General features: G+C 47.2%; 4 protein-coding genes across 6 annotated transcripts in view; 2 read left to right on the top strand and 2 right to left on the bottom strand.

Annotated features, from left to right (window-relative positions):
* Positions 1-9,447: 9,447 nt before the first annotated feature.
* Positions 9,448-30,192, top strand: THRAP3 (thyroid hormone receptor associated protein 3; the record flags this gene model as incomplete). 2 transcript variants are annotated; one of them, XM_079697462.1, is made up of 10 exons in its annotated part: positions 9,448-9,584; positions 14,154-15,059; positions 16,596-17,309; positions 18,245-18,417; positions 19,154-19,265; positions 20,878-20,962; positions 23,102-23,289; positions 26,027-26,222; positions 26,693-26,836; positions 28,616-30,192. In XM_079697462.1, the coding sequence occupies 10 exons, from the start codon at positions 9,448-9,450 to the stop codon at positions 28,835-28,837; spliced, it is 2,877 nt and encodes a 958-aa protein (XP_079553588.1). In that variant the 3' UTR covers positions 28,838-30,192. The 2 variants fall into 2 exon arrangements, with proteins under 2 accessions (XP_079553588.1, XP_079553589.1); XM_079697463.1 differs by having other exon boundaries at positions 26,696-26,836.
* Positions 30,193-31,601: 1,409 nt separating this feature from the next.
* Positions 31,602-53,589, top strand: SH3D21 (SH3 domain containing 21; the record flags this gene model as incomplete). Its single annotated transcript, XM_079720577.1, has 16 exons — positions 31,602-31,608; positions 31,665-31,822; positions 31,919-31,982; positions 32,247-32,365; positions 32,615-32,705; positions 32,890-32,945; positions 33,049-33,094; positions 33,243-33,343; positions 33,462-33,548; positions 33,713-33,755; positions 51,766-51,859; positions 51,954-52,006; positions 52,125-52,219; positions 52,369-53,255; positions 53,347-53,410; positions 53,495-53,589. The coding sequence occupies 16 exons, from the start codon at positions 31,602-31,604 to the stop codon at positions 53,576-53,578; spliced, it is 2,049 nt and encodes a 682-aa protein (XP_079576703.1). The 3' UTR covers positions 53,579-53,589.
* A 915-nt stretch (positions 53,590-54,504) lies between these two features.
* On the bottom strand, positions 54,505-56,092 carry EVA1B (eva-1 homolog B). Its single transcript, XM_079697912.1, has 3 exons — positions 55,968-56,092; positions 55,462-55,559; positions 54,505-55,179 (listed from the first exon to the last, which is right to left on the bottom strand). The coding sequence occupies exons 2-3, from the start codon at positions 55,526-55,528 to the stop codon at positions 54,767-54,769; spliced, it is 480 nt and encodes a 159-aa protein (XP_079554038.1). The 5' UTR covers positions 55,529-55,559; positions 55,968-56,092; the 3' UTR covers positions 54,505-54,766.
* An 8,639-nt stretch (positions 56,093-64,731) lies between these two features.
* STK40 (serine/threonine kinase 40) overlaps positions 64,732-69,588 on the bottom strand; it is a gene marked incomplete at its 5' end in the record, with an annotated part of 17,187 nt that continues 12,330 nt past the window's right edge. For both annotated transcript variants that reach the window (XM_079728467.1, XM_079728468.1), the window contains 4 exons: positions 64,732-65,200; positions 66,598-66,682; positions 67,198-67,317; positions 67,455-67,599. In XM_079728467.1, coding sequence (XP_079584593.1) covers positions 64,982-65,200; positions 66,598-66,682; positions 67,198-67,317; positions 67,455-67,599 — 569 coding nt within the window. In that variant the 3' untranslated portion in view covers positions 64,732-64,981. The remainder of the gene's footprint in view (positions 65,201-66,597; positions 66,683-67,197; positions 67,318-67,454; positions 67,600-69,588) is intronic.

The raw sequence follows: 69,588 nt of genomic DNA on the forward strand, positions 1-69,588 counted from the left end.
TCCACAACGGGAGAGGCCACAACGGTGAGAGGCCCATGTACCACACAAAAAAACCAAAAACAAAACCATAATGAGATACCACTTCACACCCACTAGGATGGCTATAATAAAAAAGACAGTAATAAAGTGTTGGAGATGTAGAGAAATTGGAACCCTCATACACTGCTGGTGGGAAAGTAAAATGGTGTAGCTGCTTTGGAATATAGTCTGGCAGTACCCCACAAAGTTAGGCATAGAATTACCACGTGACTAAACAATACCACTCCTAGGTATGTACCCAAGAGAAATAAGAATAAATAAAGTAAATAAATAAATAAATATTTTTTTTTAAAAAAGAAGAAGAAGGTGGTTGGATCTACTGTTATTATTTAAAAGAAAACAAAAGAACTTCCCAGCCGAGCTGTAACAGTTTTCAAAGAAACATTCAGCCTTGCGTTGTCCTGATGGAAGATTATGCGTTTTCTGTTGACTAATTCTGGATGCTTTTTGTTGAGTGCTGCTTTCAGTCGGTCTAATTGGGAGCAGTACTTGTTGGAATTAATCATTTAGTTTTCTGGGACTTCCCTGGCGGTCCAGTGGTTAAGACTCCACCCTTCCAATGCAAGGGGCACGGGTTCAGTTCCTGGTCAAGGAACTAAGATCCCACATGCCATGAGGTGCAGCCAAAAAAAAGTATTTATTTATTTATTTTATTTTAAAATTTTTGGCTGCATCGGGTCTTTGTTGCGGTGCACGGACTTCTCTCTAGTTCTGGTGCGGGCTCAAGTAGTTGTGGCACGTGGGCTCAGTTGCCCCACGGCATGTGGGATCTTAGATCACTGACCAGGGATTGAACCCATGTACCCTGCATTGGAAGGCAGATTCTTTACCACTGGACCACCAGGGAAGTCCTCAAAAAAGTGTTTTAAAAAAAAAAGTCGTTTGGTGTTCCAGAAGGAGCTCATGATAGAGGATTCCCTTCCAATCCCACCATATACACCACATCACCTTCTTTGGATGAAGACCCGCCTTTGGTGTGGTTGGTGGTGGTTCATTTTGCTTGCCCCACTATCTCTTCCATTCCACATTATTGTACAGTATCCACTTTTCATCGCCCGTCATAATTTGTTTTAAAAATGGAATGTTTTCGTTATGTTTAAGTAGAGAATTGCATGAGGAAATATGGTTAAGAAGGTTTTTTTCGCTTACGTGGAACCCAAACATCAAAGCAATTAACGTAACCAAGCTGGTGCAAATGATTTTCAGCACTTGATTTGGATATTTTGAGTATGTCAGCTGTCTCCCTCATGGTATAACATTGATTGTTCTCAGTTAATGTCTCAATTTGATTGCTATCAACTTCAACTGGTCTACCCAACTGTGGAGCATTGTCCAGCAGGAAATCTCCAGCACAAAACTTCACAAACCACTTTTGACATGTTCGATTAGTCACAGCACCCTTTCCATACACTGTGCAGATCTTTTTTGCATTTCAGTTACGTTTTTACCTTTCTTGAAATAATAAAGCATAAGATGCTGAAAACATTGCTTTTTTTCTTCCATCTTCAATATTAAAATGGCTACACAAAAGTTCACCAGTTTTGATAATTTTTTTTTTTAATGCACAGATATGACAGCTGTCACATACAATCTAACAGGATTGTCTTGAATGAAGTTAAAGACAACTACATGCTACTAGAGCCATCTTTCGGAAAAAAACGAACGAACTTTTTGGCTAACCCAATAAAAGGATCTTTGATGAATGTATTCTAAAATACAGAGCAAGAGAAGCTAGACATTCTTAAATAGTAAGTCCATCAAATCAGGGTAGCTGAGTTGTCCTTCTTGAAGAAATGATGAGTCCTGGTTTTTCAGGATAGTCCCAATTTATTGATAAAGTCCTTTTCCCCATTGTCAACCCAAATATCCTGGAAACCTTAAATTGCTAGATACAAATGTCACACCCCCACCCCTAGCCTGTCTCAGCCAGAGCAGGGCAATAATCTTTTATTGGACTATACACTGTTTGTTAACTTTTAGATTTGAACTCTCTGGTCCCCCTACTTCTAGGTGGATATTTTTTCTTTAAATAATTGTTACGGGGAATTCTCTGGCGGTCCAGTGGTTAGGACTCCATGCTTTCACTGCCAAGGGCCCGGATTCAGTCCCTGGTCAGGGAGCTGAGGTCCCACGAGCTGCGAGGTACGGCCTAAATAAATAAATATATGTATGTATGTATGTTATAGTCATTAAATCATAGTCTTTTTTTTCCTCTGAACTACAAGAAGATGCAAATTCCCATGCTTCATTTTCCCCGTCAGTATTCATTCATTACTAAAATTTGTGTTTATAAAATCATGTCATAGATGTTACACATTTCAGTATGTCAGTGTATCTTACAGAATTTTACGTCTTAAATTAGGGACTTGACTAAAAGGATTCTAAGTCTTATGGTGAGATTTTTGCATTTCTTTTTGGAAGGCTATTTCTTGGGAAGATTTCCATAGTTAATTGTTCTTATCCATTGTTTTGACTATTAGTTTTTTTTTCCATTTTTTTAAAATTAATTTTTATTGGAGTATAGTTGCTTTACACTGTTGTGTTTCTGCTGTGCAGTAAACTGAATCGGTTATACGTATACATATATCCACTCTTTTTTAGGTTTCCTTCCCATTTAGGTCACCATTTAGTTAACTTTTAGAGGGTGGTATTTAGTGATCCTGTCCTGAAATTCTCTAGGCTTAGATCTTATTTGGGTCCTGTAACCCAAATTAAACAGATTAAAATAACTGTTGTTCCTTTGTAACACTCCTTCTTCCTTGAATTAGTCATGAGTCCTTGGAGTAAGAATTAGTGATGAAAGTTTCATGATGTTATTAATATATTCTAATAATATAAGAAAATAAGATAGAGGCAACTCTTATATACACTACCGAATGTAAAATAGTTAGCTAGTGGGAAGCAGCAGCATAGCACAGGGAGATCAGCTCAGTGCTTTGCGATGACCTAGTGGGGTGGGATAGGGAGGGTCGGAGGGAGGCTCAGGGGGGAGGGGATATGGGGATATATGTATGCATGTGGCTGATTCACTTTGGTGTACAACAGAAACTAACACAGTATCGTGAAGCAGTTATACTACAATAAAGATCTATTTTTTTAAAAAAAGAGGCAACTCTGTCTGCTTCATTGCTGCAGGGAAACAGGTGGTGCTGGAGAAAGAGGTTGGTGCTTAAAAGAATACCTAGTACTTTGGTTTTTAAATTGGTTGTAATGTGGATATTGAAGTGAGAGTTAAAACCATGAGAAATGCTGTGATTATGCTCTTTAAGGTGCATAAGATTCTTGAGGAAATTGAATATCCTGTGAGATAGTAAGTTTCATATTAATGGAAATGAGAAAAGGAAAAAAAAGTGGTTTACTCAGCAAAACCCTGTACAAATATTAAGTTACAGCAGTGGAGTCATTCAAAACAGTTAGGTGTAGATATCCAGAGATCAGACTGTTCACCATACGCAATAGTTCCCTGGCCCAGCTCAATTCCTGTGTCCTTTCATGGGTTCAGAGAGCTTTAAAGGACTTAGTTTTGAATTGGTTTTACGTATTAGGAAGGCTGTGGGTGTGTTATGTTGTTGTTTTGTTTTCAGGTTATAGTATGTTTGCCTTAAAGTTTTATTTGCTTGATTAGTAGTAAATCCTCTTTCTATGAAAGAAAATGAACAGTAACATCTTAACGGAAGATCCGAACGAACTTTTTGGCCAACCCAGTAGCTTGACCATTTAGGGCTGCCAAGGTTGGAGCCCCAGGGCAGCCCATTGAGAAGCTGTATTTGGCACTACTTAGTTTTAGGAACTCAGTCTCCTGCCAAATGTAACCTATCCACAGCGTTCCAAACATGGGGCAAACAGTATTAAATTTAACTACCGAAGTGTTCCTTCTGGTGGATTCAGCAAGACACCTACCATGTGCCAAACACAATGCTGGCATAGTCACTAGGGACACTAAGAAGAAACTTAACAATCTGGAGTGAGAAGGGGAGAGGAGTAATTGAATTCTTTCTTATCTTTGAGAGTCTTTGATTTAGAGAAGCTTGCTTTGGCCCTCGCTGCCAATATTATTCTTGTTGCTTGGAGTTGAAAAATAAGATCTGTGTTTTTAATGACATAAAAGCCATGTAATTATATACCTTAAGGCCTTTGTTTTGTTTTACGTTAAAATGTATCTGCTCTTCCAAGGACCAGTGGCTTGGTGGAGAAGGCTTGGGCTTTAAAAAGGGTGGTCGGTCTGGAAATTACCCTCTCACATGGCTCTGCAGGTTAAAGATGAACCCTTCCTCCAAGTGACAGAATTATATCTGAAACCATTTCAGAAAGCTGTTTGAAATTCTACACTTGGGTTTTAAATAAAAAGGGGGGAGGGTAGAACAACAGTGGTATAAATACAAGATGGAGGAGGAGGATATCTTGCAGCTGAAGAAGGGTTTATGAGAAAGGATTTGAGGGCCTAGTGACTCATCTCACTCTGAATCAACATGTGGTGTGGCTGCCAGAAAGAGAAATCTTAGGATGCATTAGTAGTGTCTAAATAGTTTTATAATAGGCCAAATTTGGTGAATTACATTTAGTTCTGAGTATCCCAGTGAAGGAGGACAAACTGGAATTGATTCAGTGGCAAACAGGGTGATAATGTGGATATGAAACCATGTCATCTGAAGGATGTTGGAAAGTTGAGGGTATTTGGATCATACCAGCCCTTAACTAGGAGTTTAGGGACTGGATCCTATATTTCTGCCTGCTAACATGCTGAGTACTACTTGTTCAATAGGTGGATTGTTTTATATTGCTGGTGTAGGAACATGGCTATTTTATTCTGAATGAAACAGCATGTCCAGGAAGAGTGGGCATTGCTGAAGAAACAAAACTTCCTTTGGGGGAAATTTTAATTTGAACAGAAACCAAACTTCTTAAAGAAAAACCGGAACGAACTTTTTGGCCAACCCAATACTTGTAACATGTAAAACGTGCTAAGTTGATTTTCAAGGTGATATTTGTCTGTCATATTTTCCATACTATTTTTAGAGCATGGACATGGAGGAAATGTTAGAAATGGGAAAAGCTATGTGTAAACACAATGAAGTTTTAAAGGTCTTCAAAGTAGAACGAGTTGTTTTGAATGAATTTTGGTAATTTAATCAGATAGCCTTAGTTATGGTTGTCCCTACCTTACACTAAAATGTTTGTATAAAATGTTTATATACATGAAATCTATTTATGTATATCAGGAGAAGAGACTTCTCAGTCTTCTGGACCTTTTCCTTTTTTGTGTGACTTGCTCTTTCATAGTCTTCAGGTGACTGCTTAAATGCCATCTCTGGACCATCCTGTCTAAATAACTCACTACCACACTTAATAAAACATTATGCGTTCTTTGCCTTCTTCCTAGTACTTACCAGAATTTGAAATTACATTTTTGCTTGCTTGCTTGGTTATGATCTATCTGTAACTCTAGATTATAAGTTCCATGGAGGCAAAGACCAAGTCTACTTTAATTTACCATTGTTTGTCCACTCTCTAGAGTTCTCTTGAATGAGTTAAGATATTCATTGATTTATTTCCAGCTCTGGTTTTGTGTCATCCAAAGTTATTCCTCTTAACTCTCAGGGAGTAGTGATGTTTTAAAATTAGTTTCAGTTCACATTAAAGAAGTTCTAGGAGTGAGGGTGGTGTCACAGTATTGTGACTCTTGAGTACATTTGTCAATTCTAGTAAATTTAATATAGGTAGAAGTGTTAAATTTGTCTCTATCTGTATTTTTTTTTTTTTGCGGTATGCGGCCCTCTCCCGTTGCGGAGCTCCTGACGTGCAGGCTCAGCGGCCATGGCTCACGGGCCTAGCCGCTTTGCGGCATGTGGGATCTTCCCGGACCGGGGCACGAACCCGTGTCCCCTGCATCGGCAGGCGGACTCTCAACCACTGCGCCACCAGGGAAGCCCACTAGCTGTATTTTTAAAAAATACTTTGCCTTCTTTCTATTTGTTCACTTGGTTGTGTCGGGTCTTAGTTGCTACCAGTGGGCTCCTTAGTTGTGGCACGTGTTCTCCTTAGTTGTGGCACATGTGCTCCTTAGTTGTGGCATGTGAACTCTTAGTTGCAGCATGCATGTGGGATCTAGTTCCCTGACCAGGGATTGAACCCGGGCTTCCTGCATTGGGAGTGTGGAGTCTTAGCCACTGGACCACCAGGGAAGTCTCTCTATCTGTATTTAGATGACGACTTTTTCTTCCTCTTCATGAAAATTAGGTTCTTAATTTTCCAGTGACTTGGAGTTGAAATGAGTATTTCCTTTTCTACTGACTTGTTCCCCCTTCTCCTTTTTTCTTTTTCTTTTTTTCCCCTTTTTCCTTCCGGGCAGCGCAGGCTTGCAGGATCTTAGTTTCCCGACCAGAGATTGAACTTGTGCTCCCCGGGAGTGAAAGTGAGGACTCCTAACCACTGGACCACCAGGGAATTCCCTCCCCTTTTCTTTTAAAGTCTGATATTGTCCACCCATTGTATAACTGATCTAAAAGGGTATTTATTTCTAGCCTAAGCTAAATTGAAGACTGGACAGAGAAGTTGCTAGGAAAAGATACCCCTAGACTTGTAACAGAAAAAAGCCATTTAGCAAGAATGAACCTAGAGAATCCCCAAATATGCTGAAGGCCAACCAGAAAAACAGTGTATTTTCAGTATTCAGTTTCTGTAAATTGCTTATTTACACCTCCACCTCATATCTCTAAATAACTTATTCCTCTACCCTGGCTTTGTATAATGACGCTACTTCCAAAAATTGGTTTCAAACTGAAACATCTTTGACCTTGCTAAAGCATGTAACAGTTTGATCCTTTTGGCAGGATCTAGACTGTAGGTCTTTGGTATCCTCATTTAGCAATCTCTTACTCATCACTGTTTGTCTCTGGCTTCCTAGCACTTTCTCAGTCTTCTAAATTTATGTCTCTGAGATTATGGTTATTTCCCTTATGAGCTGGAGCTATAGCAGCTTCTCAGACTTCTTTGCCTTTCCAAAAGTTCTTAAAATTCAAATCTAAAACTTGAATATAGTAATTATAAACAGATACCACCTTTCAGTTGGTCTCTGTCTTGCCTTCTTTACCAGATCCTAAACTCAGTAAGAGTGGAGACTTGAATCATTTATTCATCCCACAAGTCTCTGCATGCCTTCTGTGTGCCAGACACTGCTCTGCCGAGGCTGTATAATGGTAGTTAAGAGCACTGGTTTAGAGCCAGGTCACCTGGGTTCAAATCCCAGCCCTGCCACTTAAAGCAGAGTGCCCTTGGGCAAATTAGTTACCTTCTTTATGTCTCAGTATCGGCATCTGTAAAAAGTGATGTAATAATACCCTCCTTGAGGATAAGTTAATAAAAATACTGTTTAAGTGTTTGCTGTTCTGGGCATTGAGGATACAGCAGTAAATAAGAAAGATGAGATTTCTGCTGGTGGGAGCTTACATCCTACTTGGGTAGAGGAGGAAAAACAAAGTAAACAAGTACAAAGTAAACAAGTTTCAAGTACTGGATTTAGTGCTGGGAAGAAGAAAACAAGGTACTGGACTAGACCTTAGAGAATGACTGGGTGGCTGCTTTTGATTGGGTGGCCAGGGCAAACCTCTGGGGAGATAGCTTTTGAGTTGGGATCTGAATAGCAAGAAAATCTGAGAGATAGGGGAGGGTGAAATGTTCATTGATTATTGTTTTCCCTTCACAAGCCAGGCGCAACATTACATAAAAGACTCTTTTGTTAGGCAGTGAGGCAGCGAGGTGTGATAGGATAAGTCCTGGAGTTCTGGTCTGGTTTGGGTATTAACTAGCTTTCTGATCTTTGAAAAAAAAGGAAAAAACAGTTTTGCTTTTTTCATGGGAAAATGACCCTGAAAGAAGGTTGACTCTTGAAGCTAGTGATGGGCTAGAAGAAAGTAGAGGTTCTTCTCCTTATAAATTACTTTAGTCCTATGTTTATGGATTAATATCCTGTATTTGGGGACTTCTCTGGTGGCGCAGTGGTTAACAATCTGCCTGCCAATGCAGGGGACGTGGGTTTGAGCCCTGGTCCAGGAAGATCCCATGTGCTGCAGAGCTGCTAAACCCGTGCGCCACAACTACTGAGCCTGCGCTCTAGAGCCCGCGAGCCACAAGTACTGAAGCACGCGCTCCTAGAGCCCGTGCTCCGCAACAAGAGAAGCCACCGCAATGAGAAGCCCGCCCACTGCAACAAAGAGTAGCCCCTGCTCGCCACAACTAGAGAAAGCCAGTGCGCAGCAACGAAGACGCAACGCAGCCAAAAAAAAAATCCTATATTTTACAGGATGTAGTACATCCTGTTGTGGTGTTACAATATTTGAGGATATTCTTTCACACTTTTTTTTTGAGCGCAAATAAACAGATTTTAATTCTTTGCTAAGATAAATAATATACATAGGTACTTGGTAATACTGATAAAAAAGAAGATAAAAATTAGAAAAATACAAAATGGAAAGATATAACTATAGATGTAATGAGCAGATGTATGATTATAATTATAGGTGTAATACATAATTGTAGGTGTAAAGGAGATTACGGAATCTCTCACACTTTAAACCTTTTCCTTTGAAGTAAATATTAAGGATATGCCTCATGGATTCAGGGTCCAGGAAGTAGGGAAATGGTAAGATGTGCCACAAACTCTATAACCAAGATGTCATTGCATAGAGTTTCTTCTGTGAGGACTGGGAAGCCTGTCTCAGGTCATCTCAGTTCATTCATTCATTTATATTTTTTATTATTTATTTATTTATTTATTTATATTTATTCATTCATTCATTCATTCATTCATTCATTCATTCAGCTAGCTAGCTAGCTAGCGGTACGTGGGCCTCTCACTGTCGTGCCCTCTCCTGTTGTGGAGCACAGGCTCCGGACGTGCAGGCTCAGCGGCCATGGCTCACAGGCCTAGCCGCTCCGCGGCATGTGGGATCCTCCCGGACCAGGGCACGAACCTGTGTCCCCTGCATCGGCAGGTGGACTCTTCAACCACTGTGCCACCGGGGAAGCCCTCAATACTTTTATTAACAGTTAACTTAGTTTGCAAAACTTGTCTGCTTATTGAGAAAAGACTGTGTGCCCCAGGTTATCGATAGCTCTCCTCATTTTTGTCTGTGTTTCATGGTGTTCCCCAGTTAGAGTTACAGGTCAGGTTTTCCATTTGCTGCTGTGGGTTGGTATGTTGGGAATTGTACTGCTTAGAAATCCCCCTTGGTAAAAGGGCAAAGGGTGTTTTGTTTGGTTTGGTTTTAACAGTCATTTCATCTTTTTTTGTTTGTTTCTAAGTGTTCATGGAAGTTCAAGGGACTCACTCATTTGCAAAGGGGCTCACTCATTTGTTTGATTCTATTTTCTTACATTAGGTGTAATTGAAAAGCGACCCTCTCTTTAGAGATGTCAAAAACAAACAAATCTAAGTCTGGATCTCGCTCTTCTCGATCAAGATCTGCATCAAGATCTCGTTCTCGTTCGTTTTCGAAGTCTCGGTCCAGAAGTCGGTCTGTCTCTCGTTCAAGGAAACGCAGGCTGAGGTAAGGGGGTGTGATTGTATAATGAGATAATCATTGATTGGTCAGTATAGGTCTCTGAAGATCTTTTGTTTGACCCTTTCTGTGAGTGTCACATGGAGGTGCGGGGTTGGCTTGAGGTGGAGTGTTGGGCCGTAAGATATTCCAGATCTCTTCAAATGTTACAATTTCAAATCATCTTTGATTGCCATGCTGTTGGCCTAATTCCTTTTCTTTCCTGCCAGCACATAACTGTTTTTCATCCACTGTGGAAGAAAGAGCATTTTATTTTTATTTAAGCTACTTGCTTCAAACCTCTACACCTGATTATTTTTCAGATTATTTTTGGAGGCTTGGATCAAGGTTTATTTGCATCATCAGCAAAGAAAGGATAGCTAAGAGGATTAATAGTATGATCAACATTGCAAGGAAAAGAAACCTTAACTCACTAAAATAATTAAACCTTAAAAAACTTAATCAGGAGTCCTTTGTATATATATACCTGATACGCCAACTACTAACAAGCTGCATCTATTTAGTAAAACACATCTTGCAACTGCCTAAAAATCACTATTGTAGACATCACTTTGCCTTAGTAAATGTGCAAATAATTCTTTTGAATTTATTGCTAGTATTCTTTAATTTAGTCAATTTCTACACCTTTAGTTGGATTATTTCCTATTTCAGCTATGTCTTGGAATATAATGCCAAACTTCCAGCATCTTTCCTCTTTTGTTGTGTTATGAGTTCGGTTTTTCATTCTTTAAAACTTTCTTTTGTGAGTAGATAAGAACCTGTTAGTAAATATAAGTTTCTATATGTGTATTAGAGAAATATTGATGTATCTAAATGTTTAAATACCAAAAGGGGATCTTTGTACAATTTCATTCTTTTTGTCAGAGCTGCAGTAGGCAAGGAGACAATTTCTCAGTTTTACCACTTGGCGCCCCTGCTGATTATTTTAGATGAGTATCTAGAGCCCTTCTCTTAAATGAATTATGCAGTTTAAAGTAAACTCAGGAATAGTTGTTATTAATCTTTATTCTTGATGGTTTCCATAGTCCTACTTCTAAAAGAGTCTATAAACAAATGGTTGGTAGGCTTCCCCCCCACCCCCACCCTCCCAACAAGAATAAGTTAATTCTTTTTTTAATACATTTATTTATTTTTATTTATTTATTATTTTTGGCTGTGTTGGGTCTTCATTGCTGTGTGCGGGCTTTCTCTAGTTGTAGCGAGCAGGGGCTACTCCTCCTTGCGGCGTGTGGGCTTCTCATTGTGGTGGCTTCTCCTGTTGCGGACCACGGGCTCTAGGCATGCGGGCTTCAGTAGTTGTGGCATGTGGGTTCAGTAGTTGTGGTTCGCGGGCTCTAGAGCACAGGCCCAGTAGTTGTGGCGCACAGGCTTCGTTGCGCCACGACATGTGGGATCTTCCTGGACCAGGGCTGGAACCCGTGTCCCCTGCATTGGCAGGTGGATTCTTAACCACAGCACCACCAGGGAAGCCCAAGAATAAGTTAATTCTTACGTGGAATCTGTGAGAAGCCTGTCTGAAAATTAATTTCAGAGCAGAGATTGAACAAAAAATAGGTGTGCATAAATGTTAATGACTCCCATATAGTGTAGAACAGGAAGTTATAAACTTTGAGTCTCTCACTCAAAAACACTCCATTTTTTTTTTCTTTTTTAAGATAACATTAGACCTTGAGGGTAACCAATCCTAACTTTATTTTTCTCTCCCATGTTTCTTGGGCACACATTTTTATACCAAACTTTGTTTGAGGCCTGTGCTAGGTAGTCTCTCTGTTGCCCAATTGTGTCAGAGTCTGTATGTAAGTAAAATTCTCTTTTATCTTCTCAAACCCCACCCCCACCCCCCAACCCCCCAAAATGAGGGAAAGTCCACTAAATATATCTACTCCAGGAAGTTGCTATCAAGGCCATTGGACCGAGCAGAGACTCTTAGTAAACTCCTACCTTGCACCCAGAGTCTTTGATCTGGTTTGCTTAAATCTCAGTTTCAGCTCATTTGGTTCTTTAAAACTTAATCTAGTAAATGGAAACTAAATAATTGGTTCAAAAAGAAGAGGCTGTACAACCAAAACTGAGAGAGAAATTGAACTGACATAACCCAAATTGAAAAATGTTAACCAGCTCTGAAGTATTTGTGATAGCTGGAGTTCTGGGCGGATCTGTCTGGACAGATTGCTTCTCCTTATTCTACAGATCATTTGGCATGGTCATCAACTTGGCAAATGAGGGAAAGATATCTTACGCAGGCAATATGTGCTGGGGTAGGTCTAGAGCCACTCCATGTGCTGTGCTAATACCTGGAAGATTATTTTGGAGGAATATCTCCACTAGAAAACATGTTTTTATATTTGATTCAAGTCTGACTTCTCTGTTTTTTAGAAACAGATAAATTTGCCACTGGATGTTCAATTTTTAATTCTGGCTTATCTGTTTCGTGATTTTTTTCTTTTGTTTTCCCTCTCCTACAAGGAAAGTATACTGTCCAGAGAGTTTGAGAAACCATGCCTTTAAATTAACTTAACTGCTGAGTTCTACAGAATTGGAGAAAATTGGTTGTTTCCTTGTATTTCACAGACTGTTGTATCCTTTTAAATGACTTCTCATAAATAAATTAATTTGCAATCTGCAGAGACTCATATTCCTGCATCTGTGCAGTGACTGCGGGTTTTGGATGCAGTATGACGCAGGGCCCTCACTAGTAATTGGTGACAGAAGCAGCAGTAGCCTCTGAGGATGGGAACATGAATAAAACCCTCCTTAGTGCTGGTGGTGCATCACCTCCCTGAAGTACAGCCATTAAATTGGGTCATATTCAGTTTCATAGCTGCATCTGCCTCTCCCTTCTTTCTTATATTGTTCTATTTTCGAATGAAAAGTGTGAAAGGTAAGTTTGTTTTTTTAAATTGTACTTAAATAGCAACCATTAACAACCATCACTATGCTGCATCTTCACTGGTTCCTGTTGTTCTTGGAGTAGATAAAGAACCTGAGCGTGGTGGGTAGTAAGTAGTGGGAAACCAATCCCACTTTATCTTCTAAGTGTAAGTTTCTTTCTAAAAATAACATTCTGTTTAGTTGTTAAAACCTGTCACATTTGCATCTGTTTCCAGTTAGGTCTGATATGAGAAGCCCTGCTTATGAACTGAAGGGTTTTTATTACATATGTAAGGAAAATATTTTTGGAGTTTTCTAGTAATTTTACATATTTCTAGTTAACTACTTAGGAGTAGTGACTAATTAATGCTCTATATCATAGTTGACACGACAAGTGGTATCAAAGAACACCACTGGATTTTCCACACCAACAAATACAGTTTTTGGCTTTTTGATGGAAACAGCTCCCTGTCATTGACAAGCCTGCCATTTGTGAACATGTAATTTTTACAGAGTTATGTTACTGTTGAATCCCCACCGGTCTGGAAATGTACCTTTGCTAAATTAGAGTTCTGTATTGTTAAATGAAGAAGAACAACACTAGGCTTTAGGTTGACCTTAAAGATGGGCAAGTGTGGGACTGTTTTTGTAGTTCCTCTTTGCCACCCTCTTGTGTGTTTCGGTGTCTTATGGTCACATGGTGCCCTCTTGTGGCACCTGGGTAAGACCTTGTAGTTCAGCCACAGAAACTTGACCTAGATAATGAGACCATTTCCAGATTCCCAGTTTTAAAAAAAACAAAAAACAATATTTGTATGTTTTGCTGATCTGATTTCAGTTAAAATTCTTTTAAGCTTTGAACAGATGAGTTCTCTAAGTCCCTATTTAAGCATTCTTTGGTTTAGACCTGTTGTAACTTTTTTTATGATCAGGATTTTTTTTTTTTTTGCGGTACGCGGGCCTCTCACTGTTGTGGCCTCTCCCGTCGCGGAGCACAGGCTCCAGACGCGCAGGCTCAGCAGCCATGGCTCACGGGCCTAGCCGGCATGTGGGATCCTCCCGGACCAGGGCACGAACCCACGTCCCCTGCATCGGCAGGCGGACTCTCAACCACTGCGCCACCAGGGAAGCCCCTGTTGTAACTTTTTTTATACAACCCCAAGTCTTAGTGGAAGCTAAGAAATTAGCCCTGCACAGACAGAGAGAGTTGGATAGGATGGGGAGTAAGCAGTGTGGGGCCAGAGGATCTGAATAGTTACCTGTCTGGGTACCACAGCATGCAGGGATCACCTCCAGTGACCCAGGGACCTACCTGTAAAATCCTCTGTGCCTGTGGAACTCTTAGCAATTAGTATACTATATTAAAATGGTGTTTGTTTAGTTTACTACATTAGGAACATTTTTATATTCTCTCAGTCACTATAGAAATACATCTCCATTTAGAATGTGCTACAGTATTAATGAAGCATCTCAGTGTCTCATTTGTTAGTGATTCTTTATTTTTGTACTTAATGTGGTCATAAGAGTAGAATTAATTATTTAGGTTTGTACCTTTTGTTTGAAAACAACTGTAATTAAATGATACATAAGAAGAGGGATTTACCTCTTTGTTGGCAGGTTTTTCTTGAGTAAAAATGCTTGTGTCAAAAATTCAAACATTTCTTCCTTCCCCTGCCCCTCTTTCAGTTCTAGGTCTCGTTCCAGATCATATTCTCCAGCTCATAACAGAGAGAGAAATCACCCAAGAGTATATCAGAATCGGGATTTCCGAGGTCACAACAGAGGCTATAGAAGGCCCTATTATTTCCGTGGGCGCAACAGAGGCTTTTATCCGTGGGGCCAGTATAACCGAGGAGGCTATGGAAACTACCGCTCAAATTGGCAGAATTATCGGCAGGCATACAGTCCTCGTCGGGGCCGTTCCCGATCCCGGTCCCCAAAGAGAAGGTCCCCTTCACCAAGGTCCAGGAGCCATTCTAGAAACTCCGATAAGTCTTCCTCTGACAGGTCAAGGCGTTCCTCATCCTCTCGTTCTTCCTCCAACCACAGCCGAGTTGAATCTTCTAAGCGCAAGTCTGCAAAGGAGAAAAAGTCTTCTTCCAAGGATAGCCGGCCGTCTCAGGCTGCCGGGGATAACCAGGGAGATGAGGCCAAGGAGCAGCCGTTCTCTGGAGGCACCTCTCAAGACACAAAAGCGTCTGAGAGCTCAAAGCCATGGCCAGATGCCAGCACATACAGTGCTGGTTCTGCATCACGGGCCTCAGCCGTGTCTGAGCTGAGTCCTCGGGAGCGAAGCCCGGCTCTCAAAAGCCCCCTCCAGTCTGTGGTGGTGAGGAGGCGGTCTCCTCGTCCTAGCCCTGTGCCCAAACCTAGCCCTCCGCTTTCCAGCACATCCCAGATGGGCTCAGCTCTGCAGAGTGGTGCTGGGTACCAGGCTGGGACACACCAAGGTCAGTTTGACCATGGCTCGGGGTCCTTGAGTCCATCCAAAAAGAGCCCCGTGGGTAAGAGTCCACCGGCCACTGGCTCCACATATGGCTCATCTCAGAAAGAGGAGGCTGCTGCTCCAGGCGGAGCAGCCTATACAAAGAGGCAAGTATCTTGTTTCCCCTGTCTGGTTGTTTTTATCTCACCAGCTGGCAGTTTAGTTGTAATGTGATCTGTAGAGCTCTGATTAATGGTAATAAGGTAATCCCATTTCCTTAACTTTTCATTTAGCAAACTTTAAAGCATCACCCCAGGAAACCTTTAGCTTAACTCTAGTTTTCCTGCCTTTCTGAACTTGTATTGCAGCATAAAGTTTCTTTAGACTACTCTGCAATGATGTTTTCACATTTAAAGTTTGCTTTGGATTCTACCAGTATAAGCTAGAGAACAGTAGAGATCTGTGGGTCAGCCATCAAAAAATGTGGTCTTTACCAAAATAAATGGCTGTTGGAGCTGTTAGACCCTCTAGGACCCACCATCTCCTGTGATCGATCTGCGTCAGTCCATCATGGTGAAGAGCTGTACCCTCCCACCCTCACACCCTCCAGTTGAGGAGACTGGGCAGAATGGGGAAGTCCAAGGCTTAGTCCAGGAAGACCTTGTTTTAAAATCACAAAGTGGGTGTATGTCCCAGTAGAAGCCAACCAGGCTGTGTATTAGGAGAGGACGTATCAGTGTCTCTGTCTTTCTACCCTGGGGGACACGCTGAGTTGGAACTTGAATCTTTTTTATGTGGTTGGATGGATTGGGGTGGCAGAGACATACAGGGAATTTGTATTGGGACCAGGTTGTTAAGAGGGCCTTACAGAGCAGGTGGTTCCCCTCCTGCCCCCACCTTTTCCTTTTATTAGCATATTCTTTGCTGCCCTGCTGTCCTTTGGTTCTTTTTTGCCATATTAATGCAACTGTAACATCAGACTTTTTCCATTCATGGTACAAATGAGACGTTCAGAATCTGTACTTTGCAGCTTTCAGTAAGTCTGCTTTGAAATACAAGTTTTGTTCCTTGCCAGGACTGTGAATCTCATTAGAACACTTGGGCATGAGCTCTGCTTTTCCATAAGAATGAGTAGGATGGTTTTTGCCCCCTCCCCCAATTAACATGTATTCTGTTTTTATTTGTGTTTGCAGTATATTCATACTTAGATCTTCTAGGTGACTTGAAGCAAATTTGAAGTCTCTTTTGAGACTTGTATTTCCAAATGTGAGTTGTATAAAAGCAAAACAGTCCAAGGTTGAACATTCTATGTTAACTTTGCTGAAAGCAGATTTTAAGTGACTGAGTGAAGGTCGGATAAGACCTTAAATTTTTTTTTTCCTAGACCACTTACAGGTAAGTAGGTTTTTGTTTTTCAGTATCCTAAAAATTGCCTTTGCTATTTTCTTTTTGTTTGTTTTTATAGTATACAACTCCATAGACCATATAGTTTTCTCTTAAATGCCAAGTTCATAGATCTGTGAAGAGCAGTTTTTTAGAAATTAATAGAAGGTAACCAAGACTCCTTTCGTAACACTGGAATCCACAAGACATGCTTGTTAGAGAAGCAAAAACCTAAGACCGTACGCACATGGTGCTAGTTTATTTTAGATCAAGTTGCTTAAGAAACTTCTTGTGTGTCTCCCTTGTGTTTTCATAACTAGGTATCTAGATGAGCAGAAGACAGAGAATGGAAAGGATAAGGAACAGAAACAAACAAATACTGATAAAGAGAAAATGAAAGAGAAAGGGAGCTTCTCTGATGTGGGCTTGGGTGATACAAAAATGAAATCTGATCCATTTGCTCCCAAAACTGATACTGAGAAGCCTTTTCGGGGTAGCCAGTCTCCTAAAAGGTATAAGCTCCGAGATGACTTTGAGAAGAAGATGGCTGACTTCCACAAGGAGGAGATGGATGATCAAGATAAAGACAAGGGTAAAGGAAGGAAGGAATCTGAGTTTGATGATGAACCCAAATTCATGTCGAAAGTTGTAGCAGGTGCAAACAAAAACCAGGAGGAGGAAAAGTCAGGCAAATGGGAGGGCCTGATGTACGCACCTCTAGGGAAGGAAAAGCAAAGAAAAACGGAGGAGTTGGAGGAAGAGTCTTTCTCAGAGAGATCCAAAAAGGAGGAACGGGGAGGACCCAAGAGAACCGAAAGTGGGCACAGGGGATTTGTGCCTGAAAAAAATTTCCGAGTGACTGCTTACAAAGCAGTCCAGGAGAAAAGCTCATCACCTCCCCCGAGAAAGACCTCTGAGAGCCGAGAGAAGCTAGGAGCCAAAGGAGACTTTTCCACGGGGAAGTCTTCCTTTTCCATTACTCGAGAGGCCCAGGTCAATGTCCGGATGGACTCTTTTGATGAGGACCTTGCCAGGTGAGCTGTAGTCCATCTTGACCCTCAGGGCTTTAGTAGCCTAACCTTTCTCCCCGAGGTCATTCTGGAACGAGGACAGGCCCCTCATGTATTTCCCCGCTGTCTCATTTTCAGTGTGGATACCTTCGTGTCTCTGTTTTCAGTGGAGAAGTGTGCATCACTGAGCAGTTATATGTTGGGGGCAGTATCATAGTGGTGAAGCATCTTTTTAGACTATAGTGACTGGCTTTTTTGATGCTGGGTCCCCTCTGCTTCTCTCTTGCACTCTATTCATCACATTGTAAGCCCCCCTGCCGGCCCCATTCCACCCCCGTCCTGTTGCCTTCCTAAATGTGCTTGAGATGTCTTTTGCCTGTGGAGCCATGCAGGGTCCATTTTTCCATTCTTAGCTAAGTCACAATATCTATTATTACAGGTCTTCATGAAATAATGTAACAGTTTTAAAGTTGGGGCTGGGGGCAGGAGAACTTCAGGAAAGAGTGATGAGGCCCAGGCTGCTTTTTATGTGGTGTAAAAACTGCAAAGCCAGTTGGAAGTCTCCTGAACAGCATTCTAGCCACATCCCACTCTTGCTGCATTGTGTCGCTTCACTGAGTGGCCCTGGGTGGCCAAACTAGTTGGTCTTTTAAAACACCTTCCTGTTTGTTATTTGTTAAAACTAGCAGAGACCCCCAGAACAGAATCACTGAGGTTTAATGCTTCATCCTACCCATTTGTTCCTATTAAATTCCAACAGGGAAAAGGGAAGAGAGAGAGCTTGGATGCCTTTTTCCATAGTTACGGTGCATTGAGCTTACTTTTTACTTTGGTAGGAATTAAAAGAACTTTACAGATAAATTTAACTCTTTTAAAGCACGCTTTTCATTTTCAGGATTTAAACGTTCTGACTTTCTGTATATCTTGTTACATTGGGCCTCCCTGTGTTTCTTTTTCAGACCCAGTGGCTTATTGGCTCAGGAACGAAAGCTTTGTCGGGATCTAGTTCATAGCAACAAAAAGGAACAGGAATTTCGATCCATTTTCCAGCACATACAGTCAGCTCAGTCTCAGCGGAGCCCTTCAGAACTGTTTGCCCAGCATATAGTGACCATCGTTCACCATGTTAAAGGTGAGTGCAGACGCCAGCCTGCTCAGGCTCCCTTTCCACGTGCTTAGCTTCCTCTCTAACAAGCAGAAGGATGAGTGGGGGAATGAGGGAGTCTATCAGGGATCTTTATCTCATTGATAGGGGCCTTTGAAGCTAGGGGCTAGCTTGAAGGAAATTTCTTCCAGGGAGAAGTTTCCATTTTTTTAATTACAGAGCTGAACATTATGAAATGCTAGTGGTAACCTATGATCATGAGAATAGGTAAAATCCTTCATGTGAAGGTTTAAATTGCTTGAAAAGGAGGTATGAAAGGTGGCTTTCCCAGCCCCTCTGTCTTTTCCTGTCTAGTAGGTAGAATCCTCTAGAGGCTTCTTGTAGATCTTGGGGTATGGATATCTTCCCCACATTATTTTGCCATCTCCTGGGCAAATGGAGGTGGACAGGCTGGGGAATGTGATGTAGAAGCTGGGTTTGGGCCAGTTACAGGTTCTATCTGAAATTGGAACTCAAGCAGGAGCTGGTGTTCTGAATCAAAGGATAGTAAGCTCTAGTTTCTCTCTTTGTATCCATGTCCTACAGTGGAAATCAGACATTGGATTTTGTCTGAACCAGCTATTTTTCCTTCTTCTTCCTAATATGTTTTTTATATGGACTTGACTACTTTAGTCACATCTCTGTGGTTGCAGGTCCATGCACACGAGTTGAATGTTGGGTGTGCCTTTGATAGCCTGATATGTTTTTCTTTGACTCCCCACAGAGCATCACTTTGGGTCCTCGGGAATGACATTGCATGAACGCTTTACTAAATACCTAAAGAGAGGAACCGAGCAGGAGGCAGCTAAAAACAAGAAAAGCCCAGAGATTCACAGGTGAGGACCTCAGCCTTACACTAGAGGCGGTCATAAAAGTCTGCTCATCAGATAATAAACTTGTCTTGTTTTTGCAACTTGTTAGTTGCATTATCAGCAGAATTTAAGGTAACGCCCTCCAGGCTCTAGGATAGTGGTGGTTTGTAGTGGAAAGGGTATGCTTTGATGACTATAAGTTTCTCACTTTGGGCCTGAGGAAAACAGCCCTTTTGGTATAAATGAACCCTTGTATTCTTGGGAGCTGGCAGACAGTAACCCAAGATCACTGTGAGCTTTCTTTACATAGAGTAGATGTGTTTTTTTTTTTTTTTTTTTGCGGTACGCGGGCCTCTCACTGCTGTGGCCTCTCGCGTTGCGGAGCGCAGGCTCAGCGGCCATGGCTCACGGGCCCAGCCGCTCCGCGGCATGTGGGATCTTCCCGGACTGGCGCACGAACCTGTGTCTCCTGCATCGGCAGGTGGACTCTCAACCACTGCGCCACCAGGGAAGCCCTAGATATTGTTTCTTTAAGCAACCCATGTATTTCATATATTAGTCCTTCCTTTGGAAGAATTTTCAGCAGGTGGGGGCTGGAGGTGGGAGAGCTTATAGGATTATGTCAAAGGGTTTAAAAGCCCAGAGGTTTAAACATTCGGTTTTGGAGACTATTCATTCAGCATATAGGGACTTTGTCTAGAAACAAAGTTGGTCTTTAAGTATTTAACAGTCAGCTCTTGAACCTTTGCAGTAGGTAGGAGGACCATGTTTGCACAACAGTCTTGGATTTAGGGTCTTTTGGGATTTATGTCATGCCAGACAGTTGTTTCTCACTTAGACCTCATCCTATTGGTGAATAATGGGCCATTATATTTTATTTTATTGTATTTATTTTTATTGTATTTTTTTAAATATGAAAATATTTTTTTTTGGCTGCGTTGGGTCTTTGCTGCGCGCGGGCTTTTTCTACTTTTGGCGAGCGGGGGCTACTCTTCACTTCAGTGCGCAGGCTTCTCCTTGAGCAGTGGTTTCTGTTGTTGCGGAACACGGGCTCTAAGCACGCGGGCTTCAGTAGTTGTGGCTCACGGGCTCTAGAGCGCAGGCTCAGTTGTTGTGGTGCATGGGCTTAGTTGCTTCATGGCATGTGGGATCTTCCCGGACCAGGGATCGGACCCGTGTACCCTGCATTGGCAGGTGGATTCTTATCCACTGCGCCACCAGGGAAGTCCCAAGGGCCATTATATTTTAATTCCCAAGATGAAAACTGCTTTTTGAAGTTAGCAGGGCATAGATAATCTTGATGTGAATTTGAAATTATAGGCACGGCTGTAGGTGAGTCTGTTTTCCTGGCTGTAACGGTACTGGGTGGAATAAGATGTTTTTTTCTGTTTGAGTTTGGAAAGTTGGGAGAGAGAGAGAGAGAGAGGGAGGGAGGGAGGGAGGGAGGGAGAGTGTGTGTGTATGTGTTGTGCATGCACACATACGCATGCACATCTATGGGAGAGTGTAAGTATATAAGCAAACAACAGAAGTGTAATAAAAAGGAATGCCTATGATTTGCACCACTCTACTTACGAACTGAGGTGCTATATTCACACTATGGAATGTTAAACAATTTTTGTGTTTTCAATTTTAGGAGGATAGACATTTCCCCCAGTACATTCAGAAAACATGGTTTGGCTCATGACGAAATGAAAAGTCCCCGGGAACCTGGCTACAAGGTGAACTGTTGCTTTGATCAGTAATTCCAACAAAATGAGTGCGTTGGGCATGAACTTGACAGAAATGTGTTTGTTTAAATTACTCTCTACTTAAGTTTGTGTTTTTCTTTTAAGGATGGGCATAATTCTAAAAATGAACTACAAAGGGTTAATTTTTATTAAATGTATCAACAACCTTTGTGAAGTGGTTAGAATATGGTAAATGACCCCAAAGTCTATTGAGGTGAGCTTGAGAAAAAAAAGAGAGGAGTTTTGGAACAAGTGCCCATGATGAGAGAAGAAACTTTTTGTGATATTTTTCTGCTTGTAAGTATTATCAAATCAACTATATACATGCACTATTTCCAACCATGATTTCAAAAAGACATGCATGTCAGAGAAGAGTGAAATATTCATATCTTAACTTAGTAGACTGTTTTAAGCAGCTAGTCCAGATTTTTTTCTAACATTGTACCATATCTATCATCTGTCGATTACTGTTACTTTAAAGCTAAGCATTGCTTTGATAGCCCAGCTACATTTGTAATGATGTGCACGTAAACACTGTTATTAAGAGGTTAAAGCTTGTGTGCAGTCTTTTACTATGAGGTACTAGATTTGGGTTCTTAAAAATCTTAGTATTTCTTGACCACCATTCCCATATAGAGTTGTAATTTAAAATTAGAGGTGGCTCTTCCGATGCTGCTGAAACCTTTTCTAAAAATAGTAATTTTCAAGTTTTCCAAGTAAATTTGTCTTGTTGGTTGAATGTAATGAGAGGCACTCTTGCACAATCTCTCTTCTCTCCCATCCCCCTTTTCTTTTTTCTCCAAGTACCCACCGGCTTGGCACTAACCATGTGAAATGCAAGGTTTTGAAACATCAGAAGAGATTCCGTCCTCTCTGCCCCACATAGCCTACTCATAAGAGGTGCTGTGGGCACTGCCTAAGGGAGCTGCAGCTGCGTTTTTCTTCTCTCTTTTTTTGTCTTTGGAGGGTACAGAGGCCCCATTCCCTCTGTCAAAAGAAAACCATGTGATAAAATAAACCAACTTACTACCTACCACTCCTGTTAATTAAATTATTTCAACAAAAAGCTTAGTTGTTTGTATAAGTAAAACGTTAATGCTAAGTGAACTACTCATCGCTTCCTCTTCTTAGGGAGTTTTTTGTTGCGGTTTTTTTTTTTTTGGCTGCACTGTGCAGCTTGTGGGATCTTAGTTCCTGAACCCAGGGATTGAACCTGGGCCCTCAGCAGTGAAAGCATGGAGTCTTAACCACTGGACCTCCAGGGAAGTCCCTAGGGAGGTTTTACTTCCATGAGACAAATCTTAGTGTATAATGTGCCTGAAACCACATTGCACCTCTGCTCGCTGAGATTCTAAAGAGCTGTTGAAAGCCCGTGGCATGATAGTTTGGGGTAGAAGGCCACTGTTATTGCTGGGCTCATGCTGTATCTGCAACATACATACCCTGATAGGTTACACTTCCTAGAAAGTTAGCAAAAGAGGTTTTCTTTTTCTCTTTTCTTCCTTCCTTCCTCCCTCCCTCCCTCCCTTCCTTTTTTTAAAAATAAACTTTGACTTGGTATTGCCACATTATGAATTCGTTATGGGTTTTGATATGCCTTTTCTAGAGAAATTTAATACAACTAAACATTTTGGAAGGCTGATTGAGTCTCCCACTGTCTGTCATTGGACTCAGTACTGAGAGAGAATTCCAAGTAGAGGATAGGCCCAGGGCAGCTGCCACAGTGTAGGTAGGGGAAGATAACAGCATTTCCATTCTTGGTGGTGACTAAGCCTGAGCCAGCCTAACCAACACCTTCCAGAGTTGATTTTGGCCTTCTCAACTTGTCGGCTAGCCAGTCTTTACTGGGCCACAGAGGGAAACAGCAAAGTGAGGTGCGTGTACGTGTGTGTGTAGCATATGCAGAAGGTCATCATCATTATTTTAGAGAACTGGTTTGGGCTCTGTAGGGATCCTCATGAAGTGACTTCTGTGGACCATCCTGTATCCCTCCTGAGCTTGGGCGAGGTGCCTCACATTCCCAGTGCTTCCTCTGCACCACTCCAGTGGAGTGGAAGCCACAGCTCGTGGGGTGGTTGAGTTGGTAGCCCTGAATCCCCAAAACCTAAATTTTGATTTCTCTTTTGGCAGGCTGAGGGAAAATACAAAGATGATCCTGTTGATCTCCGCCTTGATATCGAACGTCGTAAAAAACATAAAGAGAGAGATCTTAAACGAGGTAAATCAAGAGAATCAGTGGATTCCCGAGACTCAAGCCACTCGAGGGAAAGATCAGCTGAGAAAACTGAGAAAACTCATAAAGGATCAAAGAAGCAGAAGTACGTAAGCCCCTGTCTGTCACCTCATTCAGACTCCTGAGTGGATTTCTTTGTCTGCCCACCATTAGGCTATATGGCAGACCCTCCAAGCCAGAGAACTTGGGGTTAGGAACGATGGCCACATGTACGGTTTCTTTTTTTTAACTGTCAATTAAGGTCCCTAGATTGAAAATAGAACTTCAGCATGAAAGTAGGCATGATCCTTGTCTAAAGGAGGCCTCCTGGGAGATGGGCAGTTAATTTGGCTCTAGGGACAGTGTGGAAAATCATAGGGGAATTCCTTTTGCATTTGTTTTGGCCATGTTCTTTGACATGTCCTTTCTCATCACAAATCTTGGGAAGGTTATGTTTTAGAAATGGCTCAAAGTTGTTGTCAGGTAATAATACTGTTTGGTCAGAGAAACAGGGTGGAACTAGATAGGACAAGATTGTTGATCTTAAATGCCTTTTAAACTGGTTTCACAGACACTTCTAAGAGAGGTGTTACAAATATTCTTTAAACAAAGGTAGCATTGTTCAACTTCATAAGGCAGCATTTATGCGAAGGTCTTGTCTCTATTTACATTTTTGAATGTTCCATGACTTTTCAATCATGTCTCATTAAAGGTAGCACAATTGAAACCCCACACCTTCCTGTAAGAAGCTACACCACTTCTGTGTTTCTGAACTTTAGCTGGCAAGCACTTTCGTATCCATTTTCTGATAACAGTCATTTGAGATAAGTTGGATAGTTAGTAGCTACCTGTTTTGCCCATTTGAAAGATAAAGAAGCAAGCTCAGAACGATTTGTCTAAGATCGCACAGTACCAACTGACATCAAAACTCAGATCTTCTGTTCCACTTTGTCTACCCTTCCACTCAGTTACTTACACATTATGAGCCTTAGCAGCTTTCAGGGCTGCCCACAGATAAAAATCTGATAATCCTCAACAGGGAATGGAGGTGGGGGTATAGTAGTCTTTTTTTTTTTTTTTTAATTAATTAATTAATTAATTTATGGCTGTGTTGGATCTTCATTTCTGTGCAAGGGCTTTCTCTAGTTGCAGCGAGCGGGGGCCACTCTTCATCGCGGTGCGCGGGCCTCTCACTGTCGCGGCCTCTCTTGTTGTGGAGCACAAGCTCCAGACGCGCAGGCTCAGTAGTTGTGGCTCACGGGCCTAGTTGCTCCGCGGCATGTGGGATCCTCCCAGACCAGGGCTTGAACCCGTGTCCCCTGCATTAGCAGGCAGATTCCCAACCACTGCGCCACCAGGGAAGCCCTATAGTAGTCTTCAACACTGTCACTGGTGGAAAGGGAGCAGAACCCCTCAAGCATTTCAGGGTTGGACTTGGATGACTGATCCTGATTTCTTTCCCTGGGACACATGCCTCTACCTCTGACTTGTTGTGTAACCTTGACCAAGTCTCTTGCAACCGTAGTATTTTGTGACTGGGGCAAGGAGAAAAATGATAATTATGTCACTTTTCATTGTATATCACACTTCAGTTTAGAAGAACTTTTTCTCATATGACTGAAGAATGGCTCACCCAAGATCACACAACGAATAAAAGGCAGTGTTGGGACTCATATGGGGCTTTTTGGAGTCTTATGTTTGAAAACCTCTTGAAACGACACTGATTTCTAGGAGTCAAACATTTGAGTTATAAGAATCCTATGACAATAACTTAGATTTCCCCCTTTTTAAGAGTAAATGCTAGAAGGCGCCAGTAGGATTCAAACATGTTAAGTCTTTGATCTTTTTGAATGTTTGGGGGTGGGCTGGGGGGTTGCATGGTACTTTCCGTACTGGAGGAGGGCAGTGATCGGTTACTGACACAGGCTGGCTTCTCCCTGTCAGTCCTTCTCTACTCCTGGGAGCCAGCCTTTCTGCCACCTTAGATGTGGTTGGTGCCCTTCTCCAGCACCACATGGCAGGACTGGCCCCGACCCCAACTAGAAACCAGTTGACCACAGACCGTGACTCATCATATTAGTCTGATGGGTCCCTAGTCTGTAATTTCCCCCAGATGAAGGGAAGGATGGGAAATAACTCTGGGAAGAGTTTCGACAGATCATGTCCTTAATGACAAAAGCTGTTTGAGCTCACTGGAAAGTGGTTTGTGGAGTAGTGGTATAATTAGTCAGAGCCAGGTTTGAATCCAGGCCTACTCAGCTCTGTCACCTGCAATTCTTAGCTATAAAAAGAGGGAAATAATACTGAATGATCATAATTGCCATTTACTATATGCCTGCTGTGTCAGTATAGAGTTTTTAAGTACTTTGTTTTTTCAGTCTTAAGAGCACTGTCCCAAGACAGGTAGTGTTTTTCTTATGAGAAATAAAACGAATGTAAAGCTAAAACAGATGGTAATATATAAAGCCTGTCCTGGTACCAGATACTCCGTGACTTTCAATACAGTGTTAGTTTCCTTCTGCTTTTCTGATTCGTGCACATGTATTAGGCTGAGCTGCCAGAGGCCACAGACTATGTTTTGTTGCTCCTTCTGTGTATGTCCCATGTTCATCACAGGCTTGGACATAGATATGTCACTCAGCATGACTGACAGAATTGGGAGGAAGCTCCCCAGGTTCCCTGGGTGTGTATGTTGGGGGTGAGTTCGTTTTTCAGGTTACTAGCTTTCAGTGTTTTCATCACAGACACACTCCTGATTGCCCTGTGCTGCTTATCCATGAGCCCCCAGCCAAAGGCTGTACCCTAGAGGCTTACTGATCTCCCTGCCTCTTCTATTTTCAAAGGAAGCACCGGAGAGCGCGAGACCGGTCCAGGTCATCATCCTCTTCCTCCCAGTCATCCCACTCCTACAAAGCGGAAGAGTACACTGAAGAGACAGAGGAGAGAGAGGAGAGTACCACGGGCTTTGACAAATCAAGACTGGGGACCAAAGACTTTGTGGGTCCAAGTGACAGAGGAGGCAGAGCTCGAGGGACCTTTGTAAGACCCTGCCCCCTCTCCCTTTCTCTAAGCCCTTACTCCCACCAATTCTAATTATGTCCTTATCAGAATACTTATTTTGTTGCCCTTGATACAAGTAATTCAGTCTAAAGACCCTAGAATCTGTGGTTTCCCAATTCCCAGGCTTTCCATTTTTAGTGTTTTTGTTTGTTTTTTTCCTGTTCATAATCACTTAGCCAGAAAGTCTCTTAGGGCTTCTCTTCCGAACTTCCTCACTTGTCTTGACTCCTGCTGTATGTATGGAGGCCCTTATGCCATTTTGTCCTCTGTCTAGGCTGTAGACTTGAGATGAATGGAAAGGGAATGACTAGAAACCAGTTGACCAGCATACTGACTGGAGGACAGTTGTCTGTTTTGTGCCAGAAAGGTGTTTGAATAGAAGGCAAGGAATTGTTTTTCTCCATTCCTTACATGGTCCCTTTGTTCCTTTCCCCCGTTTATTGCCACAGCAATTTCGAGCCAGAGGAAGAGGCTGGGGCAGAGGCAACTACTCTGGTAACAACAGCAGCAGCAGCAACAACGATTTTCAAAAGAGAAACCGGGAGGAAGAATGGGACCCCGAGTACACACCCAAAAGCAAGAAGTATTACTTGGTATGTGTCTGGGGACAACCAGGAAGGGCCAGGGGGCCTTTGGCACACACAGTAGCTGATACTGAGGCCTTAATTGGTCTTTGCAGAACTGTGATTAAATATGTGTGCAGGCGCTACACTGGGTACGTGCATACTTGTGGGATGGCATAGTGCTGGCAAGATGAGTTTTCTCTAAAGAGGTAGTCCTGACCTTGAGAGCGTTATCTAAGACGTTTTATGGATTCCAGGGTAAGCGGGAAAGGTTGCTCTTGCCTTTTTAGTCTGTGAAGTTGTTTTACTGCTCACCCACCCTAACCTAAGCCTCCCTCCAGCCTTTATGCAAGGGATAGAACCATAACCTTCCCCTGAGGCTGCAGTTCCACCCTGTCCCAGCACAAGATTGACAGGAAAGACAGCTCAGGATCTCTTTTTGAGGAAGGGGACCTGCCTCCAAAATGAAACGCCACTGGGGCTTCTCTCTTCTAAGCTGTTGGTCATTGTCAGGTGCCAGGCACCATCTGAGCCTCTCTGCCTCTCAGGTTAGGGCTCTTCTAAGCTGAATTACCTGGCCAGTGAGAGAGCTCTTTTGGCTTTGCTCAACAGCAGGCTCAGATCCAAGCAGACGTGACTCTTGAGTGTTGTAACCAAGGTCAACTTGCAGCTGAGTCTCTTCATCACCCCCGAGGACTGGCATGGAAACAGGAAGCTAGGAAACAGGTTGCTGTGTAAATTACTGTGCATAGCCAACTTCACTTTTCTAGGGCTGCTGGTAGCTACTTTGGGACTCCTAGAGAACCCTTGAACCTATATCTAGGGAAATGTTGCCTGGGCCCAGGATAGGTACTGGAGTGGGGTTGCTTAAGGGAAGGATTAAAGGCCACACAAAGCCCCTTTCCCTGCCCCATCTGTCCCCTGAAGGAGCATTACCAGCCTGATTCATTTAGGCTAGTGAATAAGCAGCTGGCCCTTTAGCTGAGCTAACCCCTCAGGGGCCTAAGGCACTACTTGTGTGGGTGGAGGGTTTAGACTCTTTGAAGCCATGGGGCTGATGAGGTAACAGTGGCTTTTCAAAATGCTTTGTCATTCATTCTTTTTCATTGGATCCCTTCTTCTCTTCTCATGTGATCATCTGACCAGGGATTGTTTGAATTGTAGGTTTTGTTTTTTCTACTCTGCCACACTGCCTCCTTGCATAAAACTAAAGAGGGGAGGGATACAAGGAGGCTGGGTTCTGGTCCTGCCTTTGCCAATAACTGGTCTGAGACCATGAGCAGATCATTTTCCCTTGGTCTCACCGCCTCTTCTTGGCTGAGGGGGAGTGTTGGGGAGAGCTAGAGTCCCAACTATGTGTGTGTTCTGTGTTGCTTCATCTCTTAGCTTCCTGACAACTCAGATCATAGGTTCACATTTAGGGGTGATTTGCTTTCTCAAACCCACCCTTTGAGAGACAGTGTTCTAAATAATATGGAGTTACTTAAAGTTCCTCTGCTTGTTTTCGCATCTGTGTAGTGGAGGGTGATAACAATAGGGTAGCGTAGATGTGAGGATTAAAGGAGATAATGCAGGAAAAGGTCTTTGAGTGAAGATTTTATCATCATCATCATTATAATGCCTAAACTACTGCCTTAGAATTCAAGGAACTCAACTGAATATTCTCTTAGATCTGAATCAGTAGCATTTTTAGAGTGGGGGACAGGGCATAGGTTCATTTGAGAAAGTCACATTTGGGTGGGTTCAGAGGAGAGGGTTCTGGCTGCTCTTGTTCACTCTGGCACTGATGGCAGTCTTCTTTCCTTTCAGCATGATGACCGTGAAGGTGAGGGCAGTGAGAAGTGGGTGAGCCGGGGCCGGGGCCGAGGAGCCTTTCCTCGGGGTCGGGGCCGGTTCATGTTCCGGAAATCCAGCACCAGCCCCAAATGGGCCCACGACAAGTTCAGTGGGGAGGAAGGGGAGATTGAAGATGACGAGAGTGGGACAGAGAACCGAGAAGAGAAGGACAATTTACAGCCTACAGCTGAGTAGAGGCCACCTTGATGGGAGCCCCTGCCCAAGGGAGAGGCGCTGGGAAGATGGCTGGTGAGGAGCTAAACAGAGGAGCCTCGAGAAGATTCTGAACATCCCACCCCTGCCCCCCACCAGCCATGCAGAACTCCTACTACAGCCGAAAGCATCCCTGGCGCTGTGTCCCGCCGGACAGAGGCCGGCTGTGGGGCCTGGGGTCAGGCCCAGCTCTTGAGCAGAACACACCACGTTGGGCTTTAGCTGTGTGGTTCTCATTTGTTGCTGTGTGGGGGGGGGCTGGGGTAGGGAGGGCAGAGCGATACTTGGATTTTGGTTTGTTCCCTATTAGAAACCAACAGTTTTATTCTTCATTTCATTTCATTTGGAGCTAAGAGGACTAATTTGACGATTTTCAATCTCTTCTCCCTTATCCTGATTTTAAAAGCCCCTCCCCCCCCCCCCCTTTTTAGGCATATATAGTAACATTAGCGGAAAGATTTAATTTGGGCAACTTTGATTCTTAAAAGAGAAAACAAAGCATGTGAATAAACATTGAAGTGTTCACCTCAGTTTGGGACCAAACTGCTTGGATCTTTGTAAAAGTTGGTTTTGTATGTCGAGGAGGAGTTCAAGGCCTTTCTGACCACCTTGTGTTCCCCTTTTCTGCGCAGCCATGTATCACATGGTGTTGTTCCTAACCACACCCCATGTGCGCACCTCCCCTCCCCCCCAATATTTTCTGATTTCTTCTGGGCTGGGCTTCCCCTTCTCCACCAGCAGCTCCAGTATCCCAAACTTTCTAGTCCTGCTGATCCTCTCAGCAACAGGGGTGGAAACCGGATGTGGCAGTTTCTGGTCTGTTTTCTAAGAAACTTCTGACTTCTATTATCTTTACAAATATAAGATGAGAAAATAATTTTTTCAATATTTTTTATTAATCTTTTTATAAAATGAAAAGAAACTCCTATGATCGATTAAGGAAGGTGGTTATGGCTGGGTGGTTTGTGGGGGTTTTTTGTTTTGTTTTTTTCTTTTTCTTTTTTTAACCTTAAGCTTTAAGTTGAAACATTCTCAGATGTTTGGGGGGAAAACATCCTCTTAAAAATGGGTCCTTGTGCTTGCCTTCTGGGGAGGCGGTCCTGAGCAGGTGAATCATATGGCATTTATGCATATGTTATATGCGGACTGCACCCACCTCTTCCCCCCCTCCAACCTTTGCCTCTTGGGTTGTTATGCTACTTTCCCCTTACTTTGCTACATTTCTATAGTTAAGTTGGTTTTACTTGAATGATTCATGTTTAGGGAAAAAAAATGAAAATACCCTTAAAATTTGTTTCAACTCCTCCTGCAAATAAAAAAATAAATGAAGTGGCAGATGTAAATGGGCTCTGGTCATTGTCACCCTGAGTGTGTGTGTTGGGGGGGTGTCTCCCATAGCAGCTTCAGGGAACCTGAAAAACCAGGTGTCTGGGGGGAGGGCTGGGCCCAGACTGTTGCTCAGCTCCATCCTTTCCAGCCCATTCGGTTGTTCTAGGAGGACCTCAGCCAATCCTGCGTTGGGTAATAGCTCCTCTTTCCCTTTCCAGTGATTTTGCTTCATATCCTGTACCTTGGACGCCCTAGGAGAACCAGATTTTTTCACTCTGGTGTCATAAGCAAGGACTTTGGCTTCCAAAGTGGTGGGGCAGAGGTCAAGGGGTGTGGATAACAGGCTTGGCTTTCTTTTTTTTTTTTTTTTTGAGGCTCACAGAATTTTTGAAAAATATCTTTTCATAAAGCTGCTTAAGTCACTCCAGCTGCTGTTCGAAGCAGCACAAAAGTGGGCTCCATGCTGCAGTGAAGAGTCTCCATTAACCCGGGGTAGCAACAGATGAAGTGGTTGTAGAGCTCAGGCTCGGCTTTGTACGTTCGCCACTAAGCAGGAAGATGACCTGAAAGTTAGCCTAGCCTACGTGGGACTGGCACTAACCTTCAGCCTTTGCCAGCGTTGGCCTTGGCTGCAGGAGAGCAGGAGCCTTGAAAGCTCCTGAAGTTCCCTTCTTCCTGTCTTCTCCCTGGGAGAATCCGGGGATGTTTTCTGAAACCAAACGAGGCCCCCTTGGCCTGAAGAAAGGGTTTTTGTGCTCTTCCTCTTCCCTTGAAAGGGGGTCCAGGGAGGAATATGCCTCCCTCCCAGGGAAAGCAGCAATAGGTTTGTGCGCACAGAGCAACCACCCCGTCCACCCAGGACCCGCCCGAGAGCGGTTGCTGCCTGCTGGTATGTGCCTCTTCCCACCTCCCCTGCAGCTAAAAGCTTGTCAGCCCGGAGAGGGTAGGCCAGTAATGGTGGGTGGGAGCCTCAGGGCTAAGGCTGGGAGAAGGAAGGAAGGTGGCTAGACTGAAACTTAGGTGGCTAGGCAGACAAGATCATGTCGGGGAGCTGTGACCCCAGCACTGGCCAGAGATCCCGGAGTCCTCACTCCTGGTCCGGGGACCGAACCTGCCGAATTGGGCCGTCCCCTCTCCCATACCCACTCCTTGCACCTGGAGCCCGACCTATCGGCTCGCGTCTCCGCCTCCTTGGCTTCACAATCTCGCTGCTTGTCCCACCCTACCTGGACCCAGTATCGGCTGCGAACGCGACTGCACCATCCTTCTTGCTCGGCTGCGGAAGGCGCCCCGGAAGCCATGGGTATGTGCAGAGGGTTTGGGGTAGCTCTTCTATGCAACTGCGTGGAAATAGCGATAAAAACCTACACCACCACGCCGCTCTCCCGCTGTCCACACGGGGCCTGGGACTCGCGCCATGGCCAGTCGGCTCTGAATGGGCTCTTCTGAGCCGCGTGCCCGCGCCATCCTCCGCCCGCAGAGGTGCTGGTCCTGGCCGGATACAGCGCGCAGAAAAAGGACGAGCTGAGCCTGGCGCCCGGGGACGTGGTCCGGCAGGTGTGCAAGGGGCCCGCACGGGGCTGGCTGCGTGGAGAGCTGGGGGGCCGTTGTGGCCTCTTCCCCGAGTGCCTGGTGCAGGTGAGGCCGGGCCGGAGGTCGGGCGGGGGGTGGGGTGGCTCTCAGCGCGCGCCCCCGGGATCTGAGAGCCCCCCCTGCCCGAGCGCTCATTCGTAGGAGATCCCTGAGACTCTTCGCGGCTCGGGGGAGGCGCCGAGACCGCGCTGTGCGCGCCGCCGAGGTGAGAGCCAGGGCGGTGGGCGGGCGCGCGCAGCACCCGCCTCCCCCCACCGCCCTGGTCTTCCCAGCTCGCCGAGACTGGCGCGGCTCTGGGCGGGACTGCGTGGCCTCTGTGCGGCCCGTGATTGGTTCTCGAGTACAATGCTCCGCCCTGGGGCGGGGCCTGGGGTACTAAGGGAGCACTCGCGGCCCGCCCCTCCCCCAGCTCAGCGGACTGGGGCTTGGGTCTCGAGGCTCCAGCGGCCTCACTCTCGTCCGACCCCAGGTCACCCCGTCGAATCTCCGGGCCCTCAAAGATGGTGCAAAGTGAACTTCAGCTACAGCCCGGAGCAGGCGGACGAGCTGAAGCTGCAAGCTGGGGAGATTGTGGAAATGATAAAGGAGGTGAGGGGATGAGATGATGAGAGGGTTTGGGGGGAGATAATGGAGTATGTCTCCGGATGAGGGGACATGGGTGCAGTGAGGGTATGGATGATGGGACTGATGAGGGGCACAGAAATGGGAAAGTTGGGGAGCAAGGGAGGAGAGGGGTCATCGGGCAGAATCGGGAGAGGGGGGTGAACCAGGGTTTAAGATGCCTAGGGAGGCCCTTGGGGCAGAACCAGATGCCCCTTCGTCCTCCCCCCTCCGCAGATTGAGGACGGCTGGTGGCTGGGGAAGAAGAACGGGCAGCTGGGAGCCTTCCCATCCAACTTTGTGGAGTTGCTGGACAGTGGGCCCCCAAGTGAGACCTGGACCCTGTGACCCCGTGACCCCGTGAACCCCTGTGACCAGACTCTACAATCTTCAGTGACCCTCCCCAGTGGCCTGAGCGTGTGATCCACACATCTTGCCCCATCACCCCTTTGACCTCTCCCATGACCTGAACTGAATTAGCACCCGCCCCTAACCTCACTATCCCCCACCAGGCCTTGATAACCCAGGCATGCCTTCAATCAGCCTTGGTCCCCAGTGGGCTCCCAAGGTAAATTGGGTGGAGTGGGCAAAGGTGGTGAGTTCCTCTTGGCTGTGGGGGGTGGGCGGAGGTGTTGGGGGGCTCAGCTTGTTCCTCCCCCTGCCCCCACTAGCTGAGCAGCCTGACCTATGACAGCTCTCCAGACTACCTGCGGACAGGTGAGCACCCAGCCAAAGGGTCCTTCAAATCCTCCCCCACAAGCCACTCTGACCTGGGGGGAGGGGGGACCCAGCTAGACTGATGGAGGAGGGAGCCGATGAATGGTTTGGGGAGGGGGTTTGGCATCAGGAACTGACCTCCCTTCAGTCTCCCACCCTGAGACCTACAGGGTCCTGTTTGACTACCATCCCGAGGCCCCAGACGAGTTGGCGCTGCGGAGGGGGGACGAGGTGAAAGTACTGAGGAAGGTGTGAAAGGCACAGGGCAGGGGAGGGCACAGGGACGGGGGTGTTGAGAAGGGTGGGCTTGGGGAAGGAAGGAGCGTGGGGATCTGGCTCACCTCCCCACGGCATCTTGCTCTCCCAGACCACAGAGGATAAGGGCTGGTGGGAAGGAGAGTCTCAAGGCAGAAGAGGACTTTTCCCAGATAACTTTGTGCTCCCACCACCCCTGGTGAGTACGAAGCCAGGCACTCAGGTGGCAAGGGGCAGGCTACTCTGGACAAAGTTGGGGGTTGTGGCTCTCACGGGACACAGCTGGAGGGCCACCCACAAATGAGGGTGGACCTAGAAATGTGAGGGCTCCTCTTCAGATTCTGACACTTCTTTTCTGCATAGATCAAGAAGCTGGTCCCACGGAAAGTGGTATCCCGGGAATCAGGTGGGTGCCCGGGAAGCCTGGGATTGGGGGGGTGATCTCTGGGAGACGATCCACCAGACGATCTCCCAGACGATCTCTGGGAGTTGCTCATAAACACCCATAGTTTCCCAGTGGTCCAGTACACCCCCTTAGGAGGTACCTCCCCATGGGACTGGTAGGAATGTATGTGGTCAGTGTTAGGAATGTGTCACTTTGTGTGTGTTAGTATGTTCCTGTTCTCTCCAGAGCATGTGGCTGTCATTCTCATGAATGAATGTTTAGGTTTGTTTCATTTTGTAAGGAAATGTATGGATCAGTGTATCTGGGTCTTTGAGACTGTGTGTTCATGTATCTATTAAGTGTGTCAGTGAATAGTTCTGTTTATGCATCACTGTATTCGTGGGATGTGTCTTTAATTTATGGTTTAATGTAATATTTCACATAATCAAAAACTATACATAATATATGTGTTTTAAAACTTAATAATGAGTGCCCATGGTCTGTCACCCAAACCCAAGAACTAGAAATTGCTAATGGTATGGTTTGTGTGCCCCTCTCTTTCCCTTCTGCTACTTCCCCCACATCAAAGGTAAGCCTAACCACTACCCTGAATTTTGAATAATTCCCTTGAGTTTTTAAATGTACTCACTTTGGTATGTGCCTAAACAATGTATCACTTAATTTATTTTTGTTTGTTTTTGAGGTCTATAAAAATAGCATCATATGTTTATGGTCTTCTGGGACTTGCTGTTTTCAATCAACATTATGTTTCTAAGATTCATCCATGTTGTGTGTAGACGGAGTTCATTTCTTTTTCTCTGCTGTATACTATTCCTTGTGGAACTGAACGCAATTTACGTATCTGGTCTATTCCTGATGTAGGACATTTTCGTTGTTTCTAGTTTTTATTTTTATTTTATTTTATTTTTTAATTCATTTATTGTTGTTTGCTAAAGCCAAGTAGAAAACGGCAATACTAGATGTTTAATATATTTTAAACACAAACATTAGCTAAGACGCCAAGTGAAAAATGTACATTTATAAAACAGGAAACAGAAAATCTCCTTTATCTTTCCAATATAAACCAGTAGCCACTGCTGACCCCAGGTCTGCCTCAAGCCTTCAGTCCCCTGGGAGCTGCTCTCTGGATATGGTGTGTGTTTTCAGGGACTTGCCCAGCCTCTGGCAGCAGGACTCCTGTTTCAGGAGCTGAGTAGTAAAGACAAGAGGGTCTAGGAGGGCTGTGATGAGGTTGCAAGGCTGGAACCAGAAGCAGCAGGGCTCTAGTATTTACTATTACAAATAGTGCTGCCATAAACACTATCATGTGCCTGTCTTCCGGTGTGCAGGTATAATGTTTCTCTAGGATATAGTCCTAGGAGTGGCACTGCTAGAGTGTAGGGTATGTAAATGTTCAGCTTTTATGAGGTTAAGTCACATTGGTTTCCAAAGGAATTGTACACTTTTACCACTCCACCATTGGTGTTTAAGAGATCAAACTGATCCAAATCCTCTTCAACACTTGGTATTACCAGATTTCATTATTTTCGTGAATCTAGCACAAAATAGCATCTCATTGTGGACTTCATTTGTATTTCCCTGGTTAGTAATAATTGTTGAAGTTCTTTATATATTCTGAATTATGTGTTATACATGTTATAGATACTTTCAGTTTGTGGCTTTTCTTTTTTTTAATGAGGTTTTTGATGAATAGGAGTTCTAAATTAAAAAAATTTTTTTGAAGTATAGTTGATTTACAATATTATATTAATTTCAGGTGTACAACATAGTGATTCAAAATTTTTACAACTTATAGTCCATTTAAAGTTATTGCAAAATATTGGCTATATTCCCTGTGCTGTACAATAAATCCTTTTAGCTTATTTATTTATTTATATATCATTTTAAAAAATTAGATTCCACATATTAGTGATACCATATGATATTTGTCTTTCTCTGTTTGACTTACTTCATTTAGTGTGATAATCTCTAGGTCCATCCATGTTGCTGCAAATGGCATTATTTCATTCTTTTTTATGGCTGAGTAATATTCCATTGTATATATGTACCACATCTTCTCTATCTGTTCCTCTGTCGATGGACATTTAGGTTGTCTCCATGTCCTGGCTATTGTAAATAGTGCTGCAGTGAACATTGGGGTGCCGGTATCTTTTCAAATTATGGTTTTCTCCAGATATATGCCCAGGAGTGGGATTGGTGGAATATATGGTAGTTCTATTTTTAGTTTTTTAAGGAACCTCCATACTGTCCTCCATAGTGGTTGTACCAATTTATATTCCCACCATGTAGCTTATTTATTTGTTTGTTTGTTTATTTTTTAAAATTTATTTTTATGTGGGATCCCTGACCAGGGATTGAACCCAGGACCACAGCAGTGAAAGCACCAAGTCCTAACCACTGGACCACCGGGGAATTCCCATTAAGTATTTTACACAGAGTAGTTTGTACCTTTTAATCCCCTACCCCTATCTTGCCCCACACCCTTCCCTCTCCCCACAGGTAACCACTAGTTTGTTCTCTATGTCTATGAGTCTGTTTCTATTTTGTTATATTTGTTTGTTTGTTTTGTTTTTTAGATTCTACGTATAAGTGATAAGCACATATAAATGATAACATACAATATTTATCTAGGAGTTAATTTTAATGCAAACATGTCAATCTTATCTTTAATAGTTAGCAGGTTTTTTCTTGTTTAAGTAATCCTTCCTGCCCCAAATTCAGAAAAATAGTCCATTTATATTTTCTTTAAAACTTTTAAAGTGTTGCTTTTCATTTTTAAATGCTTTTATCTATGCAGCATTGATTTTAATGAGTGATCTAATTATACTTTTTTCCATATGGACAGTCACTTGTTCTAGCACCATTTATTATTTCTGCATGTGGTTTTATTGTGTCATTTTAAAAATTAGATATCCTTTTTTTTTTTTTTGCCGTACGCGGGACTCTCACCGCTGTGGCCTCTCCTGTTGCGGAGCACAGGCTCCAGACATGCAGGCTCAGCGGCCATGGCTCACGGGCCCAGCTGCTCTGTGGCATGTGGGATCTTCCCGGACCGGGGCACGAACCCGTGTCCCCTGCATCGGCAGGCGGACTCCCAACCACTGCGCCACCAGGGAAGCCCTAGATATCCTTTTTATTATTTATTACAGGACTATAGAAATGCACTGATTTTTGTATATTGATTTTATAGCCAGCCATAGTGCTGATAATTTCAGTAATTTATCTGTAAATCCTTAATAGGTTTTCTATGAAGACAGTCATTTAATCTGTGAGTAATGACAGTTTGGCTCTCTCCTTTCCACATCTTATATCTTTTTTTTTTTTTTTTTTTTTTTTTGCGGTATGCGGGCCTCTCACTGCTGTGGCCCCTCCTGTTGTGGAGCACAGGCTCCGGATGCACAGGCTCAGCGGCCATGGCTCACGGGCCCAGCTGCTCTGCGGCACGTGGGATCCTCCCTGACCGGGGCACGAACCCGCGTCCCCTGCATCGGCAGGCGGACTCTCAACCACTGCGCCACCAGGGAAGCCCAACATCTTATATCTTTTAATTTCATTTTCTTGTTTTACTCTAGTGGCTAGGATCGCAATACAATATTGAATAGAAATAGTGATGCTGAACATCATTACCATGTTCCTGATTTTAAATGGAATGCTTCAAACTTTTTGCCTTTAACGATGTTTGCTTAGATCTTTTGTAGGTATATTTTTGTGTGGTTAAGGAAGGTCTTTCTGTTTCTTTTGCTTAGAATTTTTATCAAGAACGGGTGTCGAATTTTCTCAAATTGTTTATATGAATCTTTTGAAATTATTATATGGGTTTTCTTCTTTAATCTATCAATGTAATAAAGATATTTGTAGAATTTTCTAATATTAAGCCACCCTTGTATTCCTGGGATAAATTCAAATTGGTCATGGTTTATTATTTTTTCATATACTGTTGGGATACCTTCCCAGTTTTTTTTCTTTTCCTTCAGATTCTTGCATTTGTTTTTACTGTTCTCATCTGATTATCAGTATTATACTGGCCCCATGAATGAGTTAAGGAATATGTTTTTTTGTTTTTAAAATATCTTTTAGATCTTACATAAGATGGGAATCATCTTTCCCTGAAAGCTGGTAAAACTTGCTTGTACATTCATCTGGTCCTCTTTTCTTCCATTATGGGAAGATTTTAAACTACTTCAATTTCTTTATAGTTATAAGCAAGTCTGGCTTCTGGCTAAAATTCTTTCTTTCTTCCTTCCTCCCTCCCTCCCTCCCTTCCCTCCCTCTCTCCCTCTCTCTCTCTCTTCCCCTCTCTCTTTCTCTCTCTCTCTTTCTCCCCCCTTTTTTTAAGTGCATAGTGTTTTTAATATATATATATATATTTTTAAATTGGGGCATAGTTGTTTTACAATGTTGTGTTAGTTTCTACTGTACAGCAAAGTGAACTAGAGTTCCCTGTGCTATACAGCAGGTTCTCATTAGTTCTCTATTTTATACATGTTAGTGTATATATGTTAATCCTAATCTCCCAATTCATCCCACCCCCTCCTTTCCCCCTTTGGTGTCCATACGTTTGTTCTCTACATCTGTGTCTCTTTCTCTGCCTTGCAAACCGGTTCATCTGTACCATTTTTCTAGATTCCACAAATATGCGTTAATATATGATATTTGTTTCTCTCTTTCTGACTTACTTCACTCTGTATGACAGTCTCTAGGTCCATCTATGTCTCTACAAATGACCCAATTTCATTCCTTTTTATGGCTGAGTAATATTCCATTGTATATATGTACCACATCTTCTTTATCCATTCGTCTGTCAATGGACATTTAGGTTACTTCCACGAGCTGGCTATTGTAAATAGTGCTGCAAAGAACATTGGGGTGCATGTGTCTTTTTGAATTATGGTTTTCTCTGGGTATATGCCCAGTAGTGGGATTGCTGGGTCATATGGTAATTCTATTTTTAGTTGTTTTCTGTTTTTTTTTTTTTTTTGCTGTACGCAGGCCTCTCACTGTTGTAGCCTCTCCCATTGCAGAGCACAGGCTCCAGACGTGCAGGCCCAGTGGCCATGGCTCACAGGCCCAGCCGCTCTGTGGCATGTGGGATCCTCCCGGACCAGGGCACGAACCTGTGTCCCCTGCATCGGCAGGTGGACTCTCAACCACTGCGTCACCAGGGAAGCCCTATTTTTAGTTTTTAGAGGAACCTCCATACTGTTCTCCATAGTGGCTGTATCGATTTACATTCCCACCAGCAGTGCAAGAGGGTTCCCTTTTCTCCACACCCTCTCCAGCATTTATTGTTTGTGGATTTTCTGATGATTCCCATTCTAACTGGTGTGAGGTGATACCTCATTGTAGTTTTGACTTGCATTTCTCTAATGATTAGTAATGTTGAGCATCTTTTCACGTGCTTCTTGCCCATCTGTATGTCTTCTTTGGAGAAATGTCTATTTAGGTCTTCTGTCCATTTTTTTGATTGGGTTTTTTTTTTTTTAATATTGAGCTGCATGAGCTGTTTGTATATTTTGGAGATTAATCCTTTGTCTGTTGATTCGTTTGCAAATATTTTATCCCATTCTGAGGGTTGTCTTTTCATCTTGTTTATGGTTTTCTTTGCTGTGCAAAAGCTTTTAAGTTTCATTAGGTTCCATTTGTTTATTTTTGTTTTTATTTCCATTACTCTAGTAGATGGGTCATAAAAGATCTTGCTGTGATTTATGTCCAAGAGTGTTCTTCCTATGTTTTCCTCTAAGAGTTTTATAGTGTCCAGTCTTACATTTAGGTCTTTAATCCATTTTGAGTTTATTTTTGTGTATGGTGTTAGGGAGCGTTCTAATTTCATTCTTTTACTTGTAGCTGTCCAGTTTTCCCTGTACCACTTCCCTTTCTTTCTCTCTTTCTCTCTCTCTTCCTTCCTTCCTTTCTTTCTTTCTCTTTTTCTCTCTTTCCCTTCCTCCCTTCCTCCTTCCCTCCCTCCCTTTCTCTTTCTTTCTTTCTTTCTTTTTCTTTTTCTCTCTTTCCCTCCCTCCCTCCCTTTCTTTCTCTCTCTTTCTTTCTCTCACCTTCCTTCCCCCTCTTCCTTCCCTTCTTGCCCCTCTTCCTTCCCTCCTTCCCTCCTTCCCTTCCTCCCTCCCTCCCTCCCTTCCTTCCTGCCTGCCTGCCTGCCTACCTGCCTTCCTGCCTTCTCCTGGCTTAAAACAACACAAATATCTCACATTTTTGGAACCTGGAAATCCAAAATCTGGATGTTGGCATGGCCATGTTCTCTGTGAAGGTTCTAGGGGAAGAATATTTCCTTGCTTCTTCTCAGCTCCTGGCAATCTTTGGCTTGTAGATGCATCACTCCATTCTCTGCCTCTGTCTTTACAAGGTCTTCTGCCCTCTGTGTCTGTGTCCAAATTTCCCTCTTCTAATAAGGATACCTACCCCAGTCACTGGGTTAGGGTCCACCCTAATGCAGTATGAGCTCCTCGTAACTTGATTACATCTGCAAAGACCTCTTTACAACTGCTCTTTAAAGGGCTTCACCTTGGAATTCAGAGGGAGAGGAAACCTCACACCTCAGGAGACTGGCACAAACAGCATTCTGTCTCCTGGTCCCTGGGTAACCATGGCTGGCCAAAAATCTCACTAAAATTCTTGAATCAGCTTTAGTGAGTTATATTTTTAAATTATCTATTTAATCGATGTTTTCTGACTATTTATATAAAGTTGTTCATAATATTCTCTTATAATGTTTTTTTTTAATTTATTTTATTTATTTATTTTTGGCTGCATTAGGTCTTTGTTGCTGCGTGCAGGCTTTCTCTAGTTGCAGCTAGTGGTAGTTACTCTTAATTGCGCTGTGCGGGCTTCCCATTGCAGTGGCTTCTCTTGTTGCAGAGCATGGGCTCTAGGTGCGTAGGCTCAGTAGTTGTGGCACATGGGCTCAGTAGTTGTAGCTTGCAGGCTCTAGAGCACAAGCTCAGTAGTTGTGGTGCACGGCCTTAGTTGCTCCACAGCACGTGGGATCTTTCCACACCAGGGCTCAAACGCATGTCCCCTGCGTTGGCAAGCGGATTCTTAACCACTGCGCCACCAGGGTAGTCCCCTCTTATAATCTTTTTAATCTCATTGGTATTTGCCGTTATAGTCCTTTTTCATTTCTAATATTTATTTTTCCACTGTTTTTTTGTTCAATCTCTTGTTACTATATGCTTGTTCAATGTCTTGTTACTATATTCTTATTCAGTTTCTTGTTACTATATTCACATACTTTAAAAAAAACTTCTCTATTGTACCTTTTAAAAAAACTGTGGTAAGGGATTTCCTTGGTGGTCCAGTGGTTAGGACTCTGTGCTCTCAATGCCAAGGGCCCAGGTTCGATCCCTGGTTGGGGAACTAAGATCCCATAAGCCACGGCACAGAAAAATAAAAAAAATTGTGGTAAGAAATATGTAAGATTTACCATCCTAACCATTTTTAAGTGTACAATAGTGTTAACTATATGCATGTTGTTTTGCAAAAGATCTCTAGAAAGTACCTTTGTTTTTTGTTAATTTTTGAGTTTCATTTTATTTTTTTATACAGCAGTTTCTTATTAGTCATCAATTTTATACACATCAGTGTATACATGTCAATCCCGATTGCCAATTCATCACACCACCATCCCCACCCCACCACGGCTTTCCCCCCTTGGTGTCCATACGTTTGTTCTCTACATCTGTGTCTCAACTTCTGTCCTGCAAACCGGTTCATCTATACCATTTTTCTAGGTTCAACGTACATGCGTTAATATATAATATTTGTTTTTCTCTTTCTGACTTACTTCACTCTGTATGACAGTCTCTAGATCCATCCATGTCTCAACAAATGACCCAATTTCGTTCCTTTTTATGGCTGAGTATTCTTTCATTGTATATATGTGCCACATCTTTATCCATTTGTCTGTTGATGGGCATTTAGGTTGCTTCCATGACCTGGCTATTGTAAATAGTGCTGCAATGAACATTGGGGTGCATGTGTCTTTTTGAATTATGGTTTTCTCTGGGTATATGCCCAGTAATGAGATTGCTGGGTCATATGGTAATTCTATTTTTAGTTTTTTTAGTTTTTTCATTTGTTGTTTGTGGATTTTCTGATGATTCCCATTCTAACTGGTGTGAGGTGATACCTCATTGTAGTTTTGATTTGCATTTCTCTAATAATTAGTGATGTTGAGCAGCTTTTCATGTGCTTCTTGACCATCTGTATGTCTTCTCTGGAGAAATGTCTAGGTCTTCTGCCCACTTTTGGATTGGGTTGTTTGTTTCTTTAATATTGAGCTGCGTGAGCTGTTTATATATTTTGGAGATAATCCTTTGTCCATTGATTCATTTGCAAATATTTTCTCCCATTCTGAGTGTTGTCTTTTCGTCTTGTTTTTCATTTCCTTTGCTGTGCAAAAGCTTTGAAGTTTCATTAGGTCCCATTTGTTTATTTTTGTTTTTATTTCCATTACTCTAGGAAGTGGATCAAAAAAGATCTTGCTGTGATTTATGTCAAAGAATGTTGTCCCTATGTTTTCCTCTAAGAGTTTTATAGTGTCCGGTCTTACATTTAGGTCTCTAATCCATTTTGAGTTAATTTTTGTGTATGGTGTTAGGGAGTGTTCTAATTTCCTTCTTTTACACGTAGCTGTCCAGTTTTCCCAGCACCACTTATTGAAGAGACTGTCTTTTCTCCATTGTATATCCTTGCCTCCTTTGTCATAGATTACTTGACCATAGGTGCGTGGGTTTATCTCTGGGCTTTCTATCCTGTTCCATTGATCTATATCTCTGTTTTTGTGCCAGTACCATATTGTCTTGATTACTGTAGCTCTATAGTACAGTCTAAAGTAAGGGAGTCTGATTCCTCCAGCTCCGTTTTTTGCCCTCAAGACTGCTTTGGCTATTCGGGGTCTTTTGTGTCTCCATACAAATTTTAAGACTCTTTGTTCTAGTTCCATAAAAAATGCCATTGGCAATTTGATAGGGATTGCATTGAATCTGTAGATTGCTTTGGGTAGTATAGGCATTTTCACAATATTGATTCTTCCAATCCAAGAACATGGTATATCTCTCCATCTGTTGGTATCATCTTTAATTTCTTTCATCAGTGTCTTATAGTTTTCTGCATACAGGTCTTTTGTCTCCCTAGGTAGGTTTATTCCTAGGTATTTCATTCTTTTGGTTGCAATGGTAAATGGGAGTGTTTCCTTAATTTCTCATTCAGATTTTTCATCATTAGTGTATAGGAATGCAAGAGATTTCTGTGCATTAATTTTGTATCCTGCAACTTTACCAGATTCATTGATTAGCTCTAGTAGTTTTCTGGTGGCATTTTTAGGATTCTCTATGTATAGTATCATGTCATCTGCGAACAGTGACAGTTTTACTTCTTCTTTTCCAATTTGTATTCCTTTTATTTCTTTTTCTTCGCTCATTGCCATGGCTAGGACTTCCAAAACTGTGTTGAATAATAGTGGTGAGAGTGGACATCCTTGTCTTGTTCCTGGTCTTAGAGGAAATGCTTTCAGTTTTTCACCATTGAGAATGATGTTTTCTGTGGGTTTGTCATATATGGCCTTTATTATGTTGAGGTAGGTTCCTTCTATGCCCACTTTCTGGAGAGTTTTTATCATAAAAGGGTGTTGAATTTTGTCAAAAGCTTTTTCTGCATCTATTGGGATGATCATATGGTTTTTCTTCTTCAATTTGTTAATATGGTGTATCACATTGATTTGTGTACATTGAAGAATCCTTGCATCCCTGGGATAAATCCCACTTGAGCGTGGTGTATGATTCTTTTAATGTGTTGTTGGATTCTGTTTGCTAGTATTTTGTTGAGGATTTTTTTTAATGAAGCTTTTTTTTTTTTAATGTTGAGCCTTCTTTTAATTTTTATTTATTTTTATTTTTGGCTGTGTTGGGTCTTCATTTCTGTGCAAGGGCTTTCTCTAGTTGTGGCAATCGGGGTCCACTCTTCATCGTGGTGCGCGGGCCTCTCACTGTCGTGGCCTCTCTTGTTGCGGAGCACAGGCTCCAGACGCGCAGGCTCAGTAGTTGTGGCTCACGGGCCTAGTTGCTCTGCAGCATGTTGGATCTTCTCAGACCAGGGCTCGAACCCGTGTCCCCTGCATTAGCAGGCAGATTCTCAACCACTGCGCCACCAGGGAAGCCCTGTTGAGGATTTTTGCATCTATATTCATCAGTGATATTGGTCTGTAATTTTCTTTTTTGTAGTATCTTTGTCTGGTTTTGGTATCAGGGTGATGGTGGCCTCATAGAATGAGTTTGGGAGTGTTCCTTCCTCTGCAATTTTTTGGAAGAGTTTGAGAAGGATGGGTGTTAGCTCTTCTCTAAATGTTTGATAGAATTCACCTGTGAAGCAATCTAGTCTTGGACTTTTGTTCGTTGGAAGATTTTTATTCACAGTTTCAAGTTCATTACTTGTGATTGGTCTGTTCCTATTTTCTGTTTCTTCCTGATTCAGTCTTGGAAGGTTATACATTTCTAAGAATTTGCCCATTTCTTCCAGGTTGTCCATTTTATTGGCATAGAGTTGCTTGTAGTAGTCTCTTAGGATGCTTTGTATTTCTGCGGTGTCTGTTGTAACTTCTTTTTCGTTTCTAATTTTATTGATTTGAGTTGTCTCCCTCTTTTTCTTGATGAGTCTGGCTAATGGCTTATCAATTTTGCTTATCTTCTCAAAGAACCAGCTTTTAGTTTTATTGATCTTTGCTATTGTTTTCTTTGTTTCTATTTCATTTATTTCTGCTCTGATTTATGATTTCTCTCCTTCTGCTAACTTTGGGTATTGTTTGTTCTTCTTTCTCTAGTTCCTTTAGGTATGAAGTTAGATTGTTTATTTGAGATTTTTCTTGTTTCTTGAGGTAGGCTTGTATAGCTATAAACTTCCCTCTTAGAACTGCTTTTGCTGCATCCCATGGGTTTTGGATCATCATGTTTTCATTGTCATTTGTCTCTAGGTATTTTTTGATTTCCTCTTTGATTTCTTCAGTGATCTCTTGGTTATTTAGTAATGTATTGTTTAGCCTCCATGTGTTTGTGTTTTTTGTGTGTTTTTAAAAAATTTTTATTCATTTTATTTATGGCTGCATTGGGTCTTTATTGCTGCTCCCAGGCTTTCTCTCGTTGCGGCGAGTGGGCTTCTCATTGTGGTGGCTTCTCTTGTTGTGGAGCATAGGCTCTAGGTGCACAGGCTTCAGTAGTTGCGGTGTGCGGGCTCAGTAGTTGTGGCGCATGAGCTTAGTTGCTCCGCGGCATGTGGGGTCTTCCCGGACCAGGGCTCGAACCCGTATCCCCTGCATTGGCAGGTGGATTTTCAACCACTGAGCCACCAGGGAAGCCCTGTGTTTTTTTCCCCTGTAATTCATTTCTAATCTCATAGCGTTGTGGTCAGAAAAGATGCATGATATGATTTCAATTTTCTTAAATTTACTGAGGCTTGATTTGTGACCCAAGATGTGATCTATCCTGGAGAATGTTCCATGGACACTTGAGAAGAAAGTGTAATCTGTTTTTGGATGGAATGTCCTATAAATATCAATTAAATCTATCTGGTCTATTATGTCATTTAAAGCTTCTGTTTCCTTATTTATTTTCATTTTGGATGATCTGTCCATTGGTGTAAGTGAGGTGTTGAAGTCCCCCACTATTATTGTGTACTGTCGATTTCCTCTTTTATAGCTGTTAGCAGTTGCCTTATGTATTGAGGTGGTCCTATGTTGGGTGCATATATATTTATAATTGTTATATCTTCTTCTTGGATTGATCCCTTGATCATTATGTAGTGTCCTTCCTTGTCTCTTGTAACATTCTTTATTTTAAAGTCTGTTTTATCTGATATGAGTATTGCTACTCCAGCTTTCTTTTGATTTCCATTTGCATGGAATATCTTTTTCCATCCCCTCACTTTCATTCTGTATGTGTCCCTAGGTCTGAAGTGGGTCTCTTGTAGACAGCATATAGATGGGTCTTGTTTTTGTATCCATTCAGGAAGCCTGCGTCTTTTGGTTGGAGCATTTAATCCATTCACGTTTAAGGTAATTATCAATATGTATGTTCCTATGACCATTTTCTTAATTGTTTTGGGTTTGTTTTTGTAGGTCCTTTTCTTCTCTTGTGTTTCCCACTTAGAGAAGTTCCTTTAGCATTTGTTGTAGAGCTGGTTTGGTGGTGCTGAATTCTCTTAGCTTTTGCTTGTCTGTAAAGCTTTTGATTTCTCCATCGAATCTGAATGAGATCCTTGCCGGGTACAGTAATCTTGGTTGTAGGTTCTTCCCTTTCATCACTTTAAGTATATCATGCCACTCCCTTCTGGCTTGTAGAGTTTCTGCTGAGAAATCAGCTGTTAACCTTATGGGAGTTCCCTTGTATGTTATTTGTCATTTTTCCCTTGCTGCTTTCAATAATTTTTCTTTGTCTTTAATTTTTGCCAATTTCATTACTATGTGTCTCGGCGTGTTTCTCCTTGGGTTTATGCTGTATGGGACTCGCTGCACTTCCTGGAGTTGGGTGGCTATTTCCTTTCTCATGTTAGGGAAGTTTTTGACTATAATCTCTTCAAATATTTTATCTGGTCCTTTCTTTCCCTCTTCTCCTTCTGGGACCCCTATAATGTGAATGTTGTTGTGTTTAATGTTGTCCCGGAGGTCTCTTAGGCGGTCTTCATTTCTTTTCATTCTTTTTTCTTTATTCTGTTCTGCAGCAGTGAATTCCACCGTTCTGTCTTCCAGGTTGCTTATCCGTTCTTCTGCCTCAGTTATTCTGCTATTGATTCCTTCTAGTGTAGTTTTCATTTCAGTTATTGTATTGTTCATCTCTGTTTGTTCTTTAATTCTTCTAGGTCTTTGTTAAGCGTTTCTTGCATCTTCTCGATCTTTGCCTCCATTGTTTTTCCGAGGTCCTGGATCATCTTCACTATCATTATTCTGAATTCTTTTTCTGGAAGGTTGCCTATCTCCACTTCATTTAGTTGTTTTTCTGGGGTTTTATCTTGTTCCTTCATCTGGTACATAGCCCTCTGCCATTTCATCTTGTCTATCTTTCTGTGAATGTGTTTTTTGTTCCACAGGCTGCAGGATTGTAGTTCTTCTTGCTTCTGCTGTCTGCCCTCTCACCTTTGTTTTTTTACTCTAGCTTGTCAGTGTTTTTCTTTGGTGATAAATTGATGAGTTTAGACTATATTAATCATAAGTATTTTACAATATTTTTAAATGTTTATTTTCTCCTTTTTTTCTTATTTCACTTTTTTCATCAATTTAGAATTAGTACACTTTATTGTTATTATTTTAGTGGTTGCTCTTGAAATTTACCATGTATATTTAACTTTACAAGTCTAAATTCAAAGTCTTAACCTTTCTCCTGAACAAAATCTCCAGCTATTATTTTTGAATTATTTCTCCTTTCAATTCTGTCAGTGTTTGCTTTATATATTTTGAGGCTTTGTTGTTAGGCACATGTCCATTTGTCATTGTTATCTCTTCCTGATGTACTTACCTGTTTATCATTATAACCTCTCCCTCTTTGTCTTTAGTAATTTTTCTCATCTTGAAGTTTGTGTTTTGTCTGATATTAATATATGGTTATTATTATAGTTACTATTTATGTGATATATCTTTCTCCAATCTTTTACTGTCAACCTATTTTACTGTCAACCTATTTGTGTCTTTGAATCTGTTGTCCACAGTATATAGTTGGATCTTGCTTTTTTAATTCAGTCTGACAATCTCTGCCTTTTATTGGGGTGTTTAGGTTAAGAGTTAGCAAATTATGGTCTGTGGGCCCAATCTGTCCTGCCACCGTTTTTGGGCAATGGGGGTTAACAGCTTTGTTGAGATATATTGACACACCATACAGTTCACTCATTTGAATGTACAATTCGGCGGTGTTTAGTAGAGTCATAGTTGTGCAACACCACCACAATTTTAGAATGTTTTCGTCACCCACTGTACTCTTTAGCCATTACCCCACCAGTCTCCCCATTCTCCCCTCCTCATCCCAAGACAACCACTAATCTACTTTGTCTTGATAGATCTGCCTACATTTCATATACATGATATCATACAATATATGGTCTTAATGGGCTTCTTTCACGTCGAATAATGTTTTCAAGGTTTGTCCATTTTGTAGTATGTGTTGCACTTAATTTGTTTTTATTGCCCAGTAATATTCTATTGTATCACTTTTTCCATTCATTTGTTGATGGATATTTGGATTGTTTCTACTTTTTGGCTATGAACTTCATTAGTGTACAAGATTTTATGTTGACGTGTTTCCATTTCTGTTGGGTATATACCTATGAAAGGAATTGCTAGGTGATATGATAACTCTGGTTTAACTTTGGGAAGAACTGGCAGACTGTTTTCCAAAGTGGTTGCACCATTTTATATTCCCACCAACAGTGTATGAGGGCTCCAGTTTCTCCACATTCACACCAGTACTTGTTATTATCTTTTGATTGTAACCGTCCTAGTGGGTATGAAATGCTATCTCATTGTGGTTTTGCTTTGCATTTCTTTGACAGCTAATGATGTTGAAAAAATCTATCTGAATCCTTTGCCCATTTTTTAATTGGGTTGACTTTTTACTGTTGAGTTGTTGGAGTTCTTTATATATTCTAGATAAAAGGCCCTTATCGTATATATGATTTGCAAATATTTTCCCCCATTCTTTGGGTTGTCTTTTCACTTTCTTGATGGTGTCCTTTGTGCGCAAAAGTTTAAAATTTTGATGAAGTCCCACTGACCTATTTTTTCTTTGGTTGCGTGTGCTTTTGGTGTCATATCAATGAAACCAATGCCAAATCCAAGGTTGCACCCCATATTGATTGAGTTTTCTTCAACCATGGCAGTAAAGCTGTTCATCCTCCACCTATCCCACCCTGCAGAACGTCCACATGGACCAAGGTAGTAGGGGGTGGGGGAGGTATGGGAGCAGGCACGAACACCGTCAAGCACAAGTACTTCTCCAATTATTTTATGTCTTTGGTCAGTATCCAAGCACTGAAATGGTTGTTTTGCCATTTAAAAAAAAAATAAATTTATTTATTTATTTTATTTTTGGCTGCGTTGGGTCCTCATTACTGCACTCAGGCTTTCTCTAGTTGCGGCGAGCGGGGGCCACTCCTCGTTGCAGCACGCGGGCTCTAGGCATGTGGGCTTCAGCAGTTGTGGCTCACAGGCTTAGTTGCTCCGTGGCATGTGGGATCCCCCTGGAGCAGGGATCGGACCTGTGTCTCCTGCATTAGCAGGCGGATTCCCAACCACTGTGCCACCAGGGAAGTCCTAAAGGAAATAATTTTTTTTTTTTTTTTTTTTTTTTGTGGTACACGGGCCTCTCACTGTTGTGGCCTCTCCCGTTGCGGAGCACAGGCTCTGGACGTGCAGACTCAGCGGCCATGGCTGACGGGCCTAGGCGCTCCATGGCATGTGGGATCTTCCCGGACCGGGGCACGAACCCGTGTCCCCTGCAGCGGCAGGCGGACTCTCAACCACTGCGCCACCAGGGAAGCCCCATGTTTTGCCATTTTTATCCAGCTTTATAGTTGCTGTGTGGAGTGAGTATTTAACCACCACCTACCTCACTCGGCCATGGTCAAACCCTGCTTCTATTACCTCTTCCTTTGAACATTGCTTTCAATTTTTCACTCCTTGTCTCATTCTACTTTTAGTTTACTAATTCTCTCTCTAGATTTTTATCTAGGTTTAATCTGCTATTTAGCCTACACATTGCATTTTATTTCATGTATGCTATTTATCATCTCTAGTAGTACAGAATTCTCTTTTTTTTCCCTGCAAAATCTTTCTGTTTATTCCTAATGGTCCTTTTGTTGCATGCTCATCCTTCATTTCTTCAAATATACTATATGTAGCTATGCTGTGTTCTTTTCCTGACACTTCCAGTATCTGCTGTGTGTTGCATCTGCTGACTCCTGCTCTCAGTGGCTTGCCCTCTCGTGTGTTTTAGGATCTTTGTGTATGATCTCAGTGTGGGGGAGTTCTGTACACATCTGTAGGGGAAAACATCTTCCAGCGATGACTCACTTTTACTTCTGCCAGTAGCCAGAGGGCACCAACCACCGGAGACCGCTTATCCTTCCGGAGGAAGGTGGTGCAAGGCTTTCGCTGCTGTCTGGCTGCCGAGCTCTGGGCCTGTGATGAGCCAGAGGAGCAGAACATGGGGCACCTGCCCCTCATCACTGGCCCCAGGCTCTGTAGCCACAAAGTCGTGCTGCCCTCACACTTCCTTTCTGGCCCCAGTTCCTCCCTTTTTTGTGGGCTTCTCCTACCTCTTTTATGTCCAACAGTGCCTTAAAATTGTATTCTAAGCAGGATATAATTGCTCTCTAGTGGGAGGGCCCCACAGAGCACCTGATCAGCCACACTACAAGAAGCAGGAGTCAAAGTTAACATTTACTGAGCTTTGACTGTATGGCAGACACTAAGCACCTCATGTGGATTAAGTCACTCAAACCTCACAACAACCCTACAGGATGTGTATTCTTTTTTTTTTTTTTTGGCGGTACGCGGGCCTCTCACTGTTGTGGCCTCTCCCGTTGCGGAGCACAGGCTCCGGACGCGCAGGCTCAGCGGCCATGGCTCACGGGCCCAGCCACTCCACGGTATGTGGGATCCTCCCGGACCGGGGCACGAACCCGTGTCCCCTGCATCGGCAGGCGGACTCTCAACCATGGCGCCACCAGGGAAGCCCAGGATGTGTATTCTTGTTATCCATGTTTTATGGATGAGGACATGGGGGCACAGAAAGGTTAAATTACCAACCAAGTTCTCACACAACTGGCGAGTAATAGAGCAGGAATTCCAAGTCTGCTGTCTGGCTATAGGATCCATGCTTTCGCCCACTGCGACCCTCAGTCAGGGGATTTTGTTTGTATCTATGTGTGATATTGTGTGTGCAAGTCAGTTTCAGCATGTGTGCATGTGCCAGAGTAGCTGTTCCTGTGTCCGTGGATATGAATGTCACTTGTGTGACTGCCTTCAGATGCTCACTCTGATGTCACCTTCTCAGTATGGCCTTCTCAGGACCATCTCATTTAAAATCATACATTCGCCTGCTTATTCTTCCTCTGTACTACTAATAAATCTCTAACACACTACATAGTTTATTCCTTTTGTTTATGTCTGCTTCCCCAGTAGAACATGAGCTCATTCTGGCTGTTGTGGGGAGAGCATACCGTAGGCGGGGTGGGTGCAGCCCAAGCCCAGGTTGGAGGCTGCTGCGACAGTCCTAGTGAAGACCGTGTGACTCAATCTGGAGTGCTTAGTGGTGGAGGTGGGGATGAGTGGCTGGATTCAGGATGCGTTTAGAGCAGACAGGACTTACCGATGGTTTGCATGTGCAGCATACGGGAATAAAGGCGTCAAGGAGGACTCCTCACTTTGTCGTCTGAGTGAGTTGGGCGAGATGGGGAGCAGTGGGAAAGGGGCCGCTTCTGAGGGCAAGGAGGTTGGGAAGCAAGAGTTTAGTTCTGGCTGTGGTAAGTGTGTGATGCTAAGTTAAGTGGAAATATTGAGAGGGCGGTCGGGTATGAGTCTGGAGTTCAGAGAAGAGGAAGGGGCTAGAGATGAAAATTTAGGAGTTGTTGGCTTCTTGATGATAATAAAACCCATAAGACTGGGTGAGATCTCTTAGGGAGTAGATGTGATAGAGAAGACAGAGAAGGGAGTGTGGACTGGAAGGGGGAAGGATGTTGCCTTGGTCCAGGAAGGAGAAGAGTCTGAACCAGCCGTGGGCACTAAGCTGAGTACAGGTCTTTGAAAAGCATGGATTAAAAACTGGCAGGATATGGAGCCATCTCCCCACGAAGCCTTCCCTGACAACTCTTTGGGGTGCTCCCATGGTCAATGTCCCCAGAGCTCCCAGGAGGCAGAGTCAAATATAATTCATCTCCTGTCACTAGTCCCCTGTGCACAGCACGGTGACTCTTAGATGAATGGATGAGTGAACAAAGGCCCCACTCCGCTCTCCCCTCCCAGCTCCTATTAAGGAACCCAAAAAGATGGTGCCCCGAACAGCCCTCCCTACGGTCAAGAAGCTGGTGACAGCCCCGACTGGGCCAAGCAAAGCCAAGTAAGGAGCAGGGTGGAGGAGGGGGAAAGAGGAGGGTACAGAAGAAATGCTGCTCCCTGCCCCCATCCCCGGTTCTGATGGGGACATGTTTCAGGCCATCTTGGACATCCAGCGGAGACAGTCAGAAGCGCCCTTCCCGAAACTCCAGTAAGTGTCGATGCCTCCCTGCAGTGGGGTGAGGCCTGGGGTGTTGTGCTGAGGGACAGAGATGGGGAGAAGCTTGGGGTCCAAGTAGGCCCGGGCCCCTGAGGGTCTGCTCTCACAGGCTCCAGCAGCAGTTTCCTCAGTGGGTGCCCAGGCCAGAGTGGCAGAAAGCGAGCCAAAGCCCAGGCTTCACAGCAATGCTCTGCAGCCAGTCAGGTGAGAGGCCCAAGACTTGGGAGAGTGGGGATCTTGGGCAGAGTCTGGTTCTCAGGGGTGTGGTGTGAAGGATCCCAGGCCAAGGGGAAGCAGACTCAAACTGTCAAGGTACCTAGCCCTCGGCTGAGACCTCTCCCCCATCCCCACAGGGCAAAGAGCAGAGCAGCCTTACAAAGGCCCCTCGTGTGAATAAAACCCCAACTCTGGACAAGACCCCCAGCCTAGAGAAGAACCCATCTCCGGATAAGGCCGGCAGCCCAGAGAAGACCTCATCTCTGGACAATGCCCGCAGCCCAGAGAAGACCTTGTCTCCAGATAAGGCCCCCACTCCAGGGGAATCCCTAACTCCAGATAAGGTCCCTATACTAGAGGAGACCCCAACTCTGGAGGACAAAGCCCCCAGACCAGACAGGGTCTTTTCTGTGCATGAGGCCCCAGTCGCAGAAGTCCCACCTGGTCCAAAGATGGCCCCTCCTGGGGACGAGGCCCACACCCTAGGAAAGGTCTTGACCACCAAACAGGTGCTTTCTGAAGAGGCCTCCACCCGAGACAACACTCAGTTCCATCACTTCTCTCCAGAGGAAGCCCTGCTAAACGCCAGGTCTCTTGGGGCCAGTGAGGCTCAATCCCAAGAGGAGGTTCACATGCCAGAGAAGCACCCCCTCTGCACGGTGAAACGTCCCCTGGATAAGAGGGACAGCTCCCCTCTCCAGTCTGAGTCCAAGTCCAAGTCAGGGTCTATGCCTGCCCTTGAGAAGGCCTACCCCCAGGAAGAGGCTACCACTCCCCTGGAGGAGGCACCAGCGAAGAATGAGGCTACCCCCAAAGAGGAGTTGTCCCCCGAAGAGGTATCCCCTGCTCAGAAGAATCCACATCCTATCGTGCTGACTCCAGAGCCCCAAATGACTCCCACCCTCCACCCCTTAGCCCCGCAAAATCTCACAGATAGCGAAAGTGACAGAGACGACCTGGTGGGGATAAAGGACGAGGTGGAGGCTTTAAGGAGGTCGCTGGAGCTGATGGGGGTGCAGCTGGAGTAAGTGGGGAGGGGTGCGGGGAGGGGAGGAGAGGGGTGCGGGCTCTGGGCCTGCCCGGCCCACCCCTTCCCCTCGGTCTCGCGTCCGCAGAAAGAAGCTGACTGACATCTGGGAAGAGCTGAAGAGCGAGAGGGGGAAGCGCGTGTTGCTGGAGGTGGGTGGGGTGCGGGTCCCTGGCGGGGCGGGGATGGGGTGGGGGTGGGCGGCTGGCACTCCCCAGACGCCCTCTCTCCACTAGGTTCAGATGACGCGGAGGACTCAGGAGTCCCGGAACCTGGGTTCCATCCAAGCGCAGATGCAGACGCAGACGCAGACGCACTGAGGGTGGGCCCGGGAGGGACTACAGCGGGACCTGGAGCGAAGTCGGGCTCCGGCCACCCACGTCCTTGCACACGATCTTGGGAAACGCAAGAAAGTAAACTGCCGTGTACGTGCGCCACGCCTCCCTGGTCCCTGTAGGGCGGGGTCTGCGCGGCAGGGCGGGGCTGGCGTTCCGCGCTCCTGTCCCTCCGCTTTCCTGGCAGCCGCTCCTGGGCACATCTGGCCAACATGTGGCTTCCATTACCGTTCCCAGGGCCTGCGCATGGCTATTTTTATCCACCGGATGGCGAGGGGGGAGGGTGTCTCCTTCGGACGCTAGTCCCCGCGCTGGAGAAATGGCCGGCAGGAGGGGCCCAGGAGGGGTCGGGCCTCTGCCCGGGGGCCGGATTCCAGAATCCAGCTGTGCGCCAGGGGAGGGGCCGGGCAGGCCGGCTCTCCAGCCCGGACTCCTCCCAGTTGCCTCCACTGTCCGCTCGCTCTGAGGGACTCACAGGAACGCAGTGACACAGGAACTCCACAGCCCAGCTCAGGCACCCCAGGTTACATTGGGGCTAATAGCGCCTTAGCGTCAAGGTTAGGGTTCCGAGGCCTTGTGTGCGCGCGCGCGCGCGTGTGTGTGTGATTGCAATGATGCATAAACCTAGGGCATTTGTAGGGACAGGGGCAACGTGTACCCGGGCGTTTGCCGGTAAGGAATGAATTTGTAAGGAATGCGGTTGATTTTTGTGTGTGCGTCTGTGGTGAGGCGGTGAAGTGTGGGTGCAGGAGTGTGTTTTTGCCATGTGTGAATTGAACGCAAGCATGTGTGCTGAGGCGTCGGGTGCGTGGAAGGAGGTGGTCAGCCTGGTAAAGGGGTCTCAGCCCTGGGGCCCCCTGCATGGCAAGAGCTTGGAGTCATTAAGGGAAGGATAACAGAGGGAGACCGAGTCACTGAGAATGCAGCTTTCATTGGTCATGTCACCTCTTAACCGTCCCCCAGAGAGGGGATAGGGACACTGCGTCCTGCCCTACCCCCTGGGCCTTCTGGCTGGACGGGGGAAGGGTGTCTCCCAGGGGACGGGAATCCAGGCCCAACAGCACCAGGGGAGCCGTGGGGGCGGGGCCTCCATAGCACCATGGGCAGGGGCAGTCCAAAGGTCCTGGGGCAGCTTGAAGCCCCTGTGCATATCCAGTAGGCTCTGGGGGCCGGTCAGTAATAGTGCATGCGGCCCAGGGTGCCCGTGCCCGTGGGGCTGGGCCCCAGCGTGCCAGTGCCCAGCAGGTCTGGCTGTCCAGTGCGCCAGATCTCCCGCAGGATCCGTTCCCGCTCCTCTAGCCGCTGTGCCCGCTCCAGCTCCTCCGCCGAAGTGAAGACGTTGACGTTCAGGGGCCCGTCGGGCTCCGCGGACACCTCGGGGCCCGGCCGAGTCACCGTGTCCTCATCGTCGTCGTCGTCGTCGTCCTCGGCCTCCAGGGTGCTGCTGCGGGGGTCCCGGCGCGGAGTGGGGACTCGGGGCCGCGGGCGGGGTGCGCAGGAGATGCTGATGACTAGTAGGCACAGGGTGAGCAGCAGGCCAAAGCAGACACCCAGCACGAAGTAGAGGCCGAAGCTCTCGGGGTTAGCTGGGGGTCAGAGGTCAGAAGTCACGGAGGGGGCCTGGTGCCTGGGAGTCATCCCATCTCTAAAAGACTCCAGGTTCTAAGTTTGGGGGGCAAGGACAGTACCCTCTATTTGAGGGACCTTAGGTAGCCGCCATCGGGCAGTCGGGGAAGTGGGGGGCGGCTTGGGAGTAAGTGACTGGCTAAGGGTGGTTACAGTGGCAGGGGCGGGGAGGAGGGGAGGGAAGGGGTGGAGTGGGGCCTGAGGAGGCAGGGAGGGGTCCAGGTCCCCGGGTCTGCCCTCACCGCGGATGTGTGCGTAGGCCGCCAGGCTGTTGCTGAGCAACTCCATGTCCCTTCGGGGGGCATCCATGCTTCTCTGGGGGCGCAGCTCCCCTGTCAGCCTGCGAGGTCAGCAAGGTCAGACCCTTCTCCCCCTCTGGAGCCGACCCTGACCCCGCTTTCTCCTCGGGGCAGCTCTGCTCCCTGGAAGGGCAGCCCCATCCAGGCTTCACCCTGGAGAGAGCGGCTTCCTAACTTCGTTGCCGACCTGGGCCCTGGCTGGGGGACCCTTCCCCTGGGCGCGGACGCCCCAACACCTGAGGGTCGGGGGAGCGAGCCGCAGGAGGCTCCGTCCCCTGGTGGGTTCCCTAAACGAGGCCCGCTTTCGCCGTCCGGGAATTGGGATGGAGGAGAGAGACGCGGGCGCCTTCCTTACTCCCTGGGCGGGCTCCGGGAAGGGAAGCCGCCTCCCTCTCCCATCCCGCCCGCCCCGCGGGGACCCCCGGGCCCGGAGGCCCGGGCTCACTCACCGTCAGCGCCCCGCTTCCCCGCTGCCCGGCCCCGGCGCGTCCGGCGGCCGCAGACACCCGGGGCCCGGCCGCTCCCGCCCCGTCCGGTCCCGGTCACCTGCCCGTCCAGCTCGGATCCCAGGCCGCGGCAGCGCGGGCCGGACAAGGGCCGATGGACCAGCCGGCGGAAAGTTTCCTCCGAGGAAAGAGGAGGGACGGGGCGGGGCGGGGTGGGGGAGGCGGGGAGGAAAAGGGCCGGGAGAGGAAGGGGGGAGGAGGGCTGCAGGGAGGAGGGGTGGGGCCGGGCCGAGGCCTGAGGGGCCGTCTGCTCCCCGACAGGAAACCGCTGGGGAGGCCGGTTGCAGGAACCCGCCCCCAGGCTGCTAATAACAACAGTAATACCGAGGATGGAGTTCTCCCTAGGTGCCAGGCAGTGTTAAACCCTTTACAATATCTTTTCATTTAATCCTAACAACCCTATAACGTGGGGACCATTACCCCCACTTGACAGATGAGTCCACTGAGTCACAGAGGGATTGCATAACTTAACCCAGACGGTCAGGATTTGAATCCACTGTTCTCTGACCATGGGCTCTTAACCCCTTTCCTAAACCTTGCTCTTCCTCCCAGGAGGCCCTCTCACCTAGGGAAGACTGCCCCTTTCCCTAGCTCAGATACCAACCCTCCTCCCCCAGACCCTCGGCCACAATCCAGGGCCGGGGTTCTCATCCCCTCCTCCCAGGGCCCAGGCAGTGAGTGTGGCCAGCTGGCCCAGCTCTGGTCACGCAGGGTTAATGAATGTTGGACTCTGGCTTCAAGCCAGGCCTAGGCCAGCCTTGCAGAACCAAGCCCGGGGCCTCTGCTGGCCCCTGTGCTCTTCTGCACCGGGGCAGAGGTGTGTTTGGCTCTGGGCTAAACCTGCTGGTGCACGTGCACGCATTTCCACGCAGGTTCAGGGCTTGTGCCTGCAGTGTGTGTGTGATCAGCATGCAGCCGGGTCTTCTTCCTGCCCAGACTCCCAGGCCCCCGCTTTTGGGCCCCCCTTCCTGTGCTGGGATGGGGTGAGGGAGAGGCCTTCTTGGCAGGAGCCTTAGAGAGGAGGAGGGAAGGAAGGGGAGAGGAAATTGCAGACATAGCTGAAGGCACAGCCTGAGGCCTGTGGGCCAGTGACCCCCTTCTCTGTCCAGGCTGGAGACCCCCACTCCCAGTCCTGAGACTGGGTTCAAGCAGAGGGCAGATCTGGTTAGGGAAACGACTAGGATGACTCCCACGGGGAGGGGAAGGGACTCTTGATGTCTCTGTGACTGTTTGGTCTGTTTTGTGAGCACGTGTGGAGGTATTTCTGCCCATATTCGTATATTTGTGTGTCTATTTTCGTGTTGTATCTGCTTGAGCATTTTTGTGGGGTGGCTATGTCTGTGTATAAATCCGTTCAGCCACTAGTCAACAAATGCTAACTGGTCTGCTTAGCACTTCCTGGTAATGGGGTTCAGCAGTAAACAGAACAGACACAAATCTTTGCCCTCTTGGAACTGACGCTAAGGCGGAGAGACAGTACGTGAAGAAGATGGTCTTGGGTGCTCCTAAGTGCTCAGAGGGCGATGGAGTGGGGAAGGGTGATGAAGAACACCTGGGGCAGCTCTCACAGGTGACACGGGGCAGAGGCTTGAATCCAGAAGAGCGGGCAGCTGTGCCAGGATCTGGAGGAGAGTGTCAGGGCAGGAAAGAGGCCGCGGGCCCTGAGGTAGGAGCGTCTGGGGGCACCTCTCCCAGGGGCAGCGAGGCGCGGGGACGGGTGATGGGGTGATTGTGAAGGGGCCGGTGGGCCTGCGGAGGAGCTTGGATGTTATCGCAAGTGTGGTTGGGGCCCCTGGAGAGTTTCCATCAGGAGAGTGTCATGGTTCTCTGATGCACTTCGGAGAGGTCCCCCTGGGCGCTCAGGGTAGGATGGGGCCGCAGGGGAAGAATGGAAGCCTGGAGAACAGTGAGCAGGCTGGCAGCCATCCAGGCCAGCAGTGGCCGAGGGCTTGGACCAGGAGGGCCAGTGGAGGAGGTGAGCCAGGCTGAGATTCTGAAGGGGGTGGCAGCAGGACTCCCTGGATTGCATGAGGATGTGAGGGAAGCAGGAATGCAGGGCAGCTGCTTGGTATTGGGCCTGAGCACCTGAGGAAAGCTCAGGTGGGGAGCAGGATTTAGAGAATCCAAGTTTCATTTCAGGTGGTTAGATTTGAGAGGTCCATAAGTATCTGGGTGGAGCCGTCAGACACGCAGGCGCAGTCCGGAGGAGTCCGGCCTTGGGAGTGTGTTTGCGAGTCCTCAAGACAAGGTGGATTGAACACCGGGGAGTGGCTGAGGTCGCCCAGGGGACAGGAGAGAAGAGAGTTCTGGATGCTGCACTGCAGGTCTCCTGCAGGAGGCGTCAGCCAGGAGAGACCGGGGCGGGGTGGGAGGAAGACCTGGCCAGGACTGCGAGGGGAAGCTGAGGCTGGAATCTGACCCCTGGCTGTGGGTTTCCATGGGTTGCACTGACATGTTGGATGTCTGCCCGTCCACGTGGATATCAGTGTGTGCTGCGGCCGTGCGTGTATGACTGACCCTGAGTGTGAGGATGCTGTGCGTCGGTTTGTATGGCACATACCTGTGTCTCCGTGTGGGTCCGCGTGCATGCCTCTCTGAGTAGGGGCTCTAAGATATTGGATGTGTTTGTGTTAAGCTGTTTCCGCGCATCTGTGCTATGCAGATCTCTGGGTATCGATACCTACGGACAAGGGTGTGTCTGTGTTTGGGTTGGCGTGTGACTTGTGTGTTTGGAGTGGGTCAGGTGTGACTCAACCCTGGTGAAGCAGATGGCTATGTTGGAGCAGGGTGGGGCTTGAGCTGGTTGCTGGTCCCTCAGAGAGAGCTACCCAGAGGGCTGCCTTCCCCAGAGGGATGCACGTGGCCAAGCCAGGCCAGGTGGGAGAAGTGGCAGCCTTGCCTTGGAGGGTTCAAAGAAGCTGGGGGCTGCTCCTCGAGGCCCTGGGAGAGGGCCCGAAGCCTTTGGTCCGTGTGGGCCATCCCCCCTCATCCCCCCATCCCCATGCCCTCCTGGCCACCTGCCTATCTGCTTTTCTGTCTGCCTCTGCCCGCCCACCAGCCTGTCTGTAGGTCTGCCCAGCCACCTGCTTTCTGGTCATGCTGGCTGGGATCTCTCTGCATATATGTCACCTGCCTGCCTGGCTTGCGTCCCACCTGTCCACCTGCTGATTTCCTCCTTGTCTGTCGGCCTGTGGCTGACCTGCTGCCTGCCCACCTGCCCATTTGTTGGTTGCCTTTCTGTCTTCCTGTCTGCCTGTGAGACTAAAGATTTGTCACCTTGGGAGGTGCAGAGTGTTCCTAAGATGACATACAGGAAAGACGGGTGTTAATGGGTGGTCAGAAGGCTGAGAGATCCAGAGCCTCTGGGAGGGCCCTCGGGAGGCCTGTGGCACATTCAGGGCTCGAGGCAAAGCCTCACTCTGCCCCCTTCCCCAGTGGCCCAGGTCGAGGCTGGCCCTGGCTGCTCTGCTCCAGACACTGGGGCCTCAGCCCACCTGGAGGTCAGGGGCTGCCTAGGTCTTGGGTGGAGGAGGAAGGGGACTCACTCAAGGCCTCCTAAGACCTGCGCAGTCCTCTGAATGCCCCCTCAGCACCTGGGACAGCTGCTGGGAAGAGGCACTGTGAAAGTCTGCAAAACGAGTAAATAACGGTTATGGATACTAAGTATTCTCTAGGTACCTGGCACTTTGCTAAACGCCGTGCTTGTCTCAGCACTTCAAATCCTCCCACTAACCCTGTGTAGTTTGTAGCATGACTCCCATTTTACAGAGGAGGAGAGTGAGGCTCAGAGAGGTCAAGTAGCCTGTGTACAGTCACATAGAGGTAAATGGGAGGGCCTGGATTTGAACTTCAGAGCCATGTTCCCTAACAGTCTTCCACTGGGCAGCTCTAGGCCATGGTTCTCCATCCTGTCAGACCCAAAGCTGCCTTTTCATGATATTTTCTTTCTTTCCTTTTTTTTTTTTGGCTGTGCCGTGAGGCATGCAGGATCTTAGTTCCCTGACCAGGGATTGAACCTGTGCCCCCAGAAGTGGAAGCGCAGAGTCCTAACCACTGGACTGCCAGGGAATTCCCTTCATGATATTTTCTAATTGCTTCTTGTATGCTCCTGAAATGAAATTTGTGGCTAATAGAGCCACCTCTAATTAAAATTAATATATAATTAAATCGAATAATTATATAATTAAATTAATATAGATAATATAATTTAAAAATATACATATCTTTTTGTCCTGTAATATAAAAGAAATAAAGGGCAATGCTGTGTATTTGTGAAGTAATTAATTGCCAGGAAGGTGACAGCTACGAGTGCAGACCGATGCTGGGATATATTATGTCAGTGTCTGAAGCTGTGAACTCTTGGTAAAGTTCTGAACAAAACAAAGTACAAATTTCCTTCACTTTACACAGTAGTTGCCTTCCCAGAAAATTCAGTGTATATTATGTATACACAGGTCCTCTGTGTTTATACATAAAATGGAGTTAGAGTCTTGGCTCTGGTAATTATAAACACATTCTTCATTCATGTCGAGCAGGATGTAGAATCTGTCCTCCTTCTGGGGTTGTCTGGAGCCTTGGCCCCCGCCCCCCAAATGCCAGCAGCACCCCCTGACCTCTGTCATTGTGACGACCACCCCCCCAATTCCCCCCACCCCCACCCCGCCATGGACACACAGAAAATCCTCCCACCCTCGTGGAGCTCAACATCCGAGTAGGGGAGACGGATATAATCGATAATCACACATACCTTGTAGTGTCAGGCTGTGATAAGCACAATGGAGGGAAATAAAGCAGGGGAAGGGGCTAGGGAAGACCCAGTGGACGTGGCCAGGGACAACCTCTCTGAGGAGGTGAGATTTTGAGCCGAGGGAAGTGAGCCATGCACATATCTGGGGGAAGAGCCTCCCAGAAAAAAAGCTAATGCAAAGGCTTTGAGGTAGAAGCTGCTTGGCTCCTTTGGGGTCAGCAAGGAGGCTGCGTGGCTGGGGACAGTGAGGGAGGGGAGGGCTGGGAAGTCAGACGGGGCCTGGTGGAGAGTGCTTTCTAAGCCACACACAGGCCTCTGGATGTTACCCTGTGTGTACAGAAGCCATGGCGGCGGTGGGGGGATGTTAAGCAGGAGAGGAACAACACTGGACTTTTAAAAGGCTCGCTCTGGCTGACCTGTGGCCCCTGGGCTGCTGCAGGGGAAGAGTGGGAGCAGGGAGAAAAGGGGGCTCAGACGGGGTGGTCTCAGGAGCTGTGAGGAGTGCTCAGGTTTTGCCTGGCTGGCCAGCAGGCTCAACAGAGGGCATGGGGTACGAGAGGGAAAGAGGCAAGAAGTCAAGGCTAACCTGGCTTTGGAGGTTGCACAGCTCAGCCTCCGAGCCTCTGTCTCCTCACTTCCTTTCCCGTGGGAGACAGCGCCACAGCTCCGGGCTGGCTTCTCTCTGAAGCTGTTCTGCCTGAGGACACAGGGGACCAGGCGGTGGCTAACACTGGTGGAAACATCTCGGTTCTTGTCTGACTCCTCAGGAACCTAGGAGGCTGTTGATCACACCCGCCTTTCTGGTACTTTCCCCTTGCTTTGCTTCCAGGGCTCACAAGAAAAACTGGTAAAGGGCAATCTAAGAAGTTTAGATCAATGAAACAACAGTTCTGGCGTGACAGCTGCGCATCCAGCCAGTTCTAGGTGCTGAGGACACAATGAGCAATACAAAGTCCCTGGACGCATGCGACTTGCTGTCTTGGGTGTTGCTGAAGTTAAGCCTGACACGTAGGTGCCCAGGTGATAACTGTGTGCAGAACAGAGGCTGATTGGGTGGGGGGCCACAAGAGGGAGGCCAACATGGAGATGAGGCCCAGGGGGGCGTGGCTGGTGGAGCAGAGTGTGGCCCGGGTGGGCTGGGAGTGGGGCGGCTTCTGGCGCTGCATCCGGGGCAGTGCCACAGATAAGGTAACAGGCAACATTTGTACAGACTCGGGAGTGGCCGGGAAGATAGGGGCCACCTGGCTGCTGGGGTAGCTGTGGGAACAGGGAGGGATGGCGGCCCCGGGGCCTGCCCTGAAGAATTTGCAAAGAATAAGGGCCTTCCCACACCTTGGGGAGGCGCCACCCCCTCTTGCTGTGTGGACACCTGCCAGGGAAGGGGCTCCTCTGGCACGGATCTCTGCTCCTTTCGTGACCTGGGCCTGTGTGGGTTCCAGCACAAAAGTGGGTCTGCCTGTGCGCCGTGGTGTGCTGGGGACAGGGCCAGCCCACCTCTAGCTTCACTGCTCCAGTGCTCAATCTGCAAATTCTAAATTTAGGCGAAGGAAGGAAGGAAAGAAGAAAGGAAGGAAGGAACCCCCCTTGGTTTCCTATGGAGAGGAGGGTGGTGCAGGAAAAGGCCTGGCCTGGCGCTTCTTACCCCAGCTGCTCTGGATGGGCACGTGGGCACACGGGCAGTCTGTCTGGCTAGGGTTCCCCCATCCCAGATGGCTGTTTGGAGGGGAGAGAGGATCGATACCCTGATAGTGGCAGCTGCTCTGGGACACCTCCTTCCTGCGCAGGTCTGCAGGTCTGGGCTGAGCCAAGCCAAGGGGGGAGTTCCCCCTTGGGCACTTGGCGGGAGGCTGGACCAACGGGGCCGGGAGACTGCTGGGAGGTTCTGGCCCCCTCCCCCATTCAAGACAGTGACGGCTGCCAGGGTGAGGGAGCGCCCGTCCAGGGCAAGTGGTGGCAGAGCCAAGAGCTACAGGAGTCCTGCACTGCCTGGCTGGGTGGGAGAGATGGAGACGCGGCAAGGAGGGTAAGAGACGACACAGGCCACGCTGGCTCCAGATCAGGAAGTTTTATTGCTGACATGCAGGAAGAGTCCCCATGTAGTACAAAAATATGACTTTATACAAACTTTTTTGTGACTTTTCCCGTTTTGTTTTTTTACAATAGGACTTCTCTCAGCGTGTGACACCCAGTGAGGGCAGACCCAAACTCCTCTCATTTGCTTTGCCAGAAATTAATCAGACACATGGGCTGACCTTGGAAGGGGCCAGTCTGTCTGACAGGCTTTGCAGACCTGGAGGATATTGCTATGAAAAGGAGGAGAAAGACCACCAGGCAAGCAGGCCCGGAGGGTCTGGGCAGGCTGCCGGACAAGGGGCTTGGGTGAAGCCCTCACGGGAGGACAGTCACAGGGGCTGGGAGCCCTGGGCCGGACTGCATTTCTACTCCTTTAGGAGACTTCTTTTTGAAATAAATATAGAAAAGAGGGCATCCCGCCCCCCGCCCCCGCCCCTCCCCACCCCAGCACGAGACCCTGGCTCTCAGCAGCTGGACGGCTGAGGGGGGCTGAGCCGGTGCTCAGGGGAGTAAGTGCTGGGCTCAGGCGGGCTCCCACGGACCCACTGAGGCAGAGGCACGAGGCGCCCACGTGCCGGGATGGAGGCATGGGGAGGAAGGGGCGTGGGCGGCCCTGCTACTGCTGGCAAGAGGTGGCCCCATTTTTTCCAGATGGGGAAACTGAGGCACAAGGAGGTTTGGGACCTTGCCCAAGTCACTCACAGTGAGTCAGCTTTTGGGGAGGGGGCAGCTCACACCCTGGGAAACAAGGTCACACAGGCCTCTGTCACCTCCCCACTGGGGAGAATGCAGGCAGGAAGGGCCCGAGGGCCCAGGGCTGCCTGAAGGGGAACGCTCAGCTGCTCTGAGGGGTCTGGGGAGGGTAGGCCAGGGGAAGGTCTTTGCTTGGCACTGGACAGGGCCAAGTCCAGTGTGGGAGAGCGGGAAGGAGGGCATTCTGGTGAGAACAGCGTTTCTGGCAAGACGGGCATCCACTTCAAAATCTCGGCTCAAAAAGGGCAGCAGGGCTGTTCTCAAGCCAGGCTGGGCCCCCCAGTCCCCACGATTCTCCCCACGAGCCCTGCAGCCCCCAGGAAGGACCCTGGCGCCCCTGGTGGTCTGCTGGGAGAGACACCACCTCTATTACGAGGCAGGGGCGGGAGAGGAGATGCCCCCACGGTTCTCTGAACATAAGAGGAGTGAGGGGAGTGAGACGGCGTGCAAACAGGGCCGCCTGTTCACAGCTGGCCCAGAGCACCCCTCACCAGCCCCCCACCAGGCACCCTTCCCATCCACGTCGGCGTCACCTCGGTACCACGGTGAGGGGTGGAAGAGGAAACCAGGGCTGATGCAGGTGTACAGCACCTCAGAGAAGCTGAGATGGGAGAGAGAGAACCAAGTGTAGAAAGGCCTCCGCATCACCAGAAACAAGGAGGGACTGGTGGGCTGGAGGTGGAAGGGGACCGGCCAGAAGGGGCTTCTGAGCCTGGGGGCGAGGAGGGGGCCCACCGGGGGCTGTGGACTCCCCGCTGTCCAGCCAGGCTGGGGGCAGGGAGTGGCATGGGCCGAGCCACCTAGAGATGGGAGAGAAGTTGGTTTCAGTACAAAAATAAATACATTTGAATTCCGCTTAAGATGAGGTGACAGTTTTCCAAAGCTTGGACTGAGGGGCCTGGGGTCAGAAGGGGAGGGAGGAAAACAGACTGCGAGGGGCCTGGGAGGGCAGTGGGGAGCGGGCATTCAGGTTGGGAGCCAGCAGCGAGCTGCACTTTCAGCTTATGTGGACTGTGGGGGACAGCTGCCCCCGGGGGTCAGTGGGTCGGTCGGGCCCCCGGCGGGCGGGCTCCCTCCTCCTCCCTCTCACTCAGTCCAGAGACAGCATGGTTAAAGAGACAGAGGTAGATTAAAACGTCATGATTAAAAGCAGATTAGTTATCTAGGCTTCTCAGATTAAAAAACCAAACAATCAAGCAATCATTCCAAAAGGTAGCTTCGTGGTACCTCTGCTGACCCCATGTGTGACCTGGGCTGTCCCTGCCCCGTCCCCGGTGCGGCCCGGGAGAGAGTTCAGCGCTACGGGGCCCAGCCGGGCAGCCAGGCTGTCGGCTGGGGGCCGGGAAGAGGTGGTGGGTGGTGCCGGTGCCCCTGCCCGAGGCTGCTATTTCCGCAGGTAGCGCTGCGCCAGGATGGCTGCGTCCAAGGGGTTCACGGGCTGCGCGTCGTGGCCCAGCCGTCGCACGGGCGGCACGCTGCCCAGCTGCCGCCTGGGCCCCCAGCTGCGGGCCTCGTGCACGGAGCTCTTCTCCTCGGCCAGCAGCAGCTGCTGCCGCATGTAGTTCTCAAACTCGTACTGGGAGCACTCCTCTGTCACCTTGGCCTGCGCGGCAGAGAGAGACCCACGGAGCCCGGCAGAGAGAGAGAGAGACAGAGAGCGAGAGAGGCGGAAACGCAAGAGGGAAGAGCAGGGCCGTGTCAGCTGGCCCGCCTCAAGGGCCTCCCTCCCCAGGCACCACACCCTTGGGCCCGATCTAGTGGCCCAGAGTGTGGGGCCCGGAAGCCCTCCAGCCAACCTGGACCTCGCCTTGCTGGCCACCCTGGGTGTCGCTCAGACCTGTGATCTCCCGTAACTCACTGACCTTGGAAGAGGTCCCTCAGAAGGCTTAGTGTCCCACCCGCCCCAGTGAAACGGGGCAGTAGTCTCCCCTCACAGAGGCTCTCGAGGGACCAGGGCAGGTCAAGCGTTAAGAGAGCGGCCTGGGTCTGGGGTGCTAGCACCCGGGCCACCCTGTTTCTCCGTCTTGCCCCAGGCTGAGCTCCCTGGGACAGCCCAGGCACAGTCACAAACTGAAGTGGGTGGTCCCTGTGCTAATCATCAGAGGGGGAGAGCAGGGCTGTGGACTCAGACTTGGGTTCAAGGCTCAGCCACTACTTCCAAGCTGTGCGACTTTGGGAAAATTACTTTGCCTCTCTGAACCCGTTTCCTCTTCAGTGAAATGAGATAAGAACACAGGACACACAGGCCTGTAGTGTGGATTGAATGAGGCGTACTGGGGGGGCACTCACTACATGCTAGTGATGATTATTTTTAGCTGCTGAACAGCCCTGGGAGGGGGTGGGAGCTGGGGGGCAGGGCCTGGAACTCTCTCTTCGAGGGCCAAGAGGCTCTGCTGTAGTCCCAGGCTGGCTCCGTCCTGTCCTCCCTGCCCAGTGCTTGCTGTGGGGCTCCAGGGTGGCCCAGAGAGGGAGGGTCCTTACACCAAAGCCCTGCCCTCCAGGACGCACCCTAAGATCACCCGCTAGCTGCTGCCTTGCGCCCTGGTCTCCGCCCCGACCCCGGGCCCAGCACTTTCTCCAGTGCAGGCAACAGGGGAGGAGAGAAAACTGGGAGAAAATGAATCATCTGAAAAACTAAAAGCAGGAAGGGCAAGAGAGAACCCTGTGAGTCAGAGGCGCAGACCAGTGTGACCGTTTAAAGGGCCGGCATGTGGCAGAGCCAGGGCCTGGGCAGGAAGAGGAAGCTGAGGGAGGGCCAGGCTGAGCTGCCGTGAGGCCTCCCCACCGTGGGGCCTCCTCCTCGACTGCCTCACAGCCCTTCTCTCAGGCCACGGAACTGCCAGCTGAGCCAGACCCAAGGCAGGCCCCAGGCAGCTCAGGCTGAGGACTCAGGTCTGTCTTTCCCAGCTCCAAGGGCTGGGGAGAGGCCAAGGAGGCCCTGGCTGGGAGAGGGCCCGAGGGGGCCCTGCAGCCCTGCCCAGCCTGCCCTCCCCAACTCACCTCCTGGGAGCTGTCTGCATTGCTCATTTGGTCATCGATGTCAGGAACCACCTGCAAAGGCCCGCTCAGGGCGGACAGGGACTGCCTGCAGGGGAGGCAGGTGAGTCAGGCTGGCTCCAGGCAGCCCAGGCCCTACTCCCCCAAAGGGCCAGGTCCCCACTGCTCTGACACTTGGCTGGAATCAACAGACCTGGGATAGGTCCCAGCTCTCTCTCTATATATATATTGGCCATGAGGCTTGTGGGATCTTAGTTCCCTGACGAGGGATTGAACCCAGGCCCTCGGCAGTGAAAGCGCAGAGTCCTAACCACTGGACTGCCTGGGAATTCCCTCACCCAATAAATGGGGGACAATTTCCACCTTGCAGGCTGTGGTGAGAACTCAGTGAGATAATACCCATCCCATAGTTGGCATGGACTGGCATGCAGGAGATGCTCAACGCTGAGCTCTGCCTGCACCCTCCCAACCCTGCCCATCAGGAGAATCTGGAGATCTGCCTCTGCCTGGAGGAGAAACGGGCCCAACCTCAGGCTACTTTTCTGGGGAGGCAGGACAGTGCCTACAGGTGGGCAGAACCCGGCCTTGCCCCTGCCCACTCACCACGATGCAATGATGGCACTGAGGGCCTCCAGGACGTCGGCAGCAGCCAGGCGCTGCTGGGGGTCGAGGACCAGCAGTTTCCGGATGAGACACACGGTGTTCTCAGAAACCCGCCCGTCCCTGATGCAGGAGAGAGAGAGGGAGAGGCTCAGGTGGGGTGGGCTGGTGCTGGGTCTTGGACCCAGGACTCTAAGCCTCACTGTGTCGTTTCCAGCCCTCAAGCCTGAAGGGCTGGACTCCAGGGAGGGAGGACTCACTCGGGGATGGTGTACTCGGCGGCCTTGATCTTGCGGAAGAGCTCCTGCGGGATGCTGTCGTAGAAGGGGAACTGGCCGTAGAGCATGGTGAAGAGCACCACGCCCAAGGCCCACATGTCGCTCGGCTTGCCCCGGTACGGCCGGCCTGCAGGGCACATGGACACACGCACACTCAGCCCAGGGCTGGTGGAGAATGGCCCTGGCGCTCCCTCGGCTTACCGGCTTCGCGCCTGAAGTCCTACCCACAGGACCCCTCCGCCTTGGCACCCTCACTTCCAGTCAACCCCCGCCCCATGCTTCCTCCCAGAGCAAGCCGCACGGGCCCAGTCCTTGAGCTTCTGCCATGCTCGTTCCTCCTCCGCCCCTCAGGCTGGTTCCCGCTCGTGCTCTGGAGATCCGGCTCCACAGGGGGATGCCCCGCCTTGGTGTGACCCCCTGAGGGGAAGGGGTCACACCTGGCCTTGTGCAGCCGGCCCTCCTGGGCACATTTCACGCCTCCTCCTCACAACACCAGCCCTGCTCTACTGACCGCGAGCCCTTGGGCGCTGGTCCGGCCTCTGTAGCAGACAAGCTCTCCCAGGAGCTCTAACTGTCAGGCGACTTTTCCCTGAGCTTTGACTTTTGAGGGGACAGTGAACTTCAAGCTTTCCTTTTGGTAATGACAATGCCGGTTATGGTTTATTGAGCCAGATACTAGGTTATGGCCTTATTTAATCCCACAGGGACCTAATGAAGTAGGGGCTATTATCATCCCGATTTTATAGATGAGAAAATAGAGGCCCAGAGAGGTCAGTACCTTTCCCAAGGTCACACAGGTACTAAACAGACTATGAACTGTGAGGGCAAGGCCATGCCCGGTGCTGAGGTCTGTGCTTGGCACACAGAGTCAATGAAAGGCAGACCTGGGATCAAAACCCACTTGAGTCGCCCCACTTCATCCTCTTAACAATGTAGCGAGGCAGGACTGTTTTCAGCTTTTAACCCACGAGGAGACTGAGGCTCAGAGAGGGGGGTTGAGGGCCAAAGTCACACAGCTGGGTATTAACAAGGCCAGTCCCAGAGCCCGGGTCTCTGGTCTCCCAGTCCAGGTCTCTTTCTGATGCAGGGAGTTCCTCTGTTTCATCCTTCAAGACTGGCATGAGTCTGGAAGAGCCAGAGAGAGAGGCTGAGGGCAGCAGGTGGGAATGACTGCACGTGGAGGCCACCCCAGCCTGGCACTGCTGAGGAGGCCTGACCAGAGGCAGCCCATCCACCCCCAGGCCTGCATATAGTCACAGACCGCACCTCTGACACAGCTCTGGCTCCGTCAACTACAGGGATGCTTTCGGGACTCTCAGGGAGGGTATCCAGGCTGGGCTGGGCTGGTGGGGGAGGGGTGCTCAGGGAGTTGGGATGCACCCCTGGCACCCAGATCCTTCTAGCAGAGGCCACAGGGACTCCACCCCAAATCCCCAGGCCTGGAGAGTGGCACCACTGCCCTCTGCAGAGGTAGCCCTGGGAGAGGCCTGATGCTCCAGCGGAACCCTCAGCTGGGAGAAGGCCTCCAAGGAGATCGCAAAGGCTCGTGGCAAGTTAGAGCAGCCTGCTCCACAGGAAGACACGTGACAACTCGGGAAGAGGCTGCTTCTGCCACTGTGAGGAGGGAGGCACATGTGTGAGTGCTGGGGATAATGGGCCCTGTAGACAACCCTGAAACCTTCGCATCGCAGGGATGGGAGAGGATGTGAGCCCTTGGTCCCCGGAGGGATCAGGACAGAGAGAGGGACCCCCATGTGGCGAAGGACAAGCAAGAAAGGAAAGAAAGCCTACGGTGAAACAGAAGCATGGGCTTGGGCAGGAGGCAGCCCTGGGATCGAGCCTCCTGGTTTTCTGGTTTACTATTAGCTGTGACTTTGAACAAGAGGTCTGATCTCTCTGAGCCTCAATTTTCCCATCTGTAAAAATTTTACCTCACAGCGTAGCTGTGTGGTTTTATACAGATGATGCCTGTCATATGCTCAGTACAGCACCCAGCACTAACAGTTTATCAGAAGGTGATAGCTACATAATTGACTTATTTTGTGTATTACCTGTCTCAGCCCCACTAGAAAGTCAGCTCACCATCCATGGAGGCAGGATGTTTGTCTGACTGTTC

The sequence above is a fragment of the Hyperoodon ampullatus genome, assembly GCF_949752795.1.
Source record: "Hyperoodon ampullatus genome assembly, chromosome: 2".
NCBI lineage: Eukaryota > Metazoa > Chordata > Mammalia > Artiodactyla > Ziphiidae > Hyperoodon > Hyperoodon ampullatus.

What these genes read in the sequence shown, in the direction of transcription:
- EVA1B (XM_079697912.1), bottom strand. Translation starts at nt 55,528, where the DNA reads ATGGATGCCCCCCGAAGGGACATGGAGTTGCTCAGCAACAGCCTGGCG. An exon ending in GGCCTACGCACACATCCGCG is followed by an intron (nt 55,180 to 55,461) that starts GTGAGGGCAGAC and finishes TCTGACCCCCAG; the next exon opens with CTAACCCCGAGAGCTTCGGC.